This window comes from Lygodium microphyllum, chromosome 17 (genome assembly GCF_053477565.2).
Source record: "Lygodium microphyllum isolate KBCC chromosome 17, Lygodium_microphyllum_v1.1.10, whole genome shotgun sequence".
NCBI lineage: Eukaryota > Viridiplantae > Streptophyta > Polypodiopsida > Schizaeales > Lygodiaceae > Lygodium > Lygodium microphyllum.
Genome location: NC_141151.1, coordinates 103,012,585 through 103,084,487, shown reverse-complemented (window position 1 = coordinate 103,084,487; position 71,903 = coordinate 103,012,585). Strand labels below are relative to the sequence as shown.

The 71,903-nt window shown below is 41.6% G+C and overlaps 1 protein-coding gene across 2 annotated transcripts; it reads right to left on the bottom strand.

The window, feature by feature from the left end:
- Positions 1–20,227: 20,227 nt before the first annotated feature.
- On the bottom strand, positions 20,228–59,831 carry LOC148022211 (Transducin/WD40 repeat-like superfamily protein). 2 transcript variants are annotated; one of them, XM_087697856.1, is made up of 4 exons: positions 59,679–59,831; positions 59,147–59,328; positions 58,867–59,062; positions 20,229–22,061 (listed from the first exon to the last, which is right to left on the bottom strand). In XM_087697856.1, exons 1-4 carry the CDS (start codon positions 59,799–59,801, stop codon positions 21,039–21,041), a joined length of 1,524 nt encoding a protein of 507 aa, XP_087553982.1. In that variant the 5' UTR covers positions 59,802–59,831; the 3' UTR covers positions 20,229–21,038. The 2 variants fall into 2 exon arrangements, with proteins under 2 accessions (XP_087553983.1, XP_087553982.1); XM_087697857.1 differs by lacking the exon at positions 59,679–59,831 and having other exon boundaries at positions 20,228–22,061; positions 58,867–59,058; positions 59,147–59,311.
- Between the last annotated feature and the right edge of the window lie 12,072 nt (positions 59,832–71,903).

The window sequence follows — 71,903 nt, the reverse complement described above, 5'->3', positions numbered from 1 at the left end:
ACCAAAAGATGGAGAAGAAATCTTGAATGTTGGAGTGTATTGAGATTTACAACAAAAAATCTATGAATGATAGCTACCGCCAAATTGCCCTACTATAAATAGCAAGAAATGCCCAAATCTGGCTAACGTGGTAAAAAAACTAGCCCTAAAAATTGCTGACCAATTGCATTTCTAACAATAAAAAAATACTAGCATCCACATCAAATGCAAGCATGAACTTGTCCTCCATCCCCATTGAAAAAGAAATGCAAATGGAAACTAAGCTCTAGCAGTGTGAACACACTCGAAACTCATTAGATAAGAAATCCATGCTTTAGAAAGAGTTACCTTTTGCATCAAAACATATGGTAGACTGAATATCAGAGCTTCTAATGTCCTCATCTGACTCAAACCAAGGCTCATATAGGTAGGAGATGACTATGCATGATACACACAAGGGATAATAAGCATGCTGGAAGACATTAAATTCCCATATTAGTGGGTCCACATGTAGTGACCATCATGTCGCAGCATGTTCACATATGAGTAAACACTCTCCACTTTTCTAATGGCATGGATGTCTTCATTTGTCTCTTGAACTATCTATAACAAGATATGTCTTGTAGTGACCACCATGTCACAACATGTTCACATATGAGTAAACACTCTCAACTTTTCTAATGGCATGGATGTCTTCATTTGTCTCTTCAACTATCCATAACAAGATATGTATTACAATTGTATGGGTTCAATTTCTAAAAATAGTAATTGGGTGTATGTCTATAAAAGATGAACTTGCATTTAGCGAACATATAGTAATATTATTGGATGATTGATAGTCTTTTGAAATGGCTATCTTTCTACCTACATAATATGATTGAATGTGCATGTATAAAAGATCAACTTGCATTTAGCTAACAAGTAATATCTTCATCCCAACACGACGAGGGTCCTTTCAACAAGATAGGGAGAAGATGATGATGATTGGAGAATATGAAAGTAATTGGAGAAACTTTATTCCACATCATTAGGGTTTGATCTTGGGTCTCCTATAAATGGTCCATATTGTTGAGAAGCAGTAGCATTGGTGAAGGGAATGGATCTAACAACATTTTTTGGGCATCATGGTCGATTGCAGCTTGCAAGTTGAAGAGGAGTAGGCTAACTCCAAGGCAACATACAAGTTGAAGAATAGTAGGATAAATTGAATTGTCCTTGCTTGAAGCACAAAATTTTACCTCTTGAGATTGGTGAATGTTTGCATATCCCCTTTAATTTTTTGTGAGAAAAGAAAAGTGATATCACATCTACTTTTCTTTTCTCTGAAAAGTGCAAATGATGGTCCGATCACAATAACAATGGCCTAAAATATTCCCCTTAATGGCAAATCAATAACAATAGTGAAACTCTACCAACTATAATCAATAGCCAATGGTCCAAAATAGGAGCTCTAAATTAGAATCAAAATAGTGGACCTTCTGCATCAATCCAACTAGTCTATATGGTGATTACAGAGACTCCCCAAAACCCTACTCCAATTACTCCAAGAGGAGAATATTTGAAGGACTACTTGTCCAACTCAATTGCAAACATCAAGAAAGAGTTGATGGATGTGATTATAAAACAATTACAGACACTAAAAGTGAATACTACCTATCTATCAAACACTGCAAGAGTAAGAAGAGATATTACTAGTCTATCAAACACTGCAGGAGTAAGAAGAGATATCATCCCACTTTGCAACTACTACCAAAACCAATAAGTCCTTGGAGCCAAGGAAGGAAGTGGATGGGGCCAACGCCTTCCTGGATCCTGTTACTCTAGAGACTAGCATTTGGATAGAAGGATGCTTTATTGCAAGTGCATTAATAAATAGAGGCTCTTTAGTGAACATCATGATGGATGTGACATTGAAATATTTAGGCCTACAACCAACTCAATGGTTTATTAGATTGGTGGATCAAAGGAGAATCAAGCCTTTAGGCATCCTTCCTTAAACCAAGACCACCATTTATAGAAAGAGATTATTGGCTAACTTACCTAGTGGTGAAGCCAAACTCTTATGGGACTTCTTACCCCCTATTTCCCTGGGAAGGCCATGGTTGTTTGAAGCACGAGCAAGGACAGAGAGGTTCAATGGAACCCTAACCCTAGGGGCAAGGGACCCAATCAAGTGGTGCTGAAGCTCTATGGTTCACAAAAAGGACATGGATCCACCTCCATAGATGTTTCATCTAACTCTTCCAACAAAGCAAGGGATGGAACATTAGCAGAAGAAGATGCTGTCAAGAAAACTTTTCCAAAGAAAGTCGAAGCACATTCCCTAACACTATAAGCTATCTCTCAGAAGACACAAAGTCATTGTCACTAGGTGAATACCTCCTAAATGAAGACATGACTTCTAAAATCACCTCTATTAGTGAGATAGAAGAATGGATGTATTATTCTCCCTATTACATGGCCACAATAGAGCCAGAATTAGAAGTAGAAGCTGAGACAAACATCCTATTCTTCTTTTATAGAGCCTCTACAAAAGTAGAGATAGAGTCTAAAGAGGAAGATGACAAATCCAAGATGAAGTAAATGAAAGCAATAAAGAGCAAGAATTTCTACAACTCAAAGAGGATGTCCATGAGGACATGTCAGAGGCTTCACAAGAAAAAGAACCCCTACTCTTGGATGGAATGATGATAATGGTCCTTTTTGGGCTTGTCAATGGTCTATGACATCTGTAGAGGATATACATGAAGTGGAAAAGACAAACAACAATCTCCTTTACTAATGGATATTGTCATCCTGTCCCAGAAGGGATGATGATGAATCATGCCAATAGGCACCAACCCCTCAGCTACAAAGAACCTTAGAAGGTCCTTGTCATGTTACATTTCTAGATGCATCCTTAGAAAATGAATCCACAAGTCAAAAAGTGAGTATCCCACAACCCAAATTAGAGACAACCCTTATACCATTTTAGCTGTGATAGAAGGATCAAAAGAGTTGTAGCAGCACACAAAGAAAGATAGTTGCAACAGAGCATTTGAAGAAGAAGCTACTCCCTTGAAGGAGTTAGACTTATATCTAAAAGCAATATATGGAATCTTTTATAGAGAGGTAAAAGGTGAAAAGAAGTTGACTTTTATTTATTTAGATGGCACTGAAAGACATATCAAAGTGGGCAATAATCTTTCAAAAGAGAAGCTATTGACCCTTCATAACCTATTGAAGGAGAACTTGGATGTGTTTGCTTGGACTTACAAAGACTTAAAGGGGATTGATTCCACTGTATGTTACTATAACATCAACATGGAGCCTGATGCATATAGAAATCATTGAGATAAACCTCAATGAAATCATGAAAATGGTTTTGGGATAATGCAGCCATCATGACTTGTTGGGCCCAAATGGCATCACCCTATAGGCATAGGTACCGCATTTTTTGTGAAGGTTGACTTGGACTAGTTTCTTCTATGGTTTGCACTTGATTGTATTCACTAAAACCATCTAGAAAGAAATAAAGTTTATGTCCTGCCACTGTGTCTCGTAGATGGTTAGTATAAAGGGGATATGATAATGATCTTTCTTTGTTTTGGAATTCAACCTACAAAAATCCACATAAATTCTGAGCTTTCCCATTCTTTTTTGGTACGATCACAATGGGCAAAACCCATTCACTATCGGCCATTGGTTAGATAAATTCAGCCTCTAAGAGCTTCAGTAACTCTGATTTACCAAATAATTGAGATTCATGCGCCTTTGATGCTATCATACATGCTTTATTTCAATATTCCTTTCCAATATTGTGAACACTTGGAGTAGTGCTTTGAGCGACGTCGAGAGTATGAAATCTCCCTCAACCCCAGCTAATGCATCTTTGGAGTCTCCTTAGGTGTTTTGTTGGGCCATATTATTTCGGCACAAGGGATAGCAATAGATCGTGCAAAGATTGAAAAGATTATAGCCCTACCCACACAAAATAATCTAAAGCAACTAGAGGATTTATTGGCCATGTGTGCTACTACATACGATTCATTGCACATTTTATAACTAAGGTAGCCCCCTTCTTGCACAAGCTTCTTAGAAAGGATGTAGAGTTCATTTGGATAGATGATTGCAAAGAAGCTTTCAACACCTTGAATCAATGCCTGATCAAAGTGCCTATCTGCCTTACTGGACAAAGGACTTCCATGTACACATTGATGCATCAATTGAAGGGCTAGGTGCTATTCTCTGCTTGAAAGGCTCCTCAAAGCTTGACCAACCCATTTATTCTGTAAGGCAAAAAGTCACTGATAGGGAAAGGAACTATACATGAAAAAACCAGAGTGCTAGGCAATGATGTTTGCCTTGGAGAAGTTTTGGTATTACCTTCTATCAACTCATCTTAAGTTTTATGTGGATCATGAGGCTCTATCCTTCATGATAAACAAAGCTGATGTGAAAGGCAGAATGATGAGATGGCTCCTTCTATTCTAGAAGTTTGATTTTGAAGTGGTCACTAAACCAAATCATTCCCATATCCCGGATGATCATTATTAAACCTTGGAATGACACAAGCCATAATGAAGGATTAAGAATGAGCATAAGAAGATAGCTTGATGGAAAAAGAAGACCAAGAAGTGTGGAAATTTGTTTTAAATCACGAATAGGGCACACAAGAGATAGAGTGCATTTTAGTCCTTTATAAAGGAGTGTCAAGCTCCCTCATGTGCAAGTTGTAAATGAAAAGACACATGTAAAGGAGCCATGAGAATAGGAAAGAATAGGAAAAGAGTGGAGAAGAGGACCAAGGTTGGACAGCCGGTCATGGAAATGGATTGGGTGCCCAATGGGATAAGGGCATGTATAAAAGTCAAAAAGTTAATGGATAAGCTCATTCTTGGTGTGTGTGCAAACTAGCTCTCTTCTTGTTCTTGTTCTTGCTTGTTGCTTATGCATGAGAGAGAGAGAGAGAGAGAGAGAGAGAGTGTGTGTGTGTGTGTGTGTGTGTGGGCATGTGTGTGTGGTGAGTGAGGGACCATGGAGAAGCTCTTCTTCTCCTCTTCTCCTCTTCTCCTTCTTCTCTTCTATTTTCTCGCATGCGCAGCTATGGAGGTTGGAGCTTGCTTGAGATCTAGTGCCTTGAATCATGGAGCTACCAAAGGATTCAAGGAAGATGGCTATAATGATCGGATTCAACAGTAAGCTCACTACATCCTTATGAGAGAACATGCACGGCTATGTAAGAGGTAGCCATTGTCACTAGCTTGAAACCTTTGACTTGAAAAGCGGTCTGTAGGGTCTAGGCAATTGCTAGTGAGAGTGACGACATTTCGGTTCCAATGTCGAGACCAACAGATTCAATCTTGAGTGCTTGTGTACTCCAAATCGAGTGATGGAGTAGGACTTCATCTCCAAAACGACGCTTGATGTAGGTAGGAAGCGAGGGAGTTAGAAGATATTCAAACTCCTTTATCGAATAGTTTAGGTTTTGAAAGATTTAGATAAGTTTCTATAACAACCAGAAAGCAACGAAAGAAAAGAAAAGATATTTTGTATACCTTAGAAGGCAAACAGAGAGTAAGGAAAGAAAGAGAGAGCATCAAAAGAAGAGAAAGGAGAGGAAGAGCTCATTTTAGCATGTGAGAGAGAGCATCAGGTCAGGAGACAGCAACATGCCAAGAGAGCAACAACATCATAAATCTGCCATATCATTAGTCTCAATGAGAGATTGAGAGAGAGAGTAGTATGTTAGGAGAGAGCACCATGCGGAGAGAGCAACAACAACTGAAATTTGTCGTTTCATCACTCTCGATGATTCCAAGTATGCTTAGAACCTTCCTTGCTAATTGAAGAATAAAGAAAAGATTATAGCTGGGTGCACTTGGGATTTATTGAGGAATTTGTCATCATTGTTAGTCATCAATGTGTGTTTCTGCCAGTTGGAAGGTGCCATAGGCCTCGGACAGCCGAGCCCTATGGGCCCCTCGGACAACCAAGTCTTAACTAGCCTCTCAAGCGGTCCCACTCGGACACCTACAAGCCCACTCAGGTAGCTCTCACTCGAATGGCCAAATTTGTCCACTCGAACGCACCCTCTTGGACTCGGATAGGCACCCTTCTCCGAGTTGGATCTTGCCTTTCGCACAGTCCAAGTCGACCACTTGGACAACTGAGTTTGGGACTCGGATGGATAAAAACTTGCAACTCGAACGCCCAAATTTGCAAATAACTTGAACTAGAATGCATTTTTAGACTTTGAGTGGATACAGAGCATGCTTCATAAGTCATCAATAGCTATGGCAACTTGACAGCACTTATGTATTTTAGCCATAATTTTTGCATACAATATTGATATCATGCATTCTGTAGCCAGAAATGAATAGTGTGGTGAGAACTATAGATTTGATCACTCATAGAGTTGATTTTGTGCACTTTTTCGTTCTCTCTTTCATATAAAATAGAATAGTTCTAGTTTGAATTGCAAATAGTGAGCTCCATTATGCATATTTAATGCCTCAGTGATGCTATTTTGGTGCCCGGATATTATGATTATGCTTTGGGATAGTACTTGGATTGGTTAGACCTTGATAAGCTTAGTTTCTCATTATTCCAATAATAGTTTGGATAGCAAGCTATTAATAGTATATTTATGCCTATTGAGGGTTGATGTTATTCAAGTATGCCACTTACATCCATTGATGTCTAGTTCCAAAGAAGCGGGTTAGGCCTTTGAAAACCAAGTGTAAAGCCTGACGGCATTGATCAAGATACTTGGGATGAGTTGGATGAGCTATATAAATCCACACTTATATTATCATTGTCTAAACAGGTTTATTTCAATGTTGAGGCATCTGAGGATAATGCTTAGAAGTTATGGAAAAACCTATCCAACCTTTATGACAATCAAAGTCCTGCTTAGCAGTTATGGAAATAGATATCCAAACTTTATGACAATCAAAGTCGTGCTTCATAAATGTACTAGTTGAAATGACTTATGGACCTTTGCATAAAGGAAGGGACTAGTGTGTCCACACATTTGAATGAATTTCATTCTATTTTCAGCCAATTGACTTCAAAGGCCATTGAGTTCAAGGGTAATCTCTCTCTTTTGTTCTTACTTGTGATATTTCTTGGGTCTTGGGGCAATTTTGTATTGCCATGTGTAGTAATATACCTAAGGATGGTTTGAAACTCCAAGACATTGAGGGTGCCTTACTCACAAAGGAGACAAATAAAAAGAATGTGGATGCATCATGTACTTCTCATACATTAACTGTTAGGGGTAAAAATAATGGTTAGAGCGGTAATGACTACCATGGTAGAGACTCATAGAGGTCTCAGTCTCGTGAGCAGTCTTGCAATAAGTCCCATGGTGCATAAGGCCTCTCTTACATGTCATTATTGTGGAAAGCATGGTCATATTAGGCCCCAATGCCATAAGATGCATGATCATAAGTGCAAGGGCAAAGTGCAAGATAAGTCTAATGATTGTAACATTGTTCTTATAATAAGTTCAATGTGAAAATTGAGGAGATAGATGCCTTGGAGTCTGAGTCTAATGATAATTACATCTGGGTAGTTCCTTTCTTGATGTTATTTAATTAGTAGATGTATCATCCACTTTTTCTCAATGTTGGATACTTGATTCAAGGATTTCTTTTCATGTTACCTTGCATAGGGGTTAGTTTCACTCCTATCATGGTAAGAATGGCTCTATGAGACTAGGGAATGACTTGGCATTGGGCATTGGATATTATTAGCAGTGGTGATGTTAGACTACAGTTTAGACTGCAGTTTGATTTAGGCAACACTTTTGTTTTCCATGATGTATGCCATGTTCCAAGTTTATCCAAAATCCTACTCTTTACTTGGGGTGCCAAGGCTGGTAACTATCCCTTGCTTGCATTTTGGGTCTATTAACCATGTTTTGGCTCTAGCTGACATACCATATGTATCTTTATGGCATCGTTACAATGGGCACATGTCATTAAAGGTAATGAAAATGATTACTTTTTTGTAGTATATTTTGTCTCTTAATTACAAATGTTTTGATTCTTATGACTATTATCTTTATGGCAAGCAAACACATAGCTCTCATAAGAAGTCTGGCATTACACGCATGGATGAGCCTCTAGCTCTTGTTCATTCTAATGTATGCGGTCCCATGCCTTGTTAGTCATAGGTGGCAAGAAGTATTTTGTGACTTTCATTGATGATTATTCACATAAGGTCTGGGCATATTCCATAAAGCAGAAATCAAATGTATTGGCTATCTTTCAGCATTGGCTTGCTTTTGTTGACAACTAGTCTAGGTATATGCTGAAATACCTAGGGTCAAATAATGGGGACGAATATATCTCTGAAGCATTTGAGTAATTTTGTGATGAGCAAGGTATTAAGTGTTTGTTGACCACCCCTTATACCCCACCCCAAAATAGTATTGTGGAGTGCATGAAGAGGACGATTCAAGAGAGAGTCTATAGTATTCTTAGCTAGGCATGCTTATCGTAATATTTTTGGGCTAAGGCAATTACTTTTGCTATACATTTGATAAAAAAATCCCCATGCTCTATTGATGATTTTTAGGTTGCAGAGGAGGTATGGTCTGGAAAGCCTCCTTCATACATGCACCTTAATGTCTTTGGATATGAGGCTTTCTGCCATATACCTAAGAACAAATGCAATAAGTTGAATCCTACGTCAGATTCATTTGAAGCAAGTGGTTAAGGTTCCAAGTCTTCAACAATTGTGCATGCTTACTTACTCTACCGAAATCATCGGTAGAAAATCCTTGTATTGCTTCATGCCTTTTTGAGTTTTGGGACAGGTAGTTGGATAAGGGCTAGTGTGATGAGGTGGGGACATGTTGTGATAGATTGTACATAGAACCAAAGCATTATATGTGTAAATAGCAAGCATATGTATCTCATGTTGGGTGAGTCATTATTAGGCTCTAATTCAAATATTTACATGTATCCACTAAGTCTACAACTACCCATCTACCTATCTCCAATGCTCCTTGTGTGTGTGTGTGTGTGTGTGTGTGTGTGTGTGTGTGTGTGTGTGTGTGTGTGTGTGTGTGTGTGTGTGTGTGTGTGTGTGTGTGTGTGTGTGTGTGTGTGTGTGTGTGTGTGTGTGTGTGTGTGTGTGTGTGTGTGTGTGTGTGTGTGTGTGTGTGTGTGTGTGTGTGTGTGTGTGTGTGTGTGTGTGTGTGTGTGTGTGTGTGTGTGTGTGTGTGTGTGTGTGTGTGTGTGTGTGTGTGTGTGTGCGCGCACGCGCGCGCTCTTTCTAAGCGCTAGAATAACAAATGCTTCTAATATTATTATGCATTGTCTATCTCATTATCCACACTTAATGCTATTTCACCACAACTACAAGACTTGATGGCCCTTGAGAGGCTTGATAGGCTCCCCACATTCCCTTTCCATTACATCTAGCTATTTGCTAGCTTCTTAGCATCGTACTTTGTCAAAAGGCAATCCCTATATAAAGAAAGATTATAGCCACAAATTTTTTATGTCGATGTCTGGACTTACCATAGCTATATGGCTTGGCTCATTCTCCTTATAATATTCCTACCTACCTATGGCATGGAGTTGCTAGAGAAGACGTGGGAAAGATGCTTCACACATTGTTATCACATATTCCGTCCACAAGCTCCTCTAGTAATGAGATTATGACTCATAGAATATTTGGTGATTGAGGCATGTCTCTTAGTCACACTAAGTCCACTCCCTATAAAATTTTAAAGAAAAGAGAAGCAGTAAAGAATAAAAGAGAGGACGTGCTTCACTCTTAGATTAGGTGCATGGTGCATGCACAAAAAGTGCATCTAAGGGTCTTCAAGTTAGATATTCTCAGTGGTGGCCTAAGGTGACTAGATTCATCTACAAACACCCCCCCTTCACATGCCATGGCACATCAAGTATAGGACATTCTAGGCTTTCTTAAGAGAGCCATCACCCTAGATTCCACTACACCACACCACTTCTTACATCATTGGGGTCCTCAATTGTGCGACATACCTATAGGAAGCCTAAACTTGTATAGTGTTAGACTCATCGCCCAATGGCTTATCAATTCACCCACCCTACATAAGTGCAAGTGTATTTGCAAGGATGACTTGAGATGCTTGACACGCCATCAACTACAACTACCCACAACCATAACCTCATTCATATCTATCCCCTTCATCCATTGCCTCTTCATCAACCATTTGACTCAAGTCCCTAACTAGCATTCCTCATCTTTAGTGTATACCCAAGCATGTTACCTTCAACAAGAAGTGCTAAGGTACTTGCACTCAAAAAGCAAGGGGGGGTTGATACTAACCAAAATGGCAACAGTTCTAAGTCAAGGAAACAAAGGCAAATCAAATTTTGATCAAAGGAGGTCAAAGAAAGGTCCAAAAAAAGTAAAGCAAGTATTTAAAGAAGGAATCAAATAGGAATCTAACAACACTAAACTACTAAAATAAAAATAATAATTGCTAAAAAAAGTCAAACTACTAAAAATAGTTGTGGGAATTTTCAAAGCTAGGGACAACGAGAATTCCATAAAGAATAGGAAAATCATTTGTGAATGGAATTTTCAACTTGATGTGACTTAAAGTAGTCCACATATAGTTTTTTTATGAATCTGAGTCATGTGGAGAGTTTTCTTGTTCTCACCATCTTTGGCACAAAGAAGGGAAACAAGTGCATCACACTAATATTGAAATATAGTTTATTCTTTTACCTTATGGATCAAATCCTCTTTTTTATATTTCTACTTTGTATGGATAGTTGGTCATAGATAGATAATCTTTGTTGGGATAAAGGGCAGTGCCCGTGTCTGCTCGTAAGAGCCAAGTTGTACATAGTACATATACCTATCTAAAACATTATTGAGGTACTCTTCAGTACCACAAATCTTGTGTCTCTATCTCTTCTCTCTCTCAACTTGCATCTCTACAGAAGCTCCATTGTAGCTAACAACCATCATTGGCCACTTGGGGACCCTCCCCATCATCTCCAACACTTGAACCAACATTCCAATCTCTTTAGGGTTGAAGGTGCCATCAACGTGGGTATGCTGATTTGGTTTTCAGCATGCTCAAGACAACCTACAATAGCTGCTCCACTTCATTTGGTATCATGGTTGTGCTCCAAATTTTGCACATCTAATGCTTAGCATTGAGCATTGAATTGTTGTATTACAGTTGGGACTAATATACATTCAGCTTCACGTGTGAAATACATAGTGTTCAGATTTGTAATAAATAGGGCAGCACCTACTCTCTTGAGATTCATGCTCATATAATGGCTATTCTGATGTATCTTGATGCTGGATACTTTGGGAACCATGTGGCATTGTCTTGAGGCCATTTTGAGCTAATCTTGGCAAGGATTTGGCTCATTTTGCAGACATATTTGTGCCTTGAAATAGGGCAATAACTATTTCTTGAGTGAATAATGCTTACAATTCACTTATGTGATGACTATGCAATGCCCTTTTGGTGCTATATGACTTGGAGATGTTATGCCCATGATTAGAGATCATTTTGGGGTGATTAGAGTCATCATTTTTCTTGGTTTTGATAGAGATTTGGCTGCTGAAATAACAAGGTTGAATGACATTTTGATTGCATATGCATTATGTCTTGCTTCTAGACTTGGTCTCGGGCATTCTAAACCATGTATTCATGCTTATGGTTGGTGTTACATGCTTGGATTTGATTCCGGAATGCATTTGAACAATGATTAAAGCTCATTCTTGGATCATCTTTACCTACATGTATACTGCTGTACATTCATGATAGTTTCCTACATATTCCGGACAGCATACCTCACTGTCAAGAAATTTGATATGTTTCTATGCAAGAACATTATATTGATGTTTTGATCAGCTTTGTATGATCTTTGTAGCTCAATCTTAGTCAGTTTAAGAGATTATTTTAGTTCTAAATTTTTCAGGACAGAATTTTCTTGAACGTCAAGACTACACTCTTGAATTGCAGGACAGCCACTTGTATTGTCAGGAATTTCAAGACTTGTATGTTTACTCTCATTGAATGCTTTTGAGGCATTTTGGGCAATGAACGCATGTATGTTCTTGCTCCTACATACTTGGGGCTATTCCCAACATACTACTGAGTGGATTTTGAAGCTTCCATTGCTTGGCATTAGCTGTCATTTACTGTCACGCAATTATTTGACTATGAATCATGGCTAACAACAATGACAATCATCTTATGCATATCAAGAAGCTTGAAGGAGCACACAACTTTGCAGTTTGGCAAAAGCAGTGATATAATATCTTGTTGCAAAAGAAGGAAGCAAAGTCTATTAAAGTAAAGGGAAGAAAACCAGCTGATATAGAGTAGGACGACTAGGATGAGCTGAATGAGCTTGCACGCTCGACCATTGAGCTATGATTTCTAGTGCCTTACTATTTAACATTGAAGGGTTGGATTCTCCTTATGACATTTGAAATCTACTAGAAGAATTGTATGCCTAGAAGAGTGCTGCAAGCAAAGTCTACTGATTGAAGAAACTCATGGATTTGCGTATGAAAGAGGATACTGCAATGTCTACTCACCTTAGTGAGCTTAACTCTGCTTTGTATGAGTAATTCTAATGCTATGCTTTTCTATGTTGATGTAGAGAGTCCTCTACGCATGGAAGAAATGAATTGGCTGAACAATGCATCCAATAAGTCTTCTAGTGCTTTGCATTCTAGAGGCAAATCACAACAGAAAGGGATGCAAGAAATCACATAATAAGGATGTTGAATGCCATCACTATGGCAAGAAGGGTCACTTCAAACATGACTGCTATAAATGGAAGAAAAAGAGAGGGAAGGGCAACAAGATGGATGACAGCATGGAATAGAAGAAAGAGAGAGTCATCCTGCAAAGAAAAGCAGTGTAAAGATCGAAGAGGTGAATGTAGTTAGCCATGAGAGCGACAGTGGGAATGATGTACTCTTTGTCTCTGCATGTTTCAGTGCACATGCTTTGATAGCCGATATACGGATGATGACATGCACACTTGGATTGTAGATTTAGGTGCCTCTTTTCATGTCACCCCTCACCTTGAGTGGTTTACAAACTATACAGGAGGAGGTCGACATGGTGTTGTCCATCTTGGGGACAATTATGCATGTGACATTGCAGGCATTGGCAATGTGCAACTCCAATTTCAGCATGGATTTGTCTTTACTCTTCAGAATGTAAGGCATATACCAGAGCTCAAGAAGAGCTTGATTAGTACTAGACAGCTAGATGACGATGGATTTCACACCACCTTTGGTGATGGGAAATGGAAGATCTATAGAGGATCTAGGGGAGCGATACTTTGTATCTTCTCCATGTATCTAGTGTGTGTGACCATGTTGTTGCAGTGACCGAGAAGCTAGGTGTTTCCTTGTGGCATGGCCGATTATTGGGACACATGAGTCAAATAGGAATGAAAGTACTTTCTCATTTGGGTTACTTGCCTTGTCTTTGTTATGCTGATTTTGAGCAGTGTGATCATTGTGTTTATGGTAAGCATGCGCAGACATCTCATAAAAAGTCTATTTCACTGAAATCTTTGCCTCTGGAGTTAGTACATTCCGATGTATGTCAAATGCTAGGGTTATCTCTAGGAGGAATGAAATACTTTGTCACATTTGTCAATGATGCTACATGGAATGTATGGGTTTACCCTATTCCCCTATTCGTAGCAAGGACAAAGTGCTTCACAGGTTTCAAAAATTCTTGTCATTGGTAGAGAATCAGACTGATAAGACACTTAAGTGTCTTCACTTTGACAATGGTGGGGAGTACGTGTCCAAGGCCTTTCAGGCATGTTGTGACAGTAGGGGATAAAAAGGGACTCACTGCTCCTCATAATCCTTCCTAGAACGGAGTTGCAAAGCGCATGAATCAGACCATACAGGACAAGGCCCGTACGATGTTGTCTCATGCTACATTACCTCATGGCTTTTGGGTAGAGGCTATTATGACAGTCGTTCATCTGATTAATAGGTCACCGAACAGGTCTTTGGGAGGGAGAGTCTTTCAAGAAGAGTGGTCACGCAAGCCACCTTCATATGCTCATTTGCGAGCGTTTGGCTATAAGGCTTTTATGCACATAAGGAAAGAAGAGCACAACAAACTGGAACCAAAGTCGTGTAAATGCATATTCCTAGGATATGGTGATGAGGGTGAGATGGGGTACAGACTATGGGATCCCGAAAAGAGAAAGATAGTATGTAGGAATGGTGTCATTTTCCGTGAAGATTGCATGCATAAGCAATGTGAGAAAACTGAGGAAGTCAAGAGGGTTGTTTTCAGGGAGGATGTACCTTTTAGATAGCCATTTGTGCCTAGCAGACAGCAATGTATCCCTGTTGTAAATACTCTTGAAACTACAGGAAATGGTGCTGGAAATGACCATTGCCCATGATACACCACAGTTTCATCCTGAAAACATGCAGTTAGGACAGCCTGAACTGTCAAGAGAGCATGCTGGAATTTCAAGACAGCAACCCGTACATGCAGAATTGTAGCCCCGTATTTTCGGACAACAACTTGTAAATATAGATTTGCGGCCCAACAGCCAGCAAATGAAGAACCTTTGCTATGTAAGTCAACCCAACCTTCAAGGCAACCAAATAGGTTTATTCCTGGTGCGTATTATGCTGAACATTCTGTCATGTCAACGGATTGTGGTGAACTGTCATGCTTCAAGGAAGCAATGACTAGATCAAACAGCAAGAAGTGGTTCAAGGTCATGTTGTCAAATATGGAATCTCTTGAAAAGAATTCTACTTGGGACTTGGTGTGGTTTCCCAAAGGGCAGAAAACCCTTCCATGTAAGTGGGTTTACAAGATGAAGGTCACTTATGGTTCCTCCCCAAAGTACAAAGCAAGGTTGGTTGCAAAGGGGTACAAGCATTTTCCTCCATATATCTCTCTTACAATTAATGGGATGTTAGATGGTCATAAACTATCATGTCCTAAGCCTTCAAAGGCACACCTCCCACTTTATCTTATCCATCTACTCATATATCAAGATGGCCAAATTTGAAGCCCCATTATATATGTGATGGTATATGCAAATAAGGACTACACACACATACACACTCTCTATATATTTATTCATTTATTTATTTCTAATTTTTTATTTTTTATTTGTGAGTGTGTAGAGAGAGAGAGAGAGAGAGAGAGAGAGAGAGAGAGAGAGAGAGAGAGAGAGAGAGAGACCTTGTATTACCAATGTTGTCAATTTAAAGTTCCTACAAAGAACAATGGCATGTGCTTGTGCTATATAGTAACTAGTGATGAGATCTTCTCTCCTGTAGTCAAGATGACTACTCTGAGAACAATATTGGACTTGGTTGCAGCTGAGGATATGGAACTCATACAGATGGATGTAAAGACTGCATTTTTACCTGGTGATATGCATGAAGACATATACATGCAAAAACTTGAAGGTTAAGGGCAAAGAGAAGATGGTCTATAAGCTCAAACAGAGTTGGTATGGGCTGAAAGAGGCACTAAGGGAATGGTATCATAAGTTTGATACTTTCATGCAGTCTTAGGGCTTTCAGGAAAGTCACGTTGATGACATCTACCTACCAAAAAGGCAGCAGATGGTAGCCTGATTATCTTGGTTTTGTATGTTGATGACATGTTGATTTGCTGGCAGGGATACTCACGCCTTGGATTCATTGAAGCAAAGTCTTCATATGGCAGCTTTGACATGAAGGATCTTTGTGATGTCAATCACATTCTTAGGATGCAAATACTCATGATAGATCGAACGGGTTACTCTATCTATCTTAGCAGGAGTATGTATCCAAGATTTTGCAGCTTTTCAATATGGAGGGGGGAGAAAGCAATCGGAGTTCCATTGCCTCCATATGTGAAACTCAATGCAGAGGACAGCCCTACATCTGATGATGAGAAGGTTGAAGTGGCCAAGATTCTGTATGCTTCAATCATTGGCAGTTTTATGTATGCTATGGTTGCTACACGTCCAGACATTGCCTTTGCAATGGGAGTGATTAGTAGGTACATGGCAAACCCTAGCAAGAAGCATTGGGAAGTAGTGAAAGGTATTATGAGATACTTCAAGGGCACAAAGGATTTTCTTTGGTAAGTAGAAGACATATGTCATCGGCTTTATGAATGGAGACTATGATGGACATGCAGATTGCAGGAAGTCCACTACAGGGTATGTGTTTAACTTCACACTGGGATCTGTCTCTTGGATATCCAAGCTGCAGAAGTGTGTTGCACTATCTACTACAGAGGCAGAGTATGTAGCTACCATTGAGGCATGCAAACAAGCCTTATGGCTATCATGTTTGGTTGCTAAGCTTGGGATTACTGAGGTTCCTATCCTCCACTATGATAGTCAGAGTGCTATCATGTTAGCACGAAACCCTGTCTTTTATGCAAAGACAAAACACATACAGGTGAAGTATCATTTCATCAGAGAGGTACTTAACAGCAAGAGCATTGAGCTGGTCAAGGTACACACTGATGATAAACCTGCAAACCTTCTTACGAAGGGTCTTCCAACAGACAGGTTTGCCCATTGTTGCGGCAAATGATGGGTATTGGGGATAGGTATAGTCTTTTCAACTTTGTACATACTTAGACTTAGCTTATTCTTTTCCTCTACCTTTGGGCACATTGCCTATAGGGGGAGGTTGCTGGGATAAAGGGCAATGCTCGTGTCCGCATGTAAGGGCCAAGATGTACATAGTACATATACCTATCTAAAACATTATTGAGGTACTCTTCAATACCACAAACCTTGTGTCTCAGTCTCTTCTCTCTCTCAGCTTGCATCTCTACACAAAAGCTCCATTGGAGCTAACTCAACAATCTTTTCTTCTATTCCTCAATCTACATGATAGTTTCTTCATATCCAACTTCCTTTTTAGCTTCTTCTTGCACTCATTCATGACATGTGTAAGCTAATGTGTATTGAATGTGTGTGTTGAGATTGGGAATGATACTTTCTTTATTAAAAACTTTCTTTCAAGAGTCTACATACTTTTCCTAAACTCATTTACCTAGTAGTTCCTTAAGGTACTTGTTTGGAAAGAGTACTCTTTATATAGTCATTCAATATGGTTGAATAATCCATTCTAGCCATCTCCAATGAATTGAAACACGGAAGGAATATTATTGAATGTTATTCTCAAGTTACTCCTTATATCAAGAGGGTAGATCAATTCATCACATTGGAACTACCCAACCTCCCTTCATGGTGGCAAGGCGAACTTCTTTGGCAGTCTAGCATTGACTATATGCACATGCATGCTCAAACTCATAGCTTTGATTTTTTCTTATTTGAGAGGCCATCATATCTCCTTTATTGTTTCACATTCAAGTTTCCATCTATCTTGGAGAGTATGTTATTGATTGAATTGTTTCTTAATATTAATGCTAGTTTTGGCAACAAGTAAGAGCTATCATTAACTATATGAGTTGTCATTATTCCTCAGATTTTTTAAGGTATTGTAGCATAAATCATTATTTACTTTCAATCTCAGTTCTAGATGTGCCTCTTGAATAAGATCGTAGAACTATCTCCATTGAGTGACGGTGAAAAAGCAAGGTACATATTCCCACAAAAAGCACCACTACTTCAATATATTGTCCTTCCAACAAATCCAAGAGATCATGTGTGCATTGAAATCATTTCAGAATTCCTTGAAATCAATGGGATGAGATGAAACAATAAGTTCTTCCCAACCAAAGGTTAAGTTGGCTAACTTAACGAGTTCGAAATGCATTGTAAGTTTATGGTGCATGCTTTTTAATAACAAAAAGTAGTGCATTCATGTCCTTAATTTTACCAAATTTTGGATGGAAAATAGTATTTGCACCTTTTGTGGCAAAGAGAAAATACAATTGGTCTCCTATAGAGGCCCGTTTTGCTACTTCCATAGCCACACTAGGATCTTTTAAATAGAATGTCCTTATCATGGTAAATAAAGCTTAGTACACAAGGATAAATACATGTCTCTTGGGAGGAATGTCTAGTTAATTTGTTCCCCAAAAACAATTGTGTGAACACTTTCCCTAATAGAGCCTATAATATTGATGCCATATACAAGTTCTAAAATGTTGGTCAATAGAATCAAAACTTTTCCTCATGATGGCTTGTATCTTGCATGATATGGTTTTGTGGCAAGAAGACAAATAAGAACAACATTGTTAATGTGTATAGTGACATTGAATATGCCAAATATACCAATCATGATGAAGGTATTATATATTGGGTAGCAAAGTGTTTTGCTATTTTTGGACAAGTTAATCGAAATCATGGATCTTGGAAAATCAACGTGATAAGGATATCCTTGCAAGTTCCTTGTATGCAGTAGGCTTACATATATGGATTATCTTATGGCTACCCATGAATTGCACAATTTGATTTTGCTTAATGATTCACACTTTTTGGCTCAAGGTTATGGTAATGATTTCTTTTCTATGCTTAAAAATTATGAAGAAGCTTTTGGACATGCTAATGGTTTGAAAGTTAATTTTGTAAATCTCATTTGCTTACAATATCAAAACAACAATGACATTGCCTTTCTTTGTCCTAGTGAAATTCCTCCTCTTGTCCATATTGTTCACAATCTTTACTATGCTTTGGCTTGAAATGTCTTTAAAGTAGATGATTGAATGGGTTATACACAAACTACGTGCTAAATTTGGATGCTAGAAGAATGTTACCATGGCCTTTCTGTGTTCCCCTTCAACTGGCCCAATATATTGTAATGGCTTATGTTCAATTTTCCTTGTCTGGAAAAAGTGGATGTCAATGCATTAACCTCAATGTTGGCAAGTGATGTCTTCTAGCAAACTAAGAAAAAATGGAAGGCCTCAAACTATTGGCTACATAAAGCTTATGCTATTCATAGATCTATAGATACAAGATATGGTGAAAAACTTATTGGTTTTCAAGAAAGATAGCCTTGGTCTCAAATGATAGTTGCAAAGCGTAGTAATATGTTTACACCCTCCTTAAGAAATTTGATAATTCTTATTGGGAAGTCAGCTTTGGGCATTGTCGAGGACAATTGGATTGGTTCTTTTTCACTAAATTGATTGAGAGTTGGAAAAGGTCTCTAGCAATTCAAAATGGACCCCACTAAACGAACTCAACAAGTGCAAGCTAGATGTATTTATTTTAAAAGCACACACTAGAGTAGATTATTTGACACCATTTTAACAAAAGCTTAATTTATTGCCAATAGGGAATAGCATGTTGCATCTACTCAAAATGGCTTGGGCATGCACTACAAATTGGTTTGAAGGAAAATTCAAGACCCCATAAGACCATCTAAACACGTTTCTCCTCTTGATTTGTCCTTTTTAGTTGGACAACTCGGGATTAAATTAAACTTCATTCACTTAGCAAGCCTCTATCTTTAATATGGTTGTCTCCTAAACCCCTCCTTAGGACATATTCCTTCACCTTACATAAAGGATTATCCTAACCTATTATGGCACTTGGCTAAGCCATTGAAATACTAAAGAACGCTTACAGAAGGCATTCAGAAATATAACCTACCTCTTAAATCACGTCTCTTCTAGTTACTCAGAAAATTCACAACTTTCATTTGCAGGCAATGTGTTGATCCATCTGAAACAATTCCACATTTTTTCTGGCTTCTGCCTTATTCCCACAATCTAATAGATCGGACTTTAGATTAATTAGGTGTGTCTCCCTTCTAGCCTTGAGAGACACCTTAGGTTATTCCGTATTGTGCATGCTCATCAAAAAGGCACCTTTGGTTATTTGGTATTGTTCATGCTAATTTAATGTCATACACCCAATACTTTGCTTGGATGAGATTCTGAATACTCTAGCCGGTTGGAAACCTCATAATCATTGCAAGTTAATTATTGCTATAGACTACTGGATATTGACCAAGACCGGTACTCTTTTTCAATGTTTAGAATTAGTGTATGTTCACTGTGAACATATAGCTATTTTGCACACTGATAATACGATGCAGTACAGTAGTCTCACCAAAATATGCATGTGTGTGCGCGCGCCTGCATGTGTATGTGCACCACCTTGCAAGAAAGCCTAGAAACAGTCCATAACCTGAGGCGTGCACCGTTCACGCTAGACAAGCCATAATGTGTTATGGTTACAATTAAAGGAAACTATCACTGCAATTCAAAAGTACTTGGTTTTAGCTTCAAAGGATATGCAGGCGCACAACATATCATGCCATCCATGATGTGAACTAAATTTTCACTACTCAAAACTGACTGCTGTTATAAACTTTTGAGCAAAAAAACTTTGAGATTTGCCAGGTCCAAGAGCACTAAACTGTACTAAATGAACATCACCCCTAGATCATCTTTTTTTTTCCCCTTTGTTGGGAGGGTGGGTATCATTTATATTACAAAATCAGAATAGGAATGATTCTGCTCCATCTCTTGAATCATTGCATTACTTCCGAAATGCAGAGGAAAAGTACATTCATATTCCAATGTCTGTATAAAGTTATCATGGACAACTATACAGAGTAAGGCACTGTTAGAATAACATTTCACAATTTTGAGCATGACCAGGTCAAGGGATTATTCTCAAATATATACATAGGACAGAGTATCCTCTCTTGAAGCATTTCCCAACTTCTGACTGGCATGATCAGAGAGAGAAGTATCTAACCAGGTTAAGTACTCGGAAAAGTATGCTCCTTTCAAGTCGCTTATGACCTCTTATCAAGATGGAAAGAGAATGTACAAGCTATATCTGTAACTTAGTCCATAGACCAGGATGGTATCATGAACACTCAAACATGAACAGGAAGGACGTCTGTCACTGGAGGAGTAGCCCATCAGGTTCAGAATGATTCTAGCGACTTTATAAAGTCCTCCCCACCAAAGTAACTGAAACATATCCTCCCCACCAAAGTAACCGGTAAACAAGTAAACAGCCATCCTGTGTCCCTAAACCTGGAGGCTATTTTAATGAGCGTTTCTTTTACAACAATGTGGATGCCACCTCCTGGGAGACATCTGTTAGAAAACTGTCTGATTGTCATAGGAAAATAGACCAGCTCCTGTCTCAATGCCATAAACATATTAAGCCTGTTTTGTCAGTCGTCGCCAATGGTTTCCCTTTTTCACTCCATGCACAAGTTATTACAGGACCAGCATGCCCCTTCAGAACTTTCTCAACTTCTCGTTTTCTAACACCCCAAACAACAACAGAGCCATCAGCGGAACCAGCAGCTATATAATTCTCATCAGCACTTATACAGGACCTGTTCCAATAGGTTGGCACTCTATGACCTGGAGCCTTGAATGTTGCACAAATCTCCATAGTGTGAACATCAAACAAATTATGTAGGTTATCCCTGCCACTTGTCAAGACTGTTTGGCCAGTGCGTGACAGTGAAACAGAAGTTACTCCTTGTGCATGTGCTGCAATTTCATTGGCTAGCTTTCCCGTACGTATGTCCCACAAACGCAAGTTGCCGTCCATGTGGCCAGAGCATATCAAAGATGCATCAGAGGTCAAGCACAATGCATTGCAATTACTGTGACAAACTATAGTATTAATACCATAGCCTTTGTGAAGATCCCAAAGTTTTATGGTCCTGTCATGAGCTGCACTGACAGCTCTTTTACTTGAAAGCTTGCTGATGTCCACTGCACAAACTTTCTCACTGTGACCAGTCAGTAAATGTCGGATTCTTCCAGAATGGATGTCCCATAAATAGAGCTTGTGATCACTGCTAGCTCCAAGGACAAACTTGTTGTCAATAGGAAAAGCAATATCAAGCACAGCACCTAAACAGCCTGAAAGAGTGGTAAGTAAGGTGCCTGAGTTTGTATCCCAAATTTTGATAAGCCTGTCATCTCCACCACTCACCAAGATATCACTGTTATGCTCAAAAAGGGCCACACCACATCCCCCTTCATGGCCTTGTAAAGTGTATCTCAAAGCTGTTGGGATTCTCAATTCAACATAGTTTTCAGCCCCTATTTCACTATGCCTGACAATGCCATCCACTTGTTGTCGGGCCAGCTCTTCCAGCCTTCCTGCTTTTAATCTTGCTAGAAGATCCTCATACATAGCATTTGCCTGCAAAACAAACAGGCAGGCTTCTTCAAACCCTTAAAAATCAAACCGAGTCCAAGAAATGTAATACTGATTTGACATGTCTGAAGACACCACACATTAGGAGCAAATAGATCCCATCCGAAAGCCAGATGCTGACTTGACCTAATAGTTGAGCAAACAAGAAGAAAACCATGTCTTACCCTGCTCATGTACAATTGTGCACTCCAATCACTAATACACTGAAAGATGTAACTTGCCAACACAAAGTAATCTCATCAATCCATCTTGTTGATCATACACTTAGATGATAATCACATTATGTTCAAGTAGTGACGGAGCCAACCTTGAAGTATGTCCACTTATATCTACCATGACTAGCCATTAACATAATACATTAACTTTGATTCTCAAAATTCCCTTACGGTTGTCACACACACCATATACACAATTTCAATCGATGTGTTATCTTCTTCTCTTGGTTTATTGCTTAATGCATCTCTATGGGTAAAGTGATGTATTTGAAAAGTCCATGTGCATGCTTTCTAGGATATGGGGGGATTTTGAAATGAACTAGGGGATCAATCCAGATACCAAGAACGTTCTAGGGAATCAAATTCTGAGAATAACTTAGGAGATCCAAACACAATCTCAAGAATGGTCTAGAAGATCATGCATTCAGAGGAGTATCCAAGGATTAGTTTTGTATAAAAATGGCATAGTTGCCAGGGATTTCTGAAATGGGAGGTATAAAACGGGTTTCATAGGTTTTATATGAGTTCCATAAAATGTTAGAAACGAGATTCATTCGAGATGGAAAAAAACTATGAAACTTACATACACATATAAAACATGAGTCATTTAACACAGAAAACATAGAGTGATTATGATTGATGATTCTATACAATCCAAATGAATACTTCAACATTGCATCAATATTTACATGCACCATGGACTATTATCTATTACCAACATTTACTTCGACTATAGAAGAAGCCATAAATATATACATGCATCATAGACAATAACTCAACCAAAAATCCAGCAATTAATGCCAACATTCATGTCAACATGTCAAATGAATCCATAATGAATGTTGATTACAAATGGTCCAACACACTTTTTAGGATAGGGCTTTGTTTGAAAGTTTAAAACAGGCGTTTCGTATAGAACTCAAACAAAAATCCAGTAATCAATGATGACATTTCATGTCACCATGTCAAATGAATCCATAATGGATGTTGATTATGAATAGTCAAACACACTTGTTAGGGTAGGGCTTTGTTTGAAAGTTTAAAACAAGTGTTTCATACACTTATGAAGCATTGGAGAGTATAAAACAAGTTTCCTAAACTTATGAAACAAGTTTCTTGGCATCCATGGATACAAGGGCCTCAAACCTCGATGTCTTGGAGACCAGGAATGGGATGAGTTGAGAGTGGTGTCGCAGACGCTCTGAAAGTGTCATACTCATGACACATCCCAAAATGCAATACCATCACCAAGCTACACAATATGTCTATGGTAGCAAAAAGAGTAGTATTGTGGATGCCAAGAAACCTAGAAACTTCTAGAATATTCAAAAAACTTTGGAAGGCTGCAAAATAGCACTTGCATCAGCGCTTGCATTAACATTGCTTATGCAACAATGCCTATGTAATCAATGATATCATCATTGAGAAGCGTCCCCTTAACCTTCTTAACTCTAGTATAAATAGGAATCTTAAGCTGCAAGCCCTTCAATCTTGCCAACACTTGTTGTGAGGCTCTTGCAAGCAAGAGACCCAACCTTTAGTCTTTAAGCCTTCCTCTAGAAGCTTCACCTTACCCTCGAATCTAGTATAAATAGGAATCTTGGGCTACAAGGCCCTCAGTCTTGCCAACACTAGCTCTGAGGCTCCTGCGAGATGCCTAACCTTTAGCCTTTGAGCCTTCCTCTACCCAATCCTCTCTAGTTCTGGTTCAAGCCATGTAGTTCTTGTCTTGTCTTTGATCTAGTCTTGTATCGAGGTCTTATCCATGCTGAAAATGAATTACAATAGCCTTAAATTGTATTACAACAACCTAAACATGCAGTTCAGTAGCCAAACAATGAGGTCATTGAAATTCCCTTGGATGTGGATCCATTACCCAATAACACAGATCATTGGGTAAGGTCTACACGTGTCAGAAGACCTATACAAAGATTTGATCCTTCTTTGGACTGCATTTTACTCACAGATGAAGGTGAGCCTCTTACGTATAAAGAGGCCTTATCATGTGAATTAAAGAAAAAGTGGGAGCTACATGAACTCACCCTAGCGGGTGTAAGTGTACCGTACCCTAAGTATAAATACATTCTTTTATTCTTTGTGTGTACCACACTAGTACACACCTATCAATCGACTCACTCACTCTATGTCACTATTCAACATTGTTCAGTTCTGGATCATTAACCACCTCGATCAATACACTTGCTCTCTGCGCTCTCTCTCTATCTGCTTCTGCTTCAACTCTACACCTCAATGGCAGCCACATACTCTGTCTCTATAGTAGACAATGCAACACACTTCTATAGCCTGGAGTGCCAGAAGTGGTGCAGCAATGGAAGCATAAACATGTGTTGAAATAAACTACTGAACACACGACAAAAGAAAAGAAAGAGATAACACAATACAGATGAGAACTCAGATGTATGCTCAAAAACTGGAGTCCATATACCAAGACATGAGACAGTACAGATACAATGTGAGTCACCAACTGTGGAGGCACTAGCACCTGCTCCCTCTCTCCAAGAACTGATAAGTGATGAATGAATGAATAAGTGAAGGAGGGAACCAAACAATATATAAAACAAATAAATGCCCAAAATATGATTGGTTGGCCAGCATTAAATGTTGGCCTAATGCCAATCCACAATAAACAATGGCAAAATAAAATGCCTAAATAACTTTTGATGCCAATCTACTGAACCACAAGTCCAGACTCAACCATGAGCTGACTAATTTGCTAACACTCTCTCTCAGATCATGGGTGATCTGATACAATACAATATACAATGATAATGTTGCATCATAGTACATACAACAATGTCCATCAAAGTAGAACCATGGATACCCAAGTAGTGGGTGCGCAAACCACCATCAAGGTGCCTCGGAGAGAACCTGATGTTGATGTCAATCATACCAGTTCTCCTGAAAATAGAGAAGATCATAGCAACTCTCAATGTCTGTCAACAATGCCTCTGATGTAGCATATGTGACCATCCTGTCACCAATGCCGCAAGGCAAAAATGACCATGGATTCCCCTTCTTTGGCCAGACCGCCAAAGTATCCTCGCATGTAAGCTCCAGACGAAAGCCACCCGCTCTCTATCAAGTAACCAACCCATCATGAATCTGGATGTCAATCCTAGCTCTAGGATTTGTACCTGGCAGACTTCAGTCGATGCATCAACAATGTCCCTCTCTAGATCCTGTGCATCTATATAGAAATATAGATGAGGCACGGCTGCCCCATCTCACCACCCTCTCACACTCCCTCTCTGGCAAGGGAGAGTCGTGAGGGATGGCCTCATCACCACCACTAGAAAGCATCTGAGAAAGAGGCCACTAAGCCCTTCTCACGATCCGAAGAAGAGGATCCCTTCCGCGCCTTGGACTTCGCCTTGGCCAAAGGATCGGAATCGGAATCTGAGGCAAATGATGACTTGTCGAAGAAGTCCGCATCCCACTTTGTCTTCTACTCCTTTTTCTTTCTGGAAGCCGCTAACTCTTTGCAGTCCTTCCTTAAATCACCTTTCATGCCACAGTGGTAACACTAGACCTTCAACTTCTTTGTCTTTAAACCCCTCTCTGAAGCAGTGAAAGCCTCACCTAAACCTCCATATAGCGTAGCATCAGTGGATATCCCCGTTTTAGGGTTTTACTCTAAAAGAGCATTTTTAGTGTATTTTGGGGCTGTTTAAGAGGCTAATCAGCAAGTAATGCATATTTTAGCTCAACAACAAGAGATGTTGAACAAGGAGGCGATGCAGATGTTGAACGCAGGGTATGGAAGCCAAAAACTGGTCACAATCAGGTTGACAGCAGTCGCCATGGCAGCAGAGGGTTAAATCAATCCTGAAATCAGTAATAAAACACGGTAGAAACACAAAACCTGAATCTAATACCATGTCAGAAGTGGTGCAACAATGGAAGCATAAACATGTGCTGAAATAAACTGTTGAACACAAGACAAAAGAAAAGAAAGAGATAACACAATACAGATGAGAACTTGGATGTATGCTCGGGAAATGAAATCCATATACCAAGACGTAAGACTGTACAAATACAATGCGAGTCACCAACTGTGGAGGAACTGGCACCTACTCCCTCTCTCTAGGAACGGACAAGTGATAAATGAATGAATAAGTGGAGGAGAGAGCCAAACAATATATACAACAAATAACTACCCAAAATATGACTGGTTGGCCAGCATTAAATGCTGGTCGACTAGCTGCAAATAATGCCAATCTACAATAAAATATGGCAAATAAAATGCCTAAATAATCTCTGATGCCAACCTACTGAACCAAAAGTCCAAACTCAACCATGAGCTGACTAATCTGCTAACATGGAGATCCAAGAAACTACTCCCCTTGTAAAGGTGAATACATGCCTTGAAGCAAACTTCCTGCAATCAACATGACCCACATATTCTGCATCCGTAAAGCCAACAACAGATGCCTTCTACTTTTCAAAGCAAATGCACAAATCCTTTGTGCCCTTAAGATATCTCATGATACCTTTCATTGCTTCCCAGTGCTTTTTGCCAAGATGTGCCATGTACCTCCTAACCACTCCTACTGCACATGCTATGCCAGGACGTGTAGCAACCATAGCATACATCAAGCTACCCATAACTCAAGCATACGAAATCTTGGCCATTTCAATCTTTTCATCATCAGATGTAGAACTGTCCTCTGCACTGAGTTTCACATATGGAGATAATGGTATGCCAATTGCTTCCCCCCCTCCATATTAAAACGCCGCAAATTCTTGAATGCATACTTCTGCTGTGACAGATAATGAAGACCTTTCAATCTATCCCGGAGTATACGCATGCTAAGAATGTGATTTGCCTCACCAAGATCCTTCATGTCAAAACTACTATGGAGGTTCTACTTTAATGTGTCCAAAGCATGAACATCCCTACCAACAATTAGTATGTCATCCACATACAAAACCAACATAATAAGGGTGCCATCTACTACCTTCTTGGCATATAAGCAGTGATCCACTTGACTTCTTTGAATCATTGAGATTACATAAATATATCAAACTTATAATACATTTCACACGATGCATGTTTTAGCCCATACAAGCTGTTGTTGAGTTTACATACCATCTTTTTCTTCCCCATTGCAACAAAATCTTTTGGTTGTTGCATATATGTCATCATGCAGATCACCATGTAAGAAAGCAATCTTTACATCCACCTGTATAAGCTCCATATCCTCACGTGCAACCAAGTCCAATATGGTTCACAAAGTATTCATTTTAACAATAGAAGTGAAGAGCTCATCAAAATCAATCCCATGTTTTTACTTGTACCCCTTTGCAACAAGCCGTGCTTTATATTTTGGTAAGAAACCAAAAGTGACCTTCATCTTGCAAACCCATTTGCATGGTAAGACTTTCTACCCCTTTGGGCAAATATACCAAATCCCAAGTGCCATTCTTCTTTAGAGATTCCATCTTTGACAACATAGCTTTATAACATTTCTTACTGTCCTCTCCGCCCATTGCTTCCTTGAAGCATGATGGTTCACCACAGTCTGTCAACATGACATAATCAGCAACATAATTTGCACTAGGAACAAACCTATCCGGTTGTTTTGCATTTCTGGTCGATCTACGGACCCAATGATTAATGTTTGTTGGCTGTTCAACCTGCAAATCTACATTAATAGCTTGCTGTTTAAATGGTTCAGCATGCTGTTCCGACTGTTCTAATGGCACATTTTCTTGCTGGAGCGGTAGTATATCATGGGCAACTTCTTGCTGATCAATTTCAACATCATACACTGCATTTATAAGGTCATTTACAAGAAGTATCTGATGCTGTACAGCGGGCACTCTTTGCTGTCCTACGGGTATCTCTTCTTGGAACACAACCCTTCTCACTTCCTCGGACTTTTCAGGCTGTTTATGCATGCAATCTTCCTGAAAATAACATCATTGTTGCATACAATTTTCCTTTTCTGGTGATCCCATAATCTACCCTCGTCATTATATCCTAGAAAAATGCATTTACAAGACTTAGGCTCCAATTTGCTGTGTTGTTTCTTGCCTATATGCACAAATGCCTCATAGCCACCAAACACTAGCAAGGGTGCATACAAAGATGGCTTGCCCGACCACACTTCTTTAGGGACTCTCCCCCCCAAAGACCTATTCAGTGACCAATTTATCGTGTACAGCTGTCATAATAGCCTCTATCCAAAATCCATAGTGTAATGCATCATGAGACAACATAGTACAAACCTCCTAAATAGTCCTATTCATACGCTCTACAATACCATTTTAGGGCAGATTATGAGGGAAAGTTAGTTTCCTCTTTATTGCTTTGCTATCACAAAAGGCTTGGAAGGCTTCATGATAAAATATTTCTTTTCCCCTGCAGACAACCCTCTAAATGTACCAACTCTATAAGGGTGAAAACTTTAAAAAACAAATTGTTTATGTGACGTTTGAGCATGCTTACCAAATATTCAATTATCACAACAATAAAAATCAACATACCTCAAACATGGCAAATAACCCAAACAAGAAAGTAATTTCATTCCAGTGTGACTCATGTGTCTCAACTGGCCATGCCATAAAGACACACTTGGCTACTCGGTTGTGGCAACAACATGGTCACAACACTAGATACATGTAATGAATACAGAGTATCACTCTTAGAGCCTTTAGCAACAATCCTAGATCCCTTACATATCTTCCATTTTTTAACCCCAAAAGTGATGTGATAGCCTTCATCATCTAACTGCCCTATGCTTATCAAGCTCTTCTTAAGCTGGGGTACATGCCTCACATTATACAAGGTGAACATTAAACCATGCTAAAATGCCAAGTGTACATTGCCAATCCCTACAATGTCACATGCATAGTTGTCAACGAAGTGGACAGCACCGTGTCTACCACCACTATAGTCAAAAACTCACTCATATGTGGTGTAACTTGGAATCAGACACCTGAATCAAGAATCCAAGTGTGTATGTCACCATCACAATTTGCAATCAATGATTGTGCACCAAAAGAAGAAGCAAAGAGTACATCACTGTCACTTTCATGACTGGCTACATTGACTTCCTCTATTTTCATGCTACTCTTCTTTGCATGTTGGATGTCCTTTGTCTCATCTTTGCTATCATCAGTGCTTTTGCCCTTGCCCTTTTCTTTCTTCTGCACCAAGATATTATAGCACTACTTATGCCATATAGTAAAGTTGTGTGCACCCTCGAGCTTCTTAATGTGCAAAAGATTGTTGCTATCACTGCTGCCAACCATGATTGACAGCCCAAAAATGACTCAAAAGTCAACAAAATGTAAGCCCAACTGTCACACAAATGACCAAGGTACAAAATAAATACCAACCAGCATTGAAAAACCAAGTAATTGCAGAAATTTCAGATCTGCAAATCAATTTTCAAAGTCACAAAAAGTGTGCTACAGCACACCACAAGTAATTGCAGCTATGCCACCAGCTAATACATCAAATTGCATAAGAAAGCCCCAAATTTTAGCTGCAATTTCTACTCCAAATACATCCACGAGCACAAATTTGATCCACATGATCAAAAGCCCCCAAATTTTCTCTGCTCGAATTGCATCAAACATAACTCCCGAGTAGATTCCACAATCCAATTTTGCCAAAATTTCACAAATTTTGCAAAAGCCCCAAATTTTTCAAGGGTCCAATGTATCAAACTTTCAAGAAATTGTGCTAGTCACTGTGCAATTTCCACAAATACATTAAAGACCCCAATTTTCGAGACATGACTGTGTGCAAATTTTACTCAACCAAGTAAAATCACCGAGCATGCATCAAAAGCCCCAAATTCCAAGAGTAAATGCAATCTCTAAGAATCTTTAATCTGTGCTTAGCCGCACATGACAGCCCGCAAAATTTGCCAAAAGGATGAACCTTTGAAAGAAAAGCATGATTTTTACCACAGAAAAAAAAAACGTGAATTGATGTGTGACCTGGAACAGCCCATTGCCCATCTTGCGCTAACCTGGAAGCTATCACTTGATTGACATTGTGACATGCACTGACCTGCAACTTGCAATTGACTACGACCTACGACCTATGCCTAATTCGTGTGACCTATTGTGACCTATAGCTCCTGGTGACCTACATGACCTACAACCTGACCTGTGTGACTACCTCTGCCCAAAACTGAAGACGACCTGCTGTTTTCTATGTGTGGGATGAGCTCACACAGCTCAAACAGACTCCGAGAAGCACGCTCATGATAACCGATGCTCTGATACCAGTTTGAAGTGAGCGATACGTAGCTGAGGTGCAATGGTCAATGATGCAATGGCAAATAGATAGAAAAACGTAAGCAACAGTAGAAAGTAGTACAATGAGAGAGATGCACAATGTGTGGGTACAATAGAGTGTACCTCTTTTACATTTTTTGATATAGATATATGAAAGTACAAGTGCTAGGGTCAGTTCACACCTGTGCACATATAAAAGGCATGATGGCCCTTTATTCCCAACAATATGCCAAAAACTAGCTGACCAACAATAAATGAAGCCATAAATGCTGGCTGACCTGCATAAGATGCTGACATGGCAGCAATAAATGCTGGTGACTAATCAAAAAATGTTGACATTGCGGACCACAACCATTTGGGGCAGCACACGTGATAGACAAACACACAACACTAGCAAGAAAACACAATCAAAGCTCCAAATGTCCCTATCAGACTTTGACTAGGGCTTACAACCAAGAGATGATATACTAACAAAATAAGTGTTGGGTGTAAAGTCCCTTCGTCTCCATGTAAAGTTATAGGAGTGTGAACACACCCTTATTTGTACCCTAACATATAAATACACTCTTTATTCTTTGTGTACCGTGACAATTTGATACACTCATCTTGGCGCTCTCTCTCTCTCTCTTTCTCTCTCTCTCTCTCTCTCTCTCTCTCTCTCTCTCTCTCTCTCAACATTGCTGCTTCACTTCTGACTCGCACTCCCATTGCACACTCTTCCCTTCAAAATAGTATCAAAGCTGTGGCTAAGGTGTACGTGCTTCCCGAAGTCTATGCGTGTCACCTTCAACTTGTTTGCGTGAAGAAACAACAGTTCGGACCAGGTTGAGTATAGATGCCAGCTTCAGGCACGTGTGTGTATTGGACAAACAGGCAACATGTCAGAAACCCTAAATCTGTGCAGGCAACAGTCTTTTCAGTCAGTTTTGACCAGGCGAGTGCAAGCGACAGTTCCCAGGTCACAGGCGACAATTCCCATGTCAGCATGAGTCGAGCAACAGCTCACGTGATCAGGCGGCAGTCAGTTTTGACCAGCAAGACACAAGCAGCAGGTCACCGTAGGTCACGGTAGTCAATTGACAGTTTGTTTGACATTTTTGCATTTTTATACAGGCACCGGTTCATGCATGGAAGCACAGTTAAGATTTTTCAGCAATTTCATGCCCAAAATCTGGGGCTTTTCCCAGATTTGATGCAGTTCATGCATAACAGTGACATTTGACCCGGAAATTGCAAACATAGTGCACATTGGCTCTGAAAATTTTGGGGCTTATCATGTATTAGTGAAATTTTGCTCAGCTGAGCTGAATTTTTGGACATTGGTGCCCATTTGGACCTAAGAAATTGGGGCTTTTGCAAAATTTTGTTATATTTGCTCATTATATGCTCTCGAGAACACGTATTAATGCAATTGGGGCAGATTGGTCAGTGAAATCTTGGGGCCTTTGCTGAAGTTTGTGGATTTTGGCAATTGATGCGTGCAATGCATTTTGGGACATCACTGAAGCAATCTTGGTGATGTAAGCAGTGTAATTTGAGTCTTTTATCTCCCACTTGTGAGATTTTGGAGAAATTGCAGAGAATTTTTTGGTGTTTTTTTGCATATTAGAAGTTGATTTGGACACATATGTATGTAGTACACATGTGAGGCAGCTCCTATTAAGTTGATGTATTGCTGAATATTCATGCTGCAGTAGTCTTAGAGATCATTTACAAATCTGGGATTGTTGTAGATGTAATTTTTGGTGACATTGCTGAAGTGGGAGTCACCTAGCAGTGATGTATGCATGTAATGTATGCTGAAATTTCAGTTATATTGCTAAAAGTCTTTTCCTCCACTACTATGCTTGTATTTGGGCACTGTCTGTAATACAATGACACTAAATTTTCTGAAATTAGCTGAATATTCAACTTAATGTTTGCTGTCATAAATTACAGCATTGGTACTTGGTACTTTGTTGACAAATGGCCACTAATGCTTCTAGCAGGAGTGACACTAAATCCCTCTGTGAAATCAAGAGGTTTGATGGCACTGGCTTTGATCTATGAAAGGACAGGATGCAAGGCATTTTGTTTCTCAAAGACTCTGATGATGCTCTCTTGGAAACTAAGCCAGCATCTATGGCAGATGAGGATTGGGCTAGACTTCAACAACAAGGCCATTGCATACATTAAAATGGTTGTATCTAATGATGTACTTACAAACATTAAGCATCTTGATACAGCTTATGCTGTATGGAAAAAGTTAATGGATACTCATGAAGATACAACTCCGGTAAATCAAGTGCATCTCATGCGCAAGCTTGTGAACATGGAGTTGGATGAGTCTAAGACAGCATCTGAGCATTTGAGTGCTTTCATAGGGATTTTGAGTCAGTTGCAAGACTCTGGTTTACAACCCTTCAATGATAAACTGAAATCTATTTTCTTACTAATGACTTTACCTAATAGCTAGGAGACTTTGGTTGTTTCACTTAGCAACAACACTGCTTTAACCTATGATAGTGTTAGGGTCTCTATCCTCAATGAAGAGATCAGAAGAAAGTCCAAAAGAAAGCAATGGTTCAGCCTATCATCTTAGAGGTAGGTCAAAGAAGAGAGGTAATGCAGCAAACAAAGGCAAAAGTAAAAGCAAAAGCAAAGACAAACAACAAGATGTTACTTGCTATCAATGTGTACGTAAAGGGCATAAAAAGCCCGAGTGTTGATATTACAAGAAAGAGCAAGAAAAAAAGAAACAGCACGGAAAGAAAAATAAGGATGACAAAAAAGATGATGACAGCTCTCCCTCAAAAGAAGTTGCAAAGGCAAATGTTGCATCTAGTGTGGTCATTGAAGAGCTCTCTAACATTGGAGAGATACTTGTTGCAACCACATGCAATGTGGGCATTATGGCAACAACATGTAATATGCACATCACCAAAAAGGAAGCAATTGATACCTTATGGCATAAAGAAAAGTCTATTGTCGCTTGGACAGCTTGATACAAGAGGATATTTTACTACCTTTGGTGGTGGATCTTGGAAGGTCCACAACGAACCTATGCCGATTGTTAAAGGCAACAAAAAAGAGACTTTGTATTATTTGCATTATAAAGCATTACCTAGCAAGTTCTTGGCTGTGGCTGAAGCTCATTCACAGATGAAACTTTGGCACAAAAGACTTGGCCACATGAGCCTAAAGGGCCTTCAAATTCTCTCCTCTTTAGGGAGATTTGACGTAAAAGGCTCTGCTCTCGAATTTTGTAATGATTGCATATATGGAAAACATGTGAACTCTCCTTATTACTTTGGTGTTGTTAAGAAGTCCAATGCTCTTGATTTAGTACACTTTGATGTGTGCGCTATGCCTACTATTTCATATGGGGATGCACGGTACTTTGTCACCTTCATTGATGATTTCAGTAGAAAGTGATGGGTGTATGTGTTAAAGAGTAAAAAGGAAGCATTGGTTACTTTTAAAAGGTTTCGTGCTTTTTTTACCGCACAAAAAAGACTTAAGTTAAATGAGTTCAAAAAGTTTTGTGAGATGCATGGCATTAAGAGGGAGTTGACAACCCCTTGTAATCCTGCATCGAATGGTGTGGCTGAAAGATATAATCGCATACCTTGTGAGAGAGTCAAATGCATGTTGTCCAGAGCTAATCTCCCGCGGCAATTCTGCGGAGAGACTCTTAAAACTGCAGTTCATGTATGCAATCGCTCTCCAAATTGTGCATTGGAAAATGACATTCCTGAACAGGTTTGGTCTGGCAAACCTACTTGATATGACCATTTGCGTGTTTTTGGTTTACAGAGTGAAATTAATGATGGGAAGCCCAAGTACAAGGCATGGTTGGTTGCTAAGGGCTATACACAAAAGGAAGGCATAGACTTTAAAACCAGCCTTCCTTCCATGGATGGATGGTAATTTCCTAATTACAACTTAGTTACAACAATAACATTTAATACAAAACTGAGAAATGCAAAATAACTCACAATCTTGGACAATGGACACCCTATTGGCCCCAAAACTGGCGCCCCTTTCCATATTTTTTTAACTTAATTGAAAAAAAAGTTGATGTACAATGGGATTCTCCCAATCCCTTTCGATATTCCAACTCCCCTTGCTGTCCAAAATGACCAACGAGTCTTCAAACTGATTTGCCCCTTGATTCGGGCAATCAATTGGCCTTTACTTGCTTTGATGAGATGGAAAATGCCCCAAGTTCATTGATTTGCTGGTCCCTCCACTTGAATTTGACTAAAAGCAGCTTCAACCCTGTTGAATCCAAGTCTTGGAGCTTCCAATTTTTGGCACGCTTTCCAAGGCTTCTCCCAAACCCTAATTTCTACTATAGATTAGCGTTTACAGTAGAGAAATCTGAAATTTCTCAACCTTTGCTGATCTCAATGCTGCAATCTTTGGAGCAAGGCTGTAAAAAGGCTGGGAGATGAGAGAGAATGCTGAGGAGAGAGAAAATTCAGACTTTTTCACGAAGAACTGAACAAAATCTGTCATTTACTGCTGCTGCCCTATCTCAACAGCTTGTAGATACGAAGAACTAAAGAAAATCAGTCATTTACTACTGCGGCCCTGTCTCAACAGCCCGTAGATGTTGTCACCTACTATTGATTGGTCTTCTCCTGCCCCTGGCTGCCTCAAAAGGTCCTCCAATAGCTGCAAATCAGACTAGCAGCGTCTCCTCCCTCTCTCTTGCACGCTGAATACACTAAAAATGCCTCTAAAGATGTTTTTCAGTCTTGCATGGGCAATTTTGACAAGTCACAACCTTCCCAAATGGTTCTTCCAGCATTATTCATAATTAAATATTAATTTTCAGTCTTTTAAAACTAAAAATTAATCTAAGAATTATTTTGGTGCCCTAAAAAATAATCTAACTGGCCAATAATTAAATTGGCTAGGCAAATTACATTCCCGAGTGTCTTTGCCCTATCTTTGACCATCAGATTGGCGTTACGTACCATTAAACGAACAACCTAGGCCAACAACTGGCACCAAATACCGCCACGTACTTGTGCGGCTAAACTTATAGCAACTTTTATCTTTGACATCCCATGATTTCTTCGGGTCTTGGGCTTGTAAATTTACTCTAATCCTAGTTACACCTCACATGTGTAACATTTACTTAACCATGTGATTAAAAATTAATCTACATGTTAAGTGAGGTTTCAAAAATACATGTCCTCATGACAGTCTTCTCCCTTAAAATCCTTGCAATCATCCTCGATTGCACTACCAAATGCATCAAAAGCAAAATAGTGGATTGAAATTTCCACAAGGCATCATAGTTAACACAACATTGCGCACTATTGCTTAACCATTCCATATGCCCAACACATGCTGAAAATTACTGCCCAATCATAATATAACATAAGACTCATAAAGAATCTTAAAAACATTGCTACATTATCATGTGGCATGTCTATTTCTCATGAGCTCAACTCATCTGACAAAACCAAACCATAGCATAGTAACATAACCAAGCATAAACCATGGCTAAAACATCAATGGCATCATAACATATGTTGTTGTCCATAGAACCCAATGTGAACCATTGAAAACTTAGCATAATTTGACCATAAACCAATCACTTGCTAATCTAAGAACTGATCGCAAACTGTTGCGAATGTGACCCCAAACTCATTGCAAAACCTAACCAGCAATCAATGCAAAAATTGATGCAAAACTAATCCCAAAAGTGACCATAAACCTTTCTCAAGCTGATAAAAACTAAGCTGAAATTTATCATAATTTTTGCCTCAAAATTGAGGCAAAATTCATGCCAAATTGATTATAAGCTGATGTAAAAGTATAGCTCCAATGCCCGAGTGAAACTTATACTCATCTGCATACATCTCACATTGACTAGTACACTAAGTAGTGACCTCATGGCAAACATGCTTTCAGCGCAATACCTTCGATACATGCTAAATACATCCAAGATCCACTACATACGAGAGTTGTCAATAACTAGAGGAGTGGAAGTGCTACCTCCCCCTTAAGCATCAAGCAATACTCTAGACCCTTGCTCTACTAAACCTTACGAAGTCCGAACTAAAGTCGGCTCTAACCAAAAGGCATCTAGATAAAGCTACAACAACTGAGGATGGTCTGCCAAGTCATCCTCTTCCATACATTTGGCATCCATCAGTAAATAATTTAGAAATTTCACCAAGTATCTCTTGGAAACTTTACCTTTGACCATTCTTTCCTTATGTGCCAAAATCTGCTTGGGTAGCGAAATCTCATCCAGCTCCTCAACCTCAAGCTGAATTTCAACAGGCATATCCTTTGGCACATTACCATGAAAAGGCCTCAAAAAATTGACATGAAAGGCATTGTGTATCCGCCAATGTGAAGGTAATTTCAGTTGATATGCCACATCGTTGATCTTCTCCAACACCTAGAAGGACCCATATTATCTCATACTTAACTTCGGATACAATCTTTCTCTTCCTTTCATCTTTTTCAACCTTGTCTTTTCAAAATGCACCAAGATATAATCACCCTCTGCAAACTGCAAAGCACGTCTATGGCGATCAGCTACCCTATTTTGCTTTTCTTGCGATCTTTGAAGTGCATGTTTTATCTTTGCATAGGCTACATCCAAGTTTTCCACATAACGATCAACCTCAAAGATCTTGTCCTTAGTTTGCAAAATAGGTGGTATCTTCTTGCCACCCTTAACCACCTCAAATAAAGCTTTGCCTGTAAAACTATGCACTATATTGTTGTAAGCAAACTCAACCAAGGGTAAATACTGCTCCCACTGTGTCTTGTGGTCTAAAACATAGCACCTCAAAATATCTAACATTGTGAAATTTACTTCCTCAGACTGACCATCTATCTGCAGATGGAAGGATAATGAAAACTCTTTTCCGCAAGATATCAAAGATGCTCATGATGAAGGAACTATCTACACCAAGTATTGATACATTATCCCTGAAGAGGATAGGTATTTCAAATTACACTCAAGAAAAGGTAAGCAAAATTTGCAAAAATCCATGATGAGAGCTGCTTCATCTTTTTCTTCAATTTTTCCATCTCATGTCAATATGGAATGAATCAATGCACAACGATACTCGATCACAAATGAGAGTTTATTAATATATGTGAGAGAGTACAATGCTCAAGACGATCACACTGAATAATGCCACACGTGCAAATGAGGCACAAAGTGTCTTTCAATAATAAAAAACGAAACCCTAATGACTTAACCATCATGGAAAACCCTAATAAGTGACACTAGGGGCAACAACTGCATTTAATGACACTTTAAATGCCTAGGGAGCCCCGATCAACCAGTAGCCCACGAGATAGCCTACAAACCCCCCTCCATGAAATGGACGGACTAATCTAGGAAAAATAACAGAATCCTAGAAAATAAAATGAAAAATGAGGTAATGGTTGCACAAGTTTATCCAAGTGGATATAGCAACCTATAACAGTACAAAGTATAAGAGATTGTGGAACAAATGAGATCAAGTTCAAGGCTTGCCAAAAAGCCTGGAACTTTGGTCGAAGAAGAGCCTTCGTGAAAAGATTTGCCAAGTACTCTTCAATGGATATGTAAGAAAACTCTATTTCTCTAGCTAACATCCGCTCACGAACATAATGATAATGAACTTCTATATGCTTTGTGTAGACATGGAACATTGAGTTTTGCACAACGGCCAAAGCACCCTCGTTGTCACTGTAGATAAGTGTCAAAGTCGTCTAGTGCACATGAAGATCTATAAGTAACTTGCAAAGCGAAACACACTCCATTGTGGTTGTGAAGGTCACTGTAGATAAGTGTCAAAGTCATCTAGTGCACATGAAGATCTGTAAGTAACTTGCAAAGCGAAACACACTCCATTGTGGTTGTGAACATTGCTTTGTACTCAACTTTACAACTCAAGTAGCAATTGTAGTTTGTTTCTTACTAAACCAAGAAACAACAAATGTACCTAAGAAAAAGCAGTTGCCACCATGAGAGAGACAAGAATCTGAACATTCAACCCAATCATTATCAGAGTATCCATGCAAAGAGAGTGAAGAATCAACCTTGTAGAAAAGGCCAAGATCTTGGGTGCCTTTAAGATACAGAAAGACACACTTTACTACCCGCTAATGAAGTACTAAAGGGCTATGCATATATTTGCTCAATTGGGAGACAACAAACTAAACATCGAGCTTCATATGACACAAATAAATCAAGCATCCAATAGCCTATTGATATAAAGTAGTATCAAAGGATCCACTACTATCATCAGAAGTGAATTTGTAATCAAGCTCCAAGGGAGTAGACATAGGCTTACAATCCTCAAACTCAAAGCGTTGAATAAGTTGTCCAATATACTTGGACCGTGTCATAATGATGCCCCCCCTTCCCTCAATGGTGGCAAATTGGATACCCAAATAATAGCGAAGTAAACCAAGATCTCTCATGGCAAAGGTTTGTTGTAAATCAGCCTTAAATGCTGCAATTTGGCCAGAATTGGTCCCAATGACAAGCATGTCATCAATATAAAGCACAACAATAATAAAATCAAATCCTTGATGTCGAATATAAAGAGTAGCCTCGATAGGGCCATTTTGAAATCCAAGATGTAATAGCTGAGAATGTATGTGGGCATACCAAGCCCATGGAACTTGCTTTAAACAATACAAAGTCTTCTTGAGACGACAAGCTTTGTGCTTAGAGTCTTTCATTGCAAATCCTAGAGGCTGAGAAACATATACATCTTCAATGAGATATCCATGGAGGATTGTCATCTTGATGTCCAGCTAATACATCTCTCAATGAAAGTATGCAACAAGGGCAATAATACTCCTGATGGTAGTAACGTGAGAGATAGAGTCAAAAAGTCTCCTCAAAGTCGATTCCTTGTTGTTGGACATAACCCTTGAAAACAAGGCGGGCTTTGTACCTGTCAATAGAACCATCTGACTTTCTTTTAATTTTATAAACCCATTTGGTACCTGTTGCACGCCTGCCATGAGGCAAGTCACATAACTCTCAAGTGTCATTCTAATTGATGGAATCAATCTCTGCCTTCATTACTTCCACCCAACGATCATCTGAAAAAGCATCATTATAACAAAGAGGTTCTTCATTGCATACTGTAGCCACCAATGCACATGTCTTCTCCTATCCCTGGCTGCCTCAGAAGGTTCTCCAATGGCTGCAAATCACATTAATTCTCAATCTTTAAATACTGAAAATTTAAAATTAATCTAATAATTATTTCGGTGCTCTAAAAAATAATCTGACTGGCCCTCCCCCTTAAAATCCTTGCAATCATGGACGATTGCACTACCAAATGTATCAAAAGCAAAATAGTGGATTGGAATTTCCACAAGGCATCATAGTTAACACAACATTGCGCACTATTGCTCAACCATTCCATATGCCCAACACATGCTGAAAATTACCGGCCAATGATAATATAACATAAGACTCACAAAGAATCTTAAAAACATTACTAGATTATCATGTGACATGTCTATTTCTCATGAGCTCAACTCATCTGGCAAAACCAAACCATAGCATAGCAACATAACCAAGTATAAACAATGGCTAAAACATCAATGGCATCATAACATATGTTGTTGTCCATGAAACCAGATGTGAACCATTGAAAACTTAGCATAATTTGATCATAAACCGATCACTTGCTGATCTGAGAATTGATCACAAACTGCTACGAATGTGACCCCAAACTCATTGCAAAAACTAACCAGCAATCAATGCAAAAACTGATGCAAAACTGATCCAAAAAGTGACCACAAACCGTTCTCAAGCTTATCAAAAACTAAGCTGAAACTGATCAGAATTTTTGTCTTAAATTTGAGGCAAAATTCATGCCAATTTGATCATAAGCTGATGCAAAAGTATAATTCCAGTGCCCAAGTGAGACTCATACTCGTCTACATACATCTTACAATGACTAGTACACTAAGTAGTGACCTCATGGCAAACATACTGTCAGTGCAATACCTTGGATGCATGCTGAATACATCCAAGATCCACTCAGCCTTGGCTCCATAGGAGTACTTTTTTTTTTTGCAAGTAAAATGTGGCTGATTATATTATTCAAAAAAACTGATTACAACGGAGTGCTCATGCTCCACAAACTAGCTGGAGCTAATGCAAAATCACAAATACATCATGTATAGCCTCTCAAGGAGGTTTTGTGGGGGGGGGGGGGGGGGGGGGACGGCCTGCCTACATCACCAAAAATAGGTCCTGGCTGCCCCAAGTGCACATGAAATGACAGCGGAGCTCCTGGCGAGCCCTGAACTCGTCTTGCACCTGATCCCATTGGCCGTGGGGGGAGTGGATGATGGATGTCCAAAGCTCTGCTAATCTCGCTTGTGCTGAAAGTCTCCCTCCGCCGAAAGCCTCCTAACACCGCATCTTCCAGATATGCCATCCAGTAAGACTCCCTATGATCTCCCATACCTCAAAGCGGTCCGCTATGGGCTCGAGTACCTGGCAGATGGGTAAAGCCTCCAAACCGACCACTGTGCACAACCCAGCCTCGATGATGAATATCGTGTCCTACATCCCGGCCTCATACAGAAGGTGACGGCCTTGACTAACTACCTGCCAGCAAAAAGCGTCCCATGAGATACATCCAAGGTTGGGTGCTATACGGCGAAGGATGCGGCATGCTTCTCTCCACACGAGCTGCACCACCTCACAAGACCAAAGGCAGTGCTTTGTGGTTTCCAGGGGCTGCTGTGTGCAGCGCTTACAACCTCCCTCCTGCATTTGGGCAAGCCAACTTGCCACCGCCAAGCCTCCGTGCACCACCAGCCATAAGAAATACGATACCCTCCTCGGCCTCCAGTTGTCCCATAGGCGACGCCAGAAGGTCCGTCGGAACAGCTCCGTGATGTTGTGCTCCGCCCAGTGCATGCTTCAAGACGGCACCCAATCCACATCCTCCTGCATCAGTACGTGTCTGCCAATCCTAGTAGTGTACTCCAGGAACTACGGTGGCTTCTTGGCTACTGCAGTGGCCAGCCATAGCCACTCTCCTAGATCCCACTCTAGCTCATCAAGTGATCTGCCCTCCCAGATCCAAAGGCGCCACTCCCTGAGCTCCTTCCCAAAAACATAGGGATCCAATCGCCTGCCACCTGTAGGGGGATGCCTGCTGGTGAAAACCTAGCGGTCTGAACCTCCCCGGACTCTATCGGCTCTCGTATCAAGGAAGCAAGCCACTCCAGAGGTATTGTTGCGTCTATCTCCCTTCTCCTCAACTCCACTCCTCTCTAGCAACCTGATACTCGCTGCAGCACCTACTCGTCCACCATCATGTACACCTGCCATGTCCTGATGATACGAGCCGGGCCGGCCTCCCAACCAACCCACTGGATATGGGGGCTCTCGCCAATCTGTGCCCCATCGCGATCTTTGACCTGGGGGTTCCAGATCACCGGCTAGCAGTCTATCTCCTCCTGGCATCTTGGGGAGCTTTGGATTAGGGCCTTACGTAAGCCTTGCCACACACAGAGTAAGCTGCGTAGGAAAGGTGATCTGGGCCGACGTGAAGATCCATCTCAAGGACAGTCTCCACTCACCGTCAAGCCTCGGTCTACAATCCTGAAGGCCCTCTTGCAACAATAAAACCTTCCAAGACTACCCGCCTGGTGTGAGGCCACGGACAACTAGCTTGCCCATTGAACCATACTTTGATACTCTGGATCTATGATCCCAAGCCCCCCCTCTGACCGATGCCGTATAATGGTTGCCCACGCCACCTTGACCCTAGAATCCCTAGAGCCATCTGACCCTTACCAAAGGAAATTCCGCACTAGGCAGCAAAGCTGCACTACACAAGAAGAGGAAAAGCACCAATATGAGGCGATATACCAGGCCGTTGCTAGGAGGACCTGGTTAACCACTAGGGCTCGGCCGACTAGTGAGGGGCGAGCCGTGCTCCAATAGGTCACCTTCCTCCGAATAGAATCAAGGACAAAAAGAAACTGCTGGGCGGGCGTGATGTTGAGTCCCACCTAGAACCCTAGGTACCGGATGATCTGCCCTCTGCCCACCCATCTAAATCCTAGATGGATGCCTCACTCCGTCCTAGAGTCCAGGTCTGTGAGGAAACCAACCGACTTTCGCCAGTTGATTTTCGCTCCCGCAGCAAGACAAAACACCTCAAGAGCCATCCTCACTCTCTCCAGCATCAGCTCATCGTCCTCTATGTAGAGTGTTGTGTCATCTGCATACTCAACAACTCAGTCTCCTCTCTCACTGGTAGTCAAAGGCCGCGTAGTCCGCTCACTTGTAACCTGAGGAAATGGGACATCACCTTTGCAAAGAGAAGGAACAGATACAGGGCCAAAGGGCAGCCCTGCCGTACCGATCTCTCTAGCTGAAACTCCTCCCCACACCTACCACCAATGAGAACCCTACTGGTGGCCAATCTGTAAAGTGCGGAGACCCCGCAAATCCAAGCCTGAGGAAAACCCAACCTCAACATGGTGCTCTCTAGGAAATCCCAGTCCACCCTGTCATAAGCTTTCTCAAAATCCAAGAGTAATACAGCCAGTCTCTGCCCACAGTGCTAAGCCCACTCTGTCGTCTCAAAGAAGGTAAATACATTGTCCAAGATGCTCCTATCTTGGACAAAACTTGTCTGTGTGTCATGGATGATGTCTGGAAGCACGGGGCGTAGTCGCCTACCAATCATCTTTGCCGGTGCCTTATAGGCCACTGACAAAAGTGTGATCGGTCTCCACTGGGAAAGCTCCAACCGGTCTCCCCTTTTGGGGAGAAGACTAATAAGGCCTGTCGAAAGACTTACTGGCATCTGTCCTGAAGTGAAGATCTCCTGGAAAGCCATCAGTAGGGGGTCCTTCACCACTTCCCAGTAGGTAGTGAAAAAGGCCTTAGAGAGGTCATTCTCTCCCGGGCATTTCTGCCCATTCTGTGTATGGAAAGCCTCCTCTAGTTTTCCGTCTCTGTGAAGGGAGCTAGGAGGGAGCATCCCATCTCCTTTGAGCAAGGGACGGTATGTGATCCCAGACCTGCTGTCTACATCGATGCCTTCTAGCTAAAGCTGTCTCCTGCTGGAACAGGCGACTATAGTAGTCGGTGGCAATCTCCATCACCTCGTCTGGGCTAGAACGAGTCCTCCCATACTGATCTCGAAGGCTGTATATTTGCTCTACTAAGGAGCGAGGTTCGTGCACCTGGAAAAACTCCTTGCACATCGTATCTCCTTTCCGCACCCAGAAGGTTACTGAGGTACGGAAAGAGAACTCCGAGCACTTATCCTCTAGGCCAGCAATGGCTGCTCGTGCGCGCACCTCCTAGGCATGGAGGGTGGGATCCCCTAGTGCCTCCTATATAATCTCAACGTTGCCACAAGGTCCCGCCAGAGTGCTCTTTCCTCCTCCCAGCTCTGCTACTTGGCCTGTATGGCTGCCTCTTGGCAGACTCTATTTGACTCGGCTAGGGCCTCTGCAACCTCCTCTACTATCCGGTCCCTCTTGCCCCACTCCTTGGTCCAAACCTGCTCTATCTATCTCGTTGTCAGAGTGCAGCGGTACGGAAGCATAGGACTGAGAGAGAGAAGAGAGAGAGAGACAGTGGAAGATGAAGATCTGCTGTATAAAGTGTGCTGTATACAAAGATATGCAGATATGTACACGGGCGCAGTGCGCTGGACTGCGTGTCTCCACCTCGACAATGCAACCTGCTGTTCACCTCGAAATCCACTGCAGTCTGCACTGTCTCTTGTCTGAAATCTGCGAACAGAGACGGAATCTGCGCGTGCCACCAGTCTGTAATTTGCGAGCAAAGAAGTGCAGGAGACTGCTGCAAACCTCGGCTATTTATAGCCAGAAAACAGGGCGCCAAAAAAAGACCTGTCGGCTGCATTAAATGCAGCCAACTGACAGGACAGGTCGGACTACCACATGGCAGTCCGACCGTGCAGTCCGACCGCACCTGGACAGAAACTATCCGACTGCACCTGGTCAGGTGATGATCTCTAACACCCCCTCTCAGAGCCTGGGCAGGGCAGAAGCCTGAGGGATCTGGAATGTCTCCGAAGTAGAGCCTGGGGAAGTGCCTTCGTAAACAAATCTGCAAGATTGTCCTCCATCTTCTAGTACTCCACAATGATGGCTCATCCAGAAGCTTCTCTCTGATGAAGTGGTACTGGATCTCTATGTGCTTCGTCCGGGTATGAAAAACAGGATTCCGTGCCAAGGCAATGCAGCTCTCATTGTCACATTGCAGCAAAGTAGGACGAGTCTAGGGGCAGCCAAGCTCCTCCAACAATCTCCGAAGCCACACAGCCTCACATGTGGTGGAAGACGCGGCCCGATACTCCGCCTCAATAGACGAAAGGGCTACCGTGGGCTGCTTCTTGCTACTCCATGAGATAACACCTGCACCCAAGGTAAAACAGTAACCTGTAGTAGACCGCCTGTGGTCCACATCACCGGCCCAATCCGAGTCGCTCCAACCTACAAGTACAAGATCTGAACCATCTATCCCTGCGGAATAATGAATCCCTAAATCAGACGTCCCCCTCAAATACCGAAGTATCCTCTGAGCAGCCTGCCAATGTACCATCTGAGGTTCACTCATAAACCCTGCCAAGAGACCAACAACAAAACAAAGATCAACACGAGTGTTGAGGAGCCAAATCAATGATCCAATCAACTGACGATAGCGGGAAGCATCCACCATAGGAGAAGCTGAATGGGAAGTGGCCTTCCAATTCGGATCCATAGGAGTAGAAAGGGGCCAACAATCCTCCATTGCAAAAGAAACCAAGAGCTCCTGTACATATCTCTGCTGAGAGATGAAGATCCCCCTCTGAGACTGATAAATCTCATGGCCCAAAAAGAAATGGAGTAGACCCAAGTCCGTCATCTCGAACGTCCGATGTAAAGCTGACTTCGTCTCTTGGACCTACTGTGCATGATCACCTGTGACAATCAAATCATCAACATACAACACAAAAAGCACACAACCATCCTCGGAAGTGTGAACATAAAGCTACGGATTGGCCGTAGAAGGCCGATATCCCAACTGAGACTGAAGGAACGAATCAATCTTCTCGTTCCATGCACGCGGAGCCTGCTTGAGGCCATACAAGGCCTTCTTCAACCTGTAGACTTTCCCATCTGAAGATCCAAAGCCAGGAGGCTACTCAACATAGATCTCCTCCTTCAAATCACCATTGAGGAAGGCTGACTTCACATCCAACTAGTAAACAGGCCATCTCCTATGGCCAGCCAAGGCAAGAGCAACTCTAATGGTCGCCATACGAGCAGTGGGGGCAAAAGTATCATGACAATCAATCCCTGGGCGCTGCGCAAAACCTTTAGCAACAAGGCGAGCCTTGTGCTTATCCAAAGAACTATCGCTAAGGTATTTGGTCTTGAAAACCCATTTGACGCCAATCACCTTCTTATTCGGGGGGCAGGGCACGAGTGACCAAGTGCCATTCCTCTCAATAGCCTCGAACTCGGCTTCCATAGCTTTCTTCCATGGTGCGGACTGTAAAGCCTCCTTCACGGAGATGGGCTCTCGATCCTGCATAACACGGGTCATCAAACAATACTTAGAGCAAACAAGCTCTGTAGAATGTGCCTGGTGCCGCCGTGACCACCGTGGACCATCCTGCGGTCCCCACTTCTCAGAAACCCCCTCGATCCCTGAATCACGGAGTGTGTCACAGGCCCATCGAGGAGGAGGCCGAACCTCCCCTCGTCTCTCTCCATCAGCTGAAGATTCTGGAATATCCACCGGTGGTAACTCCTCAGGGGTGACCGGTGGAACAGTAGACACTGTGTCAGAAACAGAATCATAATCAAAAGGCACGGGCTCCAATGGAACTGTAGCAGGAGCCCAACTCTCCCCTGGATCTCCAAGAACGGGATGCTCCTCACCCGTTGATATGGCCGGAACCTCCACAAACTGCACATCTCGACTAGTGTACACATCCCGCTTGACGGGATCATACAATCGATAGCCTTGGGACTGGGAGCTGTAGCCAACAAATACCTGTCTTCGGGAAGCTACTTCAAATTTATCACGGTGAGCCTTGGGAATGTGAACATAGGCATCACACACCCAAAGACCCTAAAGTAAGAAACATCGGGCTTAGTCCCAAAGTAAGCCTCAAAAGGGGTCATCCCATCAACGGCCAAAGTGGGGTATCGATTAAGGATGTAGACTGCAGTAGCCACAGCCTCGGCCCCAGCCCACAGAACCTGAGGGGTCTGTTGGTGCTCCATCATGGTACGCGCCATCTCGATCACACTGCGGTTTTTCCGTTCAAGAATGCCATTTTCTTGAGGAGTGTTGGTATTAGCAAACTCCTCGTGAATACCTTTATCTGCACAAAAACAAGCAAACTCATTAGAAACAAATTCACCACCCTTGTCGGATCACAAGGTCTTCAATTTCCGGCCCGATCGGTTCTCCTCAAAGAGAAGCCAATCCTTGAAGTGGGAGAAAGCTTCTGACTTCAATGCCAAGAAATAGGCCCATGTCATCCTGCTGTAGTCATCTACGATCAACATGAAGTACGAGCTCCCACGCAAGGACTCGTTCCTCATAGGGCCACATAGATCCGTAGATACAAGCTCCATCGGTGAAGTAGACCGTCGCGAAGCTGTGTGGGGAATGGCATCCCTATGCTGCTTCCCACGAATGCAGGAGGCACACGGCTGCTGGCTCACCACTATATCCGGCAACCCTCGAACAAGCTGTCCACGTGACGCCCTCCGAAGATAATCATAGGTGAGGTGACCAAACTGAGCATGCCATAACTCTGACTGTGTTTGAGAGGTAAGAAGAAGAGTAGAGAGGGCGGTGGAAGACTTCAATTTATAGATGCCGTTCTCCTCATATCCGGATGATAGAACCTTCCTTGACCCATGATCAAGGACTCGCACCGAATTACTGTCAAACTCCACCAAAAGTCCAAGGGAGCAAATCTTATGAATTGACAGGAGATGATACCCTAAACCTGGTACATGCAAGACCTCTGGGGTGTGGGTACCACCACGTCCATCTGGAATAAGCTGCATCTTACCCCGTCCTGCAATAGACACGAAAGAGCTATCTCCAATGAGAATCTGCCCACGCGAGGGTCGCAACTGGGCAACACCATCTGATAAAGGAGTCATGTGCCGGGAGGCACCACTATCAACGATCCACTCTCGAGCCTGGGGAGCCGTCATCGCAGTATCAAAAGCATTCGGTGAAGAGTCCTCAATGACAGCTAGATGAAGAAATGCAGCTGATGAGGGTGCAGCCACCGCTCCAGAATCCTTCGTGTCCTTCTTGTTGGTGTCCTTCTTGTCTTTGTAGGGCAATCCTTCTTCCAATGGCCAGTCTTTTCACAAATATGACATGTGGATTCTTTGTCCTTGTCCTTGTCCTTGTCCTTCTTTGACTTGTTATCCCCCTTCTTAAGTTCTTTTGGTCCTTCCCCTTCTTCTGAGAGGCTTGACCTGTCAGCGCCTTCGACTTGGAAGCATTCTGTCCCTTTAGTTGTTCCTCTTGGTCCAAGACCATAGGAACCAACTCTTCCCACCGAAGAGTAGACTCCCGCACTGAAGTAATAAGGGCGGAGTAGAATATACCGAATCGTGGCGGCAACTGGGACAAGAGTGTGATCGCCATGTCTTCGGAGGAAATCGGCTTCTCCACATTCTGAACCTGCATCTGAAGCTGTCTCAGCTTGTTGATGTGCTCCCGCAGCGAAGAAGACTTGTTTACGGACAAGGTCCGCAACTGAACCTCCAAAGAAACCCGCTTCATAAGGGTCATCCGGTTGTACATCTGATCAAGCTCCAGCCAAATCTCCCGAGCCACCGTCAAGTGCTCGATGTGAGCTATCATGGCTGTAGTACAAGATAGAAAAAGAAAGGAACGAATCCTAGCATTCAGTTTGTCCCAGTGAGACTGAGCCTTGGCCAACTCCGCACGATCATCGGAAGAGAGTTTGGACTCATCTCTTACCGAGGGCCGGTTGATCTCTTGTACAAGCTCTGCCAAATCATAGGACTCAAGGATGGCCAACATCATGACGCGCTAGATGCGGTAGTTGTCGCCATCGAGCTTCTGATTTGCGGGAAGAGCCGATAAGACAGGCACCTTCCGGTCCATAATCGTCTGGAACTCCTAGTCAATCTCTGTAGACATCTTCACCTGTAATGCCTTCACAAACGCAAAAGCAGCACCCTCTGACTATGATAACTCAGTCTGCTAGGGCTCTTCCGCGTCCTAAACTTCTTCACCCGCCAGAGGCGATGAAAAAGCAAAACCTGCACTTGAAAGCTGAAAACTCAAACTTCCTTCTCGTCAAACAGCAGTAAACAGCAGCAAATTCACCACCTGGACTCCTTTCCTGCGCGCCCACGCTCGCTTCAGCCTTGTTCCGAGGTGTAGCCCTCCTGCCTACCCTCAAACGCTGAAAACGCAACCTTGTGTCGCGACAAAAACTCCTCTTCAGGTTGGTTCTGCACTCAGTCGGCCCTTCAACACTGCTCTGATACCATGTCAGAGTGCAGCGGTGCGGAAGCGTAGGACTGAGAGAGAGAGAACGCAGAGAGAGAAGAGAGAGAAAGAGACAGTGGAAGATGAAGATCTGCTGTATAAAGTGTGCTGTATACAAAGATATGCAGATCTGTACACGGGCGCAGTGCACTGGACTGCGTGTCTCCACCTCGACAATGCAACCTGCTGTTCACCTCGAAGTCCACTGCAGTCTGCACTGTCTCCTGTCTGAAATCTGCGAACAGAGACGGAATCTGCGCGTGCCACCAATCTGTAATCTGCGAGCAGAGAAGTGCAGGAGACTGCTGAAAACCTCGGCTATTTATAGCCAGAAAACAGGGCGCCAGAAAAAGACCTGTCGGCTGCATTAAATGCAGCCAACTGACAGGACAGGTCCAGTCCGACTGCACCTGGACAGAAACTGTCCGACTGCACCTGGTCAAGCAATGATCTCTAACACTCATCACCTCCTCCCTCCTATAGATCAAGTCAAGGATACGACAGGCTCGTGAGTCTAGGGCAGAGGATTGGGGGTCTAGTGTCAGGAGAACCGGGCAATGATCGGACAATGCGGTGCTTGCCAACTGCCCAATCTGGCCCCCCCGAGAGCCACCCCATTCTCCCACATAAAACCTGTCCAACCACTCCAGCAAGACTCCACCTAGCTGCCTGTAACCCCAAGAGAAGTCTAGCGATCTTTCCCTCCTGTGGAAGGCAGGGTCTCTCTAGGCATCGCGTGCTCCTATTGCCAGTAGAAAGACCCCCCATGCCTCCTGCTCCTCCCCAACCATGCTGTGGTAGTTTCTGCCTCTGCCCTGCTGGTCCTCCAAAGCTTCCACGTTGTTGAAGTCTCCTCCAACGATCCAGGAGTCCACCTCTCTGGGAGTCCATCCGCGATCTCCACCTAGAACCTGCTGCATGCCCTAACCTCTGTACGGGCATAGACATTGAGGACTCCAAGGCAAGAGTCCCCAATATCCAATCTGATCCATAGAATCCTCCCTGCCACTATCATCCCGTGGTCTCATACACAGGCGGTGAGACTCGGGCCAATAGAGGTACACACACCTCCACTCCTACTGTGGGCACCTATAGCGTACTCCCAATAGGTGTGCGAGTTGCCCGGGAGTACCTTCCCTACCCGTTGGGCCTGGGTGGGAGTGAGCTTGTACTCCTGTAGAAGTAAGATGTCGATCCATCCAACAAGGGCAGGCTACAGCTCTTGCCGAACAATCAACTTCCCAGAGCCTCATGCCCCACTGTAGTGGAGGCTATTCACATTCTAGGATACAAGGTGTAAGCTCATGGGGAAACCTACGACTGACCGAACAGACATTTGTTCGGTGTGGAGGCTGCTGATGAGGAGGAGAAACTATGGGGCATACAAGTACACTTTGCCGCAGGTCTGGATGGCGAACTCCAGTCTCCCATGGTGGCCCTCCGCCGAACCAAAGGGGTGATAGATGCACCAGGTGGTACTATCGATGCATCTATCAGCCAAGCTGGGAGTCGTGACTCTGTACACTCGTAGAAACGGGCCGCCTATGCTAGGGGCCACTCAATCACATCCCTCGGAGCTCTCCACTGTGGGGGGGGCGGGGGGGGGGGGGGGGGGGGGTCGAAAGATCATGCTCAAGTGTGGTACCTCGGCTCCAGCCCACCAGTTAATGTCCATCATGCAACCAGGCCATTGCTGTGCAAACAATGCTAGTCCTTCGTCTCCCATCCACTAGGAGAAGTGGTATGCCACTTGACTCTTCAACTCCTCAATCTGTGTCATTGTCCAATCCCCTGAGTGAGAGGACTGAAAGAAGAAAGCATAGTTAGATCCATCCGGTGGTGCTAGTAGATGGACCTTGCCCCTCCTTGACTTACGAACCACGAAGATCCCCACCTCTAGAGATAGTGGAAACTCTCCACACTCCGCAACTCTCAGGTAGGACCATGGGCCACTGCGAAAGAACTCCTGTAGAACCAACTATGCCTGTCTCGAAAAAGTGTGGCAGTCAGCAGGGGCAGATGAGCTGGTGGCTGTGTAGGAGGGGAACATTGCTGGAGCAAGGAGGATGTGAACGTGTGTGGCTTATCGCCACCTGTGGGAGGAGGGGAGATGGGTCTAGGGGGGATCTCCTGGGACGGGTGCAGAATAGGGGGGGTGCTCGGCAAGCGAGGTGGTGGGAGGGAAGAGGGGGATCGAGGGATGGAGGGATGGCCGAAGATATGTATCGGGTGTCGAGGGGGCTGGTAGCCCTCGAAGGGGGGGACTGTGGATCGGGGTCAATGGGGGGAGCATGGGAAACGGGGGGGGGGATGTGGGGACTGTGGAATCTCAGGTGAGATAGTCTGTGGTGCAAGTGATGGATGTGGGGGACTACGGTACTGTCGGGTGCGGCAGGTGGGGGGGGCTGCGGAGTGCTTTGCCGAGGGGGCGTCGCACGCCCTCCTGCCCCCTATTGTCGAGGCTGGGTCTGAGGGGCTGTCTGCGCCTCCCCTACCACCTCCCTCTCTGTCGTCTCTGGACCCATGTGAAGTCTGGACCCATGTGAAGCCGACAACGTCCACATGTGGGCCTGTCGACAAAGCTGCCTTGGCCCCAAAACGCGTACAATCTGCTGCCTGATGCCCAAAGTCGTGGCAGCGCAGGCACTACCCTGGTTGCCCAGTCACAATGGCCTGCTTCCTAAAGGAGTGACCTCCAGCCTCAATCTCCAGGAACTTTGGTATGCTTTTAGTGTCTTTTACGGCCATTCGTACCTTTGGGACACCTACAGCTATCACTGCATCGGCGAAGGAAGCAATAAGAACTATGCCAAAGAGCCGACCAAAGTCCTCCACTAATTGGCGGTACTCTACTGCCAGTCCGGGAAAAAGTAGGGTGACTGGGTGTCTGAGAAAACTGTTGTGGAGTGCAAAAGACTCCACTGTGAAGCCACTATACCAAGGAACCATATAGATGACCCCCTTCGTGGAGGCATAGGGCGAGCTCTCCACTAACTTACGAGTTGCGTCCACAGAGGTGAGTCGAACCATGAAGATCCCTCGGCCCATGAGAACAGCCTCCCTGATCTACGTTGTGCCAATGCACCACATGGAGTGGAGCCAATCCTGCAACTGGGCCCTCGATGGGGAGTGTCCAACGACCTGACCAAAGATTGATGTTTCTTTCAGCTCCAACTCTGTGGCCTGGACAGCCAAGAGTTGTTCATCAAAAAGGATGATGCGCAAGGTGTTTGACTAGGGGGCACTCGTGAAATGCACCGGCATCTGACCAGAGGTTTTCATCGCGCGTCCCTGCTGAGGACCTACCACTCACTCTCTTGCGTTGTCGAAGATGGGGAGGAATGTTGCTACAGGGAAAGGGAGCAACGAGAGGGAAAGAGGGTCGAAGGCGAGGAAGGGGGGGTGGAAGGGGGGGCGAGGGAGGGGGGGGAGGGGGAATGCTTGTTTACACGGTGGGGGGGAGTGTTGGACACCGCCGTAGTCCAGCTCGCGTCCGTCCTGATGGTGTATAGTTTAGTTAAGCACTACTCAGTTTTCTTTATTCGTTTTTCAGCTTATGACAGCAAGGCAGGGGGATCAGGCCAATAGGCGGAAGAAGAGAGGCGGTTTCAAGCGGGGGGGGGAGCTGGCGAAAGGTGGGAAAGCAGGCGGGGGAGCTGGCGAAAGGTGGGAAAGCAGGCGGGCATGGGAGATGCAAAGACAATGCTAGGGGGGGACACGCCAAGGAGTAGCGCTCCCCAGGGAGGGGAGTCGATGGGGGGAGTAGATGGAGTAGAGGCGGAGTAGAGGCAAGGGAGGAGGAGCCAGGCAGTCAGTGCGAAGGCGGGAGGGGTAGACGGGGCAGAGACAAGGGAGTAGACGGATCAGAGGCGAGGGGGAAAAGGCGGTGGGCACAGACTGTACTTGAGAGGGAGTGGGGAAGTAGACGGGGCAAAGGTGGGGGACCACGAGCAGTAGGCGGGAGGGAGGGGAGAGCAAGAACGATGGCGGGCAGAGCAGCAGGTCAACAACTTACGTGACGGCAGGAGCTTTGGAACTCATGTCTTAACAGCAGTTATCAAGCACCTTTCTCAGACGACACTCCATAGAAGTGTACATAGGTTTGCAATCTTGCATATTAAACCTATGCAAAAGCTTATCCATATACTAGGGTTGCAACATGCTGATGCCATGCTGATTTTGGGTGAATTGAATCCCTAAACAGTAGTGTAAACAGCCTATATCCGACATAGTAAATGCATATTTCAATTCATCTTTGAAATTTATAATTTTATCCTCTTTGAGCTTCATCCAAGGAAGTAGACTCATCATCATCTAACTATGAGCTCATAAACACATGCTCATCACAAACATCGTCTACTTCCATAAAATCAGCCAAATGTCTCCCCTTGCATTATGTTATATATGTCTAGCAACCCTTCTAGTGTTGGAATTTTATTGCTTTCACACATGATCATGAGCTCGATGACAGTTGTGGCAGCAGATACCTTAAAGTACTCATGGTTGTGTGAGAGAGAATGTGTGTGTGTGTGTGGAAAGAAAAGAGAGCAAGACAAACTAGATGCAAACTAGAGAAGTATTCGTGTCGATTGCTCAAAGAGAGATCTATTATAATGAGAACGAGCATCTTATATAAGTTGAGGCAAGTTGCTCGCTTACATCATCAGTAAGAGGTCACTAGCTATGGAAGATTGATACCAAGGTGGGAGTGCTGTCACCAATTGTAGGCAAGATGCACCAGATGAATTTGGTGAAAGAAGGCCTCGAACTGCAATGCCCTCCAAGTGTGGGCATCAACGGCGTGAGGAAAGGAGTGTCGCAGTGACAGAAGAAGAGGAATGAAGAATAACTGAGGTGGTATAGAATGAATGAAGTGACTGCCTATTTGTAGGCACAAGCTATCTAGGGTTGCACACCACTATGTGGGTGCCCATTGAAAAAGTGGCCAAAATGTGGACACCAACCCTTTTGGGACTGTCAATGCGAAACCCTAAATGAAGTGTGTAAACTAAAGAAGTGGTTTCTCAACACCCTCTCTCATGCCCAAAAAGGGATGAAGAAAGAGGAGCGAAGAGATATATGATGAAGACGTAGAGGATCCCGAAGATCCAAGATTTCTACCTAAAAGGTAACCTGTAGTAAGTAGCAATAGATGGGATGAACTAGAGAACCTGACTCCACAGCGGGAGAGAAGCCACTAGCTCTATAATGCCATGCTGGCAGGAATTTGAAGGCCTCGTCACCAAGTCGTGACTAAACCTCCAAGGCCCTGATCTAGGTAGTACCTAAAGATCCTAGGTATCAATAAGAGAAATGACCACTTGAAGATAGCCATCCCAAAAGAGTAAATGGTGGGTGATGAACTTCATGATGAGTAGATGTCTCCCTTGAGGGCGGAGATGTAGGGGCCCCCTATGAAGTTGAAGAAGTAGAAGCCCCCTCAAAGGGCAAAAAGAGTACATCCCCCTCTAAATCCCTCTCTACGAGATATAGGGAATCTAGAAACTCATGGGTCACAGACTTCGAATCATTTGATGATGAAGGAAGTGCTACCGATCGTGCTAAAGAAGGTATCTCAGGTTTCGAAAATGTTGAACTCCCAAAGGTGGCCTCTCGAACCTGAGTAGTTGAGGGTGGGGAAAAGCATAGCATAAACCAAGCATAAACCATGGCTACAACGTCAATGGTATCATAGCATGTGTTGCTGTCCACAAAACCAACTGAATACCATAGAATATTAATGATCATACTCTGAATACTAGCATTCGTTAATTAGTCCTTGATGATCATTAATCAATGCAAATGTATGGTTTTAGAGCTGTAGTGAAAATCATACCTATCTGCATATCAAACATAGCAAACTAGTACACTGAATAGTGATCTCTAGGCAAACATACTATCAGCTTCAGTATCTTGAATGTATACAAATACATCCAAGATCCACTGCATCTAGAGCTGTCCATCACTAAGGAGCAGAGGTGCTAGCTCCCTCACGAGCATTAGGTAATACTCTCGACCCTTGCTTTGCTGAACCTGATTGAGCTCGAACTAAAGTCGGCTCTAACTAGAAAGCATCAAGGTAAAGCTGCGACAACTGAGGATGATCTGTCAAGTCATCCTCCTCCATCCGTTTGGCATCGATTCGTGAATAATTGTGAAACTTCACCAAGTACCATCTAGAAACCTTATCCTTGATCTTCCGCTTTTTGTGTGCCAAAATCTACTCTTTCCAATCCTATTTTCAGATCTGCCCTTATTTTCAGCTTTATTTTCAAATTTACCCTTTCCCTCAGCCTTGGCCTCAATAACATGTGGCTTGGCATCACTATCTTGGAATCCTGAATCCTTTCCACGCAGCAATGAGTCAGCTGTAGTAGTAGTTTCTATAAGCTAAGACATGCTTGAAAAACTTCTTATTATAATGATCCAAGTTCTTGCAATCTTTGGAATTCAACTAATTCCAAGCTGTCATAATGTCTACTTCAAAGGTACTTGTCGACCAATTTGAAGGAAACATTTGCTTGAACTGGATCCAAGTGGTAGGTGACTTCCCTTGAATAAGAAGTGTAGACCACCATTGCCATCTTTCGTATCTTAGATGCCTCTATGCAAATGCCTCCATAGTAGGCTACATCAAACCGTTGAATAAAAACAAGTGCCTTTAGTCTATCTTGTGCACCACTGAAAGGCTCAAATTTCACACTTTTGCCACCTTCATCATAGTCCTTCGGCGGACCTATGGGAGTCAAGTTATCATTAATAGGCTACTGCAAAAAGGGTGCATTTGCTATATTTGCATGATAACCAGCACTTTCAAATGCTCCTACATGACCAACACCAAATCGTTGGGCTCCAACAGTCCCTAGGGGTGCAGATACATATCCATACGGCCCACTTTGCGCCCCAGGCATCATGCCTATGCTACCATACATGGGATTAGGCACTCCACTTGCATTATCGAGATACATTGGGTGTTGTGAGCCATGCATTGGTTGCTGCATACCATAGGGATTTGAGCCATGCATTCCCGTATACGGTGCCTGTCCAACCATAGCATGAAAAATGGTACCACCACCAAAGTACCCTTGTTGTTCCATGCTTGCATGTGCATTATTACCTTGTTGTCCATGTTCCCATGGATTGCCAATACCAAGTTGGCCATGCATTTGCACTTGCTGCCCCATGGGTACCAACTGTTTATGCTCATCAGGCATTTTGGGCTCTTCCAAAGAAGGCTTAGGCATTTCCTTCCATTCTTGTGGTAGTCCCAAAGTTATAGAAGGTGTCTTCTTCTCTTTGCCTTTGCTGTCCTTCCTTGGGGCATTCACGAATCAAGAAAATTGGGGATCGCTTGCTAATTCAATAAAAAGATTTGTTGTTGTACACATTCAATTCTTGAAGCTATCATCGAGTTCTTCAGCCCCCTTGCTGGTCATCAACCTCTTTATGAATTGAAAAGCCAACATTTGGGTCATTTCCCACATTTTCAGCTTGCTGTACATGCTGAGAACCATGCCCAACATCGGTCATTGCATTTTCCCCTTCACCACGTGACTAACCAAGGAGTGATGCATCCTCTCCACTTGATCCCATATCACCATGTGAAGACATGCTTCATGAAATTCACTGCTGAGAGCAATTTCGGCACTAATGCAATAGTCCCAGGCTACAATCAAGTGCCATGCCCACCAATTCAAAGGATTTGATGGTGTCTCGGCAATGGAACCATGAAACCAACCTTCCTTCTGTGGATGGGTCTTAATTTCCTAATTACAACTTAGTTACAATAGCAACATTTATTTCAAAACTGAGAAATGCAAATTAACTCACAAACTTGGACCATGGACATCATGTTGGCCCTAAAACTGGTGCCCCTTTAGGTATTTCTTTAACTAAATTGAAGAAGAAGTTGATGCACAATGGGATTTTCCCAATCCTTTTCGGTATTCCAACTCCCCTTGCTATTCTAGGATATCCCAACCATCAAAGTCCCATGTAAGATGTTTGATTGACTACTTAGTGCAAGGCAAACTAATGTTCTGATTGAGAGGACTCGTACTTGAAGTATATGACTTGGGCCTTCCATACAAAACTAAATAAGTTCTTGACTGTTAGGACCAAGTAATCCCATTGAATTAGTTTGACCCATATTGTTGGTGAAACAGAAGTCTAACGAATTGTCTGGCAACAAAGGATACGTGATCGCTTGTATACTCACTTGAGAGCCACTTTTTTCACTTCATCCCTAAGGATATTATTGAGAACAGTAATTAGTCATAAGGGGGAAGTGTTATATCCCTGGATATCATGGATGGGCACCAGTAGCATTGGCCACTAGGCCTCACTAGGTGTGGTTAGAGAAATTTAGGGTTAGCTAAAGGGTCCTATAGTATGAAGCACTCAAGCCGCTTTAGGGTTTGGGCACTACATTCTATAAATAGGACTTAGGGCTCAATTATACAATACTTTTTGCATAATGACTCTTGGACTCCAAACCTTAGGTGGCTTCATCCACACACTGAGATTATGTGGGCTGATGGTATGGGACATCAACTCTTGAATGGAAACTTGGTCCAACATGCAATCACTGAGCTTGGAGGTGAGCCCATTTGGCTCTACAACTGGCATGTGAGCTCAATACCCATTCTTTATGTTTTATATCACGCTTGTATGGCTTGTGTTGTGTCATGTATACAAGTTGGAGATCTTAAGCGGGCTTATTAGCATGGCCCATTATAGCATTAGTCCCTAGACAAGGAATAAACACATTTGGCTCCATGGCTAGCATGTAAGTCTGATGTCCATTTCCATATGTTTATGCAAGTTGGATCGTAAAAGGGTGTTTCATTGTTCTTCAAAAGTTTTGAACCAAAATGCCTTGGGATCTTGAAATCTAAGGTGTCTTACACGAAGAACCTTGTTTGCAAGACATTGAGCTGATCTATGAAGCATCTTCTTCACTAGATTTCCACAACCCACATTTTTTAAGTTGTTTGCGTTGTTAAGAATTTGGCAAAGAATGCTTGCCCAACATCATAAATGAGAGACTAAAAGTAAGATAGTTGTCTCTTGCCTATAAAGAGAGTGGACCCTTTCCGCCTTAGCAAAAGCTTTTCCTTTCAATCTAACACCCATTTAATGTCAAGATTGTCTACTACGAGTTTATCTTCTTTTTCTATATTGCATTATCCACATCACTTGAATTATGTACAGGTCTAATTAGAAGTTCTAAATATCTACCAAGCAAGACAATACATATGCAAGCTACATTACCCAATTATGTCAAAACTGCCTAATGCAAGTTTATTTTCTTCTTCCATATTGCATTATTATCCACTTCACTTGAATTATGTGCAGCATCACGTACAATGAAAAGTACTCTTATGGATTATGGTTGTTAGCAAGTCAAACTAAGCCTCCCCCCATGCTAGAGTGTACATAAAGCATAAACTCCTATTACAATAATGATGAAACTAACCACTTTGTAGCCCATGCTAACAAACTAACTAGCAACAGCACATCGTAACTAGCAATGGTTGTGCAGCATATTCCCAAACATCCTCACACATGTTTTGTCAATATTTCTGTCATGGTTCTCATTGACCTTGTAGATCATACTAGACATTTCTCATTTGTAGTTCATTTCATAAATTCATGTTCAATTCATACAATCCCTCAGTTTTCTCAGTTTACTTTTGTCATCTACGAATACCTCAGGTGAAATACCCCACAGGATTTTCACATTCTTGTATGAAGGCCTCACCTCGTTAAGACGTTCAGCATCTTGCATCTTCTGTGTCATCCACCGATCTATCAATTGTTTGTTCTCAACTTGAAGCGTTTTTGATGTCTTCTCAAGTCCCTGTACTTGCTGACGCAGCTCAGCATTCTCATAGATAACCAAATCGAGTGCACTTGATTTTGCCTCCAATGTTGATTCTAGCTGCTCCAATTTCTGCCTGTCATTGACTGTTTAGTATACAATGCACCCTGTGAAACTGTTTACCAAAAAATATATATAACCAGCAACTTTCTTTGCAAACCTGTATAGCTGAAGGTCTGCTTGGCATTGGTCAAGAAGTGATGTTTTTTCAGATAACTGTGCCCTCAACAACTTAGAACTCGCTACCTCTTCCACAAGCTGCTCTGAAACTTGTGATTGTGCACGATAACACTGCACCAACTCGTCTTGCAACGCTTGCACCTTTTCTTGTAAACCTGCACCCTGCAGAAGATGTTAAATGCTTTCAACCTAAAAAACAAATAATGCACAAAAGCAACCTTGCAATGTCTGTGATAACTATATATGCATACGCAAAATGTCAGTGAGAGAGAATCCAGATGTATGATATGAACAGGTTTCACATGTTAGCTAACCAAGGCACAATTTACAAATATACAATGGTGTTGCACCTATGTAAGTATGCAATTGACCAAAACACATGCCTACATATGTGAAGAACGGGCTCAAGAATCATATGGCCAAACCATGCACATTGAATGACAGTAAATGCAAATGCCTCATCAATAGAGTAGCACAATAACATCAAGTATGCGCAAGGCCATGCAACAGACCTGAGACTTGAGGGCGAGAGAGAGAGCATTGATGGCGGGAGCATGAGCCCCTTCCTCGAGCAGGTGGCGCTGACGCAGAGCCCAACAGGCCTGCTGGATTGCGATGGCCATGCGTTCTTCCATGCTCTCTCTCTCTCTCTCTCTCTCTCTCTCTCTCTCAAAATCAATGATTCGCGTTTTGGTATAAAAAATGAAAGCTATAGAGTGATTGGTATGAAATCTATTTCTCATCACAAACAGAGAAAATTCTGTTTATATAAAAGAGGCTTCCATTCAAATATTTAATTTAACAAGTCCCTAACCCGGACCCTAAGGCTCGGTTCACACAGTGGCAGCAGTATTTGATGGTTCGAGAATGCATTTCTTGGTGGCTGTTGTGATACAAGCCTTCTCAAAAAACAAACAAGGTGCTATTTGTGAAGAGCTGAAAAGCAAGCTTAATAAGTCATACTGAGCACTTTGCACCTGGTTCTCTTAATGCTTTGCACAGGAGAATAATTCGTGCTTCGTCCTAGTTGTAGTAGCAGTTAGGGTAATTTACATTTTAAGGGTGCACTTCATGTGGCAAGAGCGTTCACACACGCATGCACGTGCGTGTGTGTGTGTGTGCATGCACATGCGCACCCACACACACACACACACACTGTGTGTGTGTGTGTGTGTGTGTGTGTGTGTGTGTGTGTGTGTGTGTGTGTGTGTGTGTGTGTGTGTGTGTGTGTGTGTGCAATCTACAACTTATGGGCAACATATATAAATAATATAAAACACTTATAATATTAATATTAATATATATATAATATTATATTATAATTAATATTTTAATAATATTATCAATATATAATAATGCATTAATACATTTATATAATACATATAAATACTATATTCTGTAAATAAATTAATATTTTTAATATCAATATATATTATATAAATATTTTAGTTATTACTTTTTATGATAAAAGCTAAAATATTTCTATTCCTAAGTCATGTTTAAAGCAATATGAAATATTTCTAAAACAAAATGTTTTTGTGGTTTTCCAACTCCACTACGTACTTCTTTTTTTCAATATGTGGCTTCATGGATTAAGCACATTTTTGCACTTGTCCATAAAGACTCTTTCTCAACTTGCAAAGTAGTTGTTCCTTGCCCCTTTTCACAAAGCCCTTAGGTTATTGCATATAGATATCATCCTCATATAGCTCCCCATGTAGAAAAGCCATATTCACATTCATCTGATACAAATCCGTCCGCGTAATCAAGGCCTAAATCAAGCGAAGGGTAGTCATCTTGACTATAGGGGAGAATATCTTATCAAAATTAACGCCCCCTTTGCATGTTTAAAACCCTTAGCAACCAAACATGATTTATTATTGACTTAAGGCAACCAAAGGTGCTCTTTAACATATACATCCACTTGCATGGAAATGCATGTTTTACATTGGGCAATGGAACCAAATTCCACATATAACTCTTCTGCAATGAGTCAAACTTGGACTAAATGACCCTCTCCCATGAGTGACTATCACCTTTGTACATAGCCTCCTCATTATAAGTAAGGGGCTCACCAGAATCTTTCACCATGTCATAATGTATAAAGGGCTAATAACGATCAAGAGGGCATTGTCGAAGGACAATTCTGTCAAGCCACGAATCCGCATGGAATATAAAAGGTAGCAAGATGGAAGAAAGAAGAGAGAGAACTATTAGCAAGCTGCCTTTTGGCCTTTTGAACCATGAACTTATCACAAACAAAGCACCACTTAGCAAGGACTTGTGACCTTAAAAACTACCTTTGGTACATGATTTGAATCCTTCCTCAAGTTAAGATCATGAGAGGATATGGTTCTACTTAAGTCAATCTCAATTGCGTCACACTTAGCTTTTCGATAAGATCCAAAGGCTTATGTTTCTTGGAAGGAATTAAGTAGTCATGAAGATGAAGAAGTAAGCTAGTAGGGATGGTTTTACAACTTCCAGTTGAATAGAATTCGAAGGCTGAGTGGCTAAAAAGTTGGTAAATGTTTGCAAAAGGAAGGGCAAGAAGTCTCAATTGATCTCGGTCCTTCTTCTCACCAACGATGTTGAACTCCCATGCAGAACATCTCATTCTATTTTGCGTGGAATCCAGAGCTTCTCCCAAGTTTGCCTTAGATGGGTTTGTAATGTGACAATGAGGAGCAGCACATGAGCTAGCTTCCTTCTACAAGCACATGCCCACAAGGAACTTTGGACACAAAACTAGATAGCAAATGCACACATATCTAGTAAATGCACAAATTTTTCTGGATAGTATCTAGGAAATTTTTAGTTGAAACTAGGTTTTTGGTTTTACTAGATAAAAGTGAAGCTATAACTAGTGAAATCCATGCCTATATGGTAAAGTGAGAAGATTTTCTATATAACATCTAATATAGCCATGTTTAGTAGATTAAAAAACAAAGCTATAACTAGCAAAATAATTGTGCATAGCAAATGAGAACAAATTTGTGTATAACATCTAACATAGGCATGCTACCCATGTAGAACAATTTCAAAAAGACATTATGGATATATGCTCATAATGGATATGCATGTATATGTCCAAAATGTACATGTAAGCTAAGATACACTTCATGCCTCTTTTATGAGCATTTAGATTAATTTCAATTCCCATAGATATTGCACAAATTCCAATTCAATTCAATGGCTCTAAATCTTAAAATGTCCCTATCTATTGACATCATACAAACTATTTGGATTAGATGACTATAACAACCAAGCTTGCATCTCCCTTTCTCACATAAAGCAAGTGATTAACATAAAAAACACACAAAAAAAAAAAGTTGATAATATACTCTCTAATCATGTCAAACATTCTCTAAGTCCTTGCTTCAACCCATAAATCACCTTCTTTAACTAACACACATACATGGGATGCTCCAAAACCTCATAACTTGTTGGCTCCTCCATATGTACTTCTTTATGAAAATCGCTATGCAAGAAGGCATTATGCATGTCTATTTACTACGAATTCCCATATTTAGTTGTGCTGCTAAAGTAGTCATGCATCCGGCAGTTGCCATCCTAGCAATTGGGCTAAACATCTCTAAATAGTCTATGACATATGTTTAAGGACCATCGAGCTGTTTGGCCATTCTTTACCTAGCTATCAAATTTCCATATGCTCTTATAAAAGCTCAAAATTAGTTTCATCTTGTATTTTTCAACCCCTGTGGAGTCTCAAAACTTGCCATATTTTGAGAAACTTAGATAAGATTTTTAGAATTCAAGAAATTTTCTTGTGTTATTTGGATTTGATATACCAATAAATAATTATAGTTTTCTTTAAATTGAGAAGCGTAGCCTCTATCACCATCCTAATTATGGTAGCTTTAGAATAGAGTAGAGAAAATTTCTCCTCGCTAGCTTCTAGTGATCTGTTTTTCCTCAATCACTTATGTTTGTGGCCAAGGGCATTACCTTAAGTCACTCATGTTTGGCCAGGGACATAATAGCTTTTTATGTTTATGATAAACAATGTCTATGATGTGTATCTTTATATATAATGTCCAAGGAGTTGTGGAACTAAATGTTGAGACATAGGCGTATGAACCCTGTGTATGCAAGGGTGGACAAGGGTAGCTAAGTGTGAATGAACTGGAGGGCAGGGGGAAACCCTAACCCTAGCCATCTACATGCTATTTAAACAACCTAGAGGTCACTCTCAATGTAGAGGAGAGTGTACCAGTTGTACTTGTGAACAACTCATTAAGCAAGATCTTCTTCTTGTACTCGAGCCCTTTCTCTCTCCCTCTTGTCCACACGCTCTTGCTCTCACTCTGATATTTCAACATGGTATCAGAGCCGCCTCTAATCCCTTCAAGTCCCCCAAACCTCAACTCAACCTAAGTGCACAAGAAAAGCTTCATTTTCCCATCTTAGTCTCTCAACCTCCATAGCTAGCTAACACCTACAATCTTTTGCAAAATTTTTATTCGTAAACTCTATTGATCAATGATTTAACATTTACCACCATTTGACCTAGCTCGATACCTATATACAATAGAAACCAATTTGAATTCTCTTTTGCACAATATACAATATTATAAAAGATATATACACACACTTACTAAGTTTATCTCTATGGGAAACTTCAACACAACTAGCCTCCAAAGAGAAATGTTAAATGTACTAAAACATGTGGCATTCCATGTTGTAAAAAGTAGACTTTTGCATTGATCACTCACATCCATAAGTTCTTATGATTACCTTAAAACACATATGCCTTGAGAAACTAGCCTATCTGCCTTGGGGCTTTGATTTTTCTCACATTTTCTAGAGGGATACCTTGATATCCCAAATGACTTAGCCTGAATCAAACTTGATCGTAGGTGAAGTGGGCAATATGTTCTTAGACTTTGACATGATTTGGGTTAATCAATCCATTTCATATGACATCAAGGAGTACTGCCATTTAATTAGATCCAAAGGCACCCTATTAGTTCCTTGTGTTGCCATGAGCTCTTCTAACATTTGATTCCCTTTTAAGAGATATGATATGATAGTTTAGGGTTTTTGTTAACCAAAAGGTATCCTCCTTAAAGGGGGCCAAAGCATTGAGCCAAATAGACAATCGATGCGAGAAATCAGTCCTTGTCTAACCATCTATCCAATGTTTAGTATTTCAAGATATGGCTATTGATATTCATGTCTTCCATGGGTGGGATAACCTTTAGGGAGGATCTTTCACAAATGGTGAAATACACATTTTTTGGCAAGGGCTTTGTTCATGATTGGATGGGTTTAGAGGGGACTGGTCTACTATCTACCTTGGTTAGCAAGCTTCTCCCCTGAAGCAAGAGAGAGCATACCCTTACACCATCATAAGGCTATGCAGTTAGTAAGAAGGCAATGCAAAGCATAAACAAGCTTAATGAGGAAAAATAAAAACTAACTGAATAATAATGGAGATCGCATAAGAATTGCTACCAAGAACACTTGCAAGGAGCTAGAGCCAAGAGTGAAGCACCAACCAAGAGTGAGTGAATATCAAGTGCACATAATATGTGGGGTGCCAAAAAGGGTTGCCCTTATATGTAGGCTACAACTAGGATGAGTCTTGAGAGGACAAGTCTTGAGAGAAACCCTACAAGAAGAGAGACCCTAATAAAAATCTATAAAGCAATATACAAACTTTTAACACCTCCTCTTGATGCTCAATAAATGTTATGAGTAAACATATGTTAAAATGATTAAAAGACTTCAACAAAATGCTAGATTCATGGTTGTCCCAATCCTATGCATAGACTAGATGCACGTGCATGAGGGATAGCCTTCATATGTTTGGTTTAGCTTGAATCCAAGACTTGGGGAGTAGCTTGATTCTTCTTTTAATATAGCAATGCTAGACTTCTCACCTCTTCTTACATAAGCATTAGCAAAGGCACAAAAGTCTTTACCAATTGACATCCTAGATGGTCTCATACACCTTAAGTGAGAGATACCATTCAAATCAAGCATTTATCTTTTTTTATTTTTCTCGCCACATAGTGGAGTTTCTCCTTTGAAATGGTTTTGGCTAGTAGTAGTAGGGACACATTAATCAAAAAAGTAGATTGCACTAGTTCCAAGATTTGATAAACTAGAAGTTGATATTCAGGCTCATCAATAGGTGACAGACCATCTCTATTGGATAGGTGGTGTAAGTACTTTGCAAAGACATTGAGTCCCAGCTATGGTACAACCCACCACCCTCCTTGAATGGCATAGGTCTTGTCTAATCTTGTAGAAGCTAGCCAAGACCAATCTTAATGCTTGTTATGCCAAGTGATGCATAGCTTGATGAAGTTTAATTGGGAATCTATAGGAGCTAAATTTTTCGTTGCACATTATTTGCCAAATATTTATTTTTTCTTATTGTTTGAATAAAAAGACCTTCTCCTTTCTACTTCCCCTAGGTGCTGCTTTTAGTAGCATGCCCAAAACAAATGCAATACATTCTTTGAAGTGTTAGAAAATGATTGGTTGCATAGAAACAGAACAGTAGGGTAGAAAAATATGCAAAAGCTAAGGACTTGAAAGCCCGAATCGACTAAGGATTCAATGACAACTAGGAAGAACTCTTATACCTATACATGTTCAAGTCAAGAAAAATGAATAGTTAGAGACATGCAAGATCTCTCCCTCTAAGGAACCATTTCATCTTATCAAAAAGGAAAAGGATAGGGAAATCCTCCCCTTTAATGATAATGGGGAGAAGGCTACTAGTGAGAAAGAGAATTTCACATTAGTCCATAACTAGTACTCTAACATCTTTGGTATCCCTAATTCTTTTCCAGTGGCAAGACTAGGGCCCGAGCTTAGATAGTGCTAGCTAAAACTAAAGTAGTTCCACATTCCATTTAAAATATATTGGATTAAGATTTCTCTAAACAGGAAATTTGTGGCACCATCAAGGAGCTTAAAAAGGGTAAAACACTTGGGCTTGATGGCCTCCCCAATGAATTTTATCAAGTATTCCAATATTTCCTTTTAGACCCCTTATTAGTTGTCTAGAAGGAGTCTTTCCACTTTGGGGGCCTTGCCTCACTATCTAAATGCCAAGGTCATCAATTTAATCTATAAAAGAGATGATAAATCCCAATTGACCAATAGAGTCCTATGACCTACTTAACCTCGATGTACAAAATTCTCACCAAGACCCTTGCTAAAACAATCTCAAGCCACTTAGATAAATGGATTAGAGGAGATAAGAAAAAGGCTTTGTGAATGCTTAATACATTCGAGAATCCATCATAGACTTATGGAAAGGAATGGATTATATTGAGGAAACTAAACAAGGTTTTGGTTATCTTCAAAATAGACTTTGACGAAGAGTATACTCAATTGGAATTGAATTTTATATTCAATACCTAGATCACATGCGGTCTGGGAAGCCTTTGATTGAGTATGTCATGACTCTATAGAGTACATATATCTTGCCCAAAGAACAAGGAGGAGTGCATCTTCCAAATCTAATAAAATTAGCCAATAAAGTCTTCAGCAAAATTCCATCAATAATGAATAAAACGTCCCCATTGGCCAAGACAATATGGAAAGCTTGGCTTAAACATAAATTTTATATCAACCTTAGTCACATCCCCAACTTCACCTTAACCTAGATATCTTCCAACTCTATTTGGTTTAGTGTTGATTGTGGAAATGTGTATTGTCATGTCTTCTTTACAATTGCCTAGTTATGTAAAAAGAGCATTCAAGTGTGGGAAGAGCTACGGGATTTTAATAGAGACAATGGATAGAACCAAGAATGACTAAAATGACATTTTTAAGCCTCCATGACCAATTAGCTCTAACTGATATAGAATTTTCACCATAGACAGTGGCTAGAACCACAAAGGACTAAGGATCTTTTTAACCCTCCTACACTAAGCTCTAGCTCATATATGCCAATGGGGTTGTGGTGTAGTGGTTTGGGTGTGGGTTGAGTTATGGTTGTGTGTGAGTTCAAAACCCTGTGCACCACATTTCAAAGGCACAATAAATAATATCTCTTTGGTACAAGCTCTAGCTCCTTGATACGTTTTACATGCTCGATCTGCTATAACTCCTATAGACACAAGGTACGATTTGTGCGTGGATCATATGGTGCAACCCTACCACGAGCTTGACTGTTGCAAGCCTGATAACTTGTTTTTGCAGTCGGCCTCCGTTCTCTCCATTTTGAATCTTGCAAGTTCCTTGGACCCTACCATGAGCTTGACTATCGCAAGCCTGATTAGCTGTTTTTGCAGTCGGCCTCCGTTCTCTCCATTTTGAACCTTGCAAGTTCCTTTGAGGTATGCCCCTCTATGTATTCTTTGCCTCCTTGATCTATGTTCTCGATCCTATTCCCCTCTTTCTTGCATCAATTCTTATTGCTAAAGTTGAGTTTGTTGTGGAAATAAGAATCGAATTTGCTGAAGCAATCCGATTTGATCTGGTAGTAAGGATACTCATACGATTTTCTATGTGTATTCTTGCCCCCTTTATTTTAATGCATTTGAGCATTTCATAACATCGTCATTATCATCATCATCATCCTGACCAATTAACAAAAGCACTTCCATACTATACGATTCCTGATTAGTGAGAGTACCAAAGGCTCATAATTCAGATTGCACTTGGCAAAGCACAAACTTTCAAAGGGAGATACCTTACATCAGAGTTGGAACTCTCTAGGGGAAGTTGCCATAGTTGCCTAGCTCACTAGCCTAGATTCTATCAAACTGGTAGCTCAGATTGTAAATGCAACAAGCAATGCTCACATGCACAAGAAGAACTGCAAGTAGTTTACCCAACATCTCAAACTGATAGGTAACTTGTTGGAGCAACTGAAGCCTTCATATCTCAAGGCTTGTGGCCCAAGTCTAGGGAACCATTAGAGGAACTTGAAGAGGCAATGAAGAGGGATTATATCCTTGTGGATAGTAGCAAAAAGAAGAGCTATTTGTACTTGCTAGATTTGGGCTGGATCACTGTATCCCAATTCAAGGAACATCAAGTAGAGATTGAGAGATTGCTTGGGTTGATCCCTTTCATTAGTTTGGTGGATAAGAACTCAGTTAGTACTACCGAAATCAATGCATTGATATGGAGAGGTACATCATGTTTGAATTCCTTTTTAAGGATACATAGACACTTCTTGGTTATATCACGATACCCGTCCATGATGTCCAAGTATGTAATGATGGCACATCTGGAAGGTCCATTGCAGCCAATCTTTAATAGGGAGAGCCATTCAGTGCATGACAATTCCATTATCCACTCTCTTTGTGGGTTGGGAGCAACTTCACGGAGACGTTTGACATCAATAGAGCTTGGGTAGTTGTTCCTTCATACCGGGTTTGCCTAGCTCCTTGGCTTCTCTTTCCCAATCCCCCCAACTAGCCTTGGGAGGCCTTGTATTCATGATGTGTGACATCAGCTTTCAGCTCTAGCTATGCTGTTGATCCCTTGGTAGTTCTTTAATGGTTTTGAATAATATAATTAGCCACACTTTATTTTGCCAGAAAAAGCTGAAGTGGTGAGTCAAGAGGCATTAAAGTGGTGGGTAGGAAAGCTGAAGACAGAGCTCAAGGAAGGAATAGTAGGGTAGGGAGCTGATGTATCATGTACAGAAAGTTATACACTAGAAAGGAGAGGGGTGGATCAGGCTGAGGACAAGTAAGGATGGGCACAGCAAGCTGGGAGGGGCAATATTGGTAGGTTTTTCTGTGATTCTGTAGTATTAGGTGGTGTTAAGGTGTAACCAACTAAAAGCTTTGTATGTATGAGTGTATAAACAATGAATTTGGTTTCTTTATAATGCTATCTATATACTAACTCAAAAATTTTCAGCCATCATGTGAAGGATTGCAAGTTGTAACTTTACATGGTGCTAATTTTAACTTTTCAAATAGGTTATGATTGGCTGAGGGAGCAGGAACACATCATTTGAAATTATTGATCCCTACATTGCTTAGGTACCAATTTTCACCAACAAAAATCTTAATTTTTGATGCACAATCACTATCAAAACTATGTCTAGGACATCAATTAGCAACACAGTGCATGCCTTTCTCCTTTGAAGCACCCCCTATCATAGGCCCTGTGAAAAAGCATGAGGATAGACGTGTTTGGGAGTACAATCATCAGTGCAAACATCACTAGTAGCAATGGGTAAGATAAGGGCTGCAGGCTCACAGTGATATGTGGAAGAAGTAGGAGATGTATTCAACAGAGATCACGATGAATTCAATGATGCACAGAATCAGTAGAAGCAAACTCAAAAATGATCCCGTTTGTATCGACTTCTTGGAGCTTAATAAATTAATAAAAATCATTGGGCATATTGGATTTGAAGGAGTGACTTCTTGAGTTCTCTTGAGACCATCTATGGATTGGTACTTTAGTTCACCTTGGATATTCAATAGCTAAGACCAATCTAATATGGCTTGCTTGTAGGACATTTTTCATCGGCATCATCATTTCTAATAGGAGTATCAAGGTTTAGCTAGCATTTGAGCAAATCAAGGCTTCTTTCTAATGAACCTTTGTCTAATCTTTTAGATAAAGCCTATGCGCACTTGAAACCTCACTGCTGAGAGGCTTGTTCTATCTAGCAGCTTTTGCCTATGGAGTCAGAGTGGTCATGGTAGCAACTCTTCTAGACATGGGCAATGCCAACAAGGTGCTTGGAGGAGGGGAAGCATATCAAACCTTGGACTGCCACCACAAGGTATGTATCCTTATGAAGGAAATCCATAGAAGGTACAACTCTTGCTACTTTAGTGCTCTTACATTAGATGCACCTCTTGCTACTTTGGTTGTAGCAAGCCCAATAAAAGGTTAACTTGGTTGAAGTTTGAGCTTGATGGATCTGTATATTTCATCCACCTATCTAAATAACTTGCTAAAACATTGAAAATGAAGAATGTAAGTTGAAGGTTTTGATATCTTATTTACATGCAGTGGTAAGCTAAATCAATTTGACTCGGTATGATACTTCAATCTATTGGATTCCTATCTTGTGGGCAAACTCAACACTAGCATATGTGTTTGGTAAATCTTACTGTTAGAGAGTCTAGATAGCATTGCATATTCCCACAAGAGTATGCATTGATTTGGATGGGCATTGCATTTATCCCCATTAGTAAGTATGATACAATATGGTTCCATGAGCAAATAATTTAAATATCATTTCATTATTTGTCTTGTTGTGGATAGGACTACAGGGCTTGAAGCATACAACCAGTAGAGAGTAGATCTATGTTGCGGAGCTATGGGAGATTGCAGTGCTTTTAGGATCAAAGGGAAGGCGGTTTGCTAAAAATGGTAGGTCTTCTCTTGTTGCTCTGAGCTTTTTTTTGCAATGCATAGATTTGAGCCTTTTGATATCCTTGCTAATTGTAAGCACGAAATGCATCTAGGGACAACATTGATTGTTGGTGAAGCAGCAAGGATTAATTGTTGGTGAAGCAACAAGGACGAAATGCATCTAGGGACAACATTAATTGTTGGTGAAGCAGCAAGGATTTGCATTTCAAAAAAAAAAAGGAAGGGAGGCTTAGGAAGAGCCAACAAGACTTAATTTTTTAAATGGTGGAGCAGATTCGAAGAGGATGACAACTCTAGACGTACCTTAGGTGCTGTAGAACATGGTGAAGCAGAGAGAATGTAGTGTTCAAGATAAAACTTTTTTAGTGGATTCAATCACAATTCTATTGCTAACAATACAACATTGTGAACAAATCGTGATTAGTTTGCTTAACATGATATATTAGTGTGGTAATGGCTTGTATTAATGGTTCCAATTAGTTTTCTTGTATAGGAAAATTTTACTCTATCTATGGTTTCAACTAGTTTTCTTATCTAGAAATATTTTACTACATCATCAACTAGGAATTTAAAAATTTTCTATACAGAAATATTTTACTAGATCACTAACTTGTAAAGTGTTCCATTTTTAGTAGTTGAGACTTTTTCTAGATACTTTGATAAGTATGTAGAAAATCTCTCTTTTTTTTACTATATGGAAAAGTGTTTAAAGTTCTACGTGCATGCCAATAATACGAGATGGACTCCATGCATGAATACTGCGTTATTGACTGCATGGAATATCTCGAGGCCAGTGATAAGGTTTGTCGACTTCGCTTCCGCCAGGGTACTCCTGTTCCTCCGTCAACCTCTGAAAGAGAGAACGCTAAGGCCATTGTAGGTGGGAGGATTGATCTGAGGCCACAAAAACGCAAGCTACAAGGTGATGACTGCCATGACTTCAGCGCTTCTTCTCTCTTCCTCCTTCCACCATATTCAGCAGCTGCAGGCCTGTGGTTTGAAAAACAACAATGCCATGATGTTTACGGCTCCCCTCTTATACAGCACGACAGGCATCAACCAGCTCTGTTCTCTCCTTCTTGTGATATTTGGTCTGTGGCTACCCTCTTCCGCCTAAGCTTCCCGAGGTTGCGCCTTCTTTCCTCAAATTGTTTCCCATCAACCTTTTTTCTTGCAGTGCTGGCAACGTCGCCATGATCCTGCTCCCGATCCTGTTCGTCATATGGCTGTGACGAATGGTGGTTTAGTAGCTAGCTTACCGCATTAAGCTGCTGCTTCTTTGTCTTTGCTTTTCTTCTAGCACAATCCTGTCCGGAGGTTTGATCTTGTCTCCCCCCTTTCCTCCTTCCATCCCATAGCACAAGCAAAAAGCAGACCAAAGGTACCGCTCCACA

What these genes read in the sequence shown, in the direction of transcription:
- LOC148022211 (XM_087697856.1), bottom strand. Translation starts at nt 59,801, where the DNA reads ATGGAAGAACGCATGGCCATCGCAATCCAGCAGGCCTGTTGGGCTCTG. An exon ending in GCAGACCTTCAGCTATACAG is followed by an intron (nt 59,063 to 59,146) that starts GTTTGCAAAGAA and finishes AGTCAATGACAG; the next exon opens with GCAGAAATTGGAGCAGCTAG. An exon ending in ATGCTGAACGTCTTAACGAG is followed by an intron (nt 22,062 to 58,866) that starts GTGAGGCCTTCA and finishes TTTGTTTTGCAG; the next exon opens with GCAAATGCTATGTATGAGGA.